Source organism: Pongo abelii, chromosome 20, assembly GCF_028885655.2.
Source record: "Pongo abelii isolate AG06213 chromosome 20, NHGRI_mPonAbe1-v2.0_pri, whole genome shotgun sequence".
In the NCBI taxonomy this organism is placed as follows: Eukaryota; Metazoa; Chordata; class Mammalia; order Primates; family Hominidae; genus Pongo; species Pongo abelii.
In genome coordinates this window covers 22,788,777-22,860,318 of record NC_072005.2, presented here as the reverse complement: position 1 = coordinate 22,860,318, position 71,542 = coordinate 22,788,777, and the positions used below count along the sequence as shown (strand labels likewise).

At 48.3% G+C, this 71,542-nt stretch overlaps 2 pseudogenes; both read left to right on the top strand.

Annotated features, from left to right (window-relative positions):
- The first annotated feature begins 35,257 nt into the window (after window positions 1-35,257).
- On the top strand, window positions 35,258-37,567 carry LOC129051818 (golgin subfamily A member 2-like; annotated as a pseudogene).
- Window positions 37,568-38,034: 467 nt separating this feature from the next.
- LOC134760667 (testis-expressed protein 264-like) lies at window positions 38,035-54,328 on the top strand (annotated as a pseudogene).
- The last annotated feature ends 17,214 nt before the right edge of the window (window positions 54,329-71,542 follow it).

Below are 71,542 nucleotides of genomic sequence, written 5' to 3'. Positions count from 1 at the left end.
GAAGCTCTTTAGATTAATTAGATCCCATTTGCCTATTTTGGCTTTGGTTGCCATTGCTCTTGGTGTTTTAGTCAGGAAGTCTTTGCCCGTGCCTATGTCCTGAATGGCATTGCCTATGTTTTCTTCTAGGGTTTTTATGGCTTTAGGTCTTATGTTTAAGTTTTTAATCCATCTTGAGTTAATTTTTCTATAAAGTGTAAGGAACGGATCCAGTTTCAGCTTTCTGCATATGGCTAGCCAGTTTTTCTGACACCATTTATTAAATAGGGAATCTTTTCCCCATTGCTTGTTTTTGTCAGGTTTGTCAAAGATCAGATGGTTGTAGATGGGTGGTATTATTTCTGAGGCCTCTATTCTGTTCTATTGGTCTGTATATCTGTTTTGGTACCAGTACCATGCTGTTTTTATTACTATAGCCTTGTAGTATAGTTTGAAGTCAAGTAACATGATGCCTCCAGCTTTTTTCTTTTTGCTTAGGGTTGTCTTGGCTATGTGGGCTCTTTTTTGATTCCATATGAAATTTAAAGTAGTTTTTTCCAATTCTGTGAAGAAAGTCAATGGTAACTTGATGAGGATAGCATTGAATCTATGAATTACTTTGGGCAGTATGGCCATTTTCACGATACTGATTCTTCCTATCCATGAGCATGGAATGTTTTTCCATTTGTTTGTGTCCTCTCTTATTTCCTTGAGCAGTGATTTGTAGTTCTCCTTGAAAAGGTCCTTCATACTCCTTTTAAGTTGTATTCCTAGGTATTTTATTCTCTTTGTAGCAATAGTGAATGGGAGTTCACTCATGATTTGGCTCTCCATTTGTCTGTTATTGGTGTATAGGAATGCTTGTGATTTTTGCACTTTGATTTTGTAACCTGAAACTTTGCTGAAGTTGCTTATCAGCTTAAGGAGATTTGAGGCTGAGATGATGGGATTTCCTAAATATACAATCATGCCACCTGCCAACAGAGACCATTTGACTTCCTCTTTTCCTAATCGAATACTCTTTATTTCTCTTTCTTGCCTGATTGCCCTGGCCAGAACTTCCAATACTATGTTGAATAGGAGTGGTGAGAGAGGGCACCTTGTCTTCTGCCAGTTTTCAAAGGGAATGCTTCCAATTTTTGCTAGTTCAGTGTGATATTGGCTGTGGGTTTGTCATAAACAGCTCTTATTATTTTGAGGTATGTTCTATCGATACCTAGTTTATTGAGAGTTTTTAGCATGAAGGGCTGTTGAATTTTGTCAAAGGCCTTTTCTGCATCTGTTGAGATAATCATGTGGTTTTTGTCATTGGTTCTGTTTATGTGATGGATTACATTTATTGATTTGCATATGTTGAACCAGCCTTGCATCCCAGGGATGAAGCCAACTTGATTGTGGTGGATAAGCTTTTTGATGTGCTGCTGGATTCAGTTTGCCAGTATTTTGCTGAGGATTTTTGCATTGATGTTCATCAGGGATATTGGTCTAAAATTTTCTATTTTTTGTTGTGTCTCTGCCCGGTTTTGGTATCAGGAAAATGCTGGCCTCATAAAATGAGTTAGGGAGGATTCCCTCTTTTCTATTGATTGGAACGGTTTCAGAAGGAATGGTACCAGCTCCTCTTTGTACCTCTGGTAGAATTCGGCGGTGAATCCATCTGGTCCTGGACTTTTTTTGGTTGGTAGACTATTAATTACTGCCTCAATTTCAGAACTTATTATTGGTCTATTCAGGGATTTGAATCCTTCCTGGTTTAGTCTTGGGAGGGTGTATATGTCCAGGAATTTATCCATTTCTTCTAGATTTTCTAGTTTATTTGCATAGAGGTGTTTATAGTATTCTCTGATGGTAGTTTGTATTTCTGTGGGATCAGTGGTGATATCCCCTTTATCATTTTTTTATTGTGTCTACTTGATTCTTCTCTCTTTCTTGTCATTAGTTTGCTAGTGGTCTATTTTGTTAATCTTTTTAAAAAAATGGATCCTGGATTCATTGATTTTTTGAAGGATTTTTGTGTCTCTATCGCCTTCAGTCCATCTCTGATGATAGTTATTTCTTGTCTCCTGCTAGCTTTTGAATTTGTTTGCTCTTACTTCTCTAATGCTTTTAATTGTGATGTTTGGGTGTTGATTTTAGATCTTTCCTTCTTTCTCTTGTGGACACTTAGTGCTATAAATTTCCCTCTAAACACTGCTTTAGCTGCATCCTAGAGATTCTGCTACATTGTGTCTTTGTTCTCACTGGTTTCAAAGAAAATCTTTCTTTATGCCTTCATTTCATTATTTACCCAGTAGTCATTCAGGATCAGGTTGTTCAGTTTCCATGTAGTTGTGTGGTTTTGAGTGAGTTTCTTAATCTGAGTTCTAATTTGACTGCACTGTGGTCTGAGAGACTGTTTGTTATGATTTCTGTTCTTTCACATTTGCTGAGGATTGCTTTACTTCCAATCATGTGGTCAGTTTTGGAATAAGTGTGATGTGGTGCTGAGAAGAATGCATATTCTGTTGATTTGGGATGGAGAGTTCTGTAGATGTTTATTAGGTGTGCTTGGTCCAGAGCTGAGTACAAGTCCTGGATATCCTTGTTAATTTTCTGTTTCATTGATATGTCTAGTGTTGACAGTGGGGTGTTAAAGTCTCCCACTATTATTGTGTGGGAGTCTAAGTCTCTTTGTAGGTCTCTAAGAACTTGCTTTATGAATTTGGGTGCTCCTGTATTGGGTGCATATATATTTAGGATAGTTAGCTTTTGTTGTTCCATTGATCCCTTTATCATTATGTAATGGCCTTCTTTGTCTCTTTTCATCTTTGTTGGGTTAAAGTCTGCTTTATCAGAGACTAGGATTGCAACCCCTGCTTTTTTTTTTTTTGCTTTCTGTTTACTTGGTAAATATTCCTTCATGCCTTTATTTTGAGCTTATGTGTGTCTTTTCATGAGAGATGTGTCTCCTGAATACAGCACACCAATGGGTCTTGACTCTTTATCGAATTTGCAAGTCTGTGTCTTTTAATTGGGGCATTTAGCCCGTTTACCTTTATAGTTAATATTATTATGTGTGAATCTGATCCTGTCATTATGATGCTAGCTGGTTATTTTGCCCGTTGGTTGATGCAGTTTCTTTATAGCGTCAATGGTCTTTACAGTTTGGTATGTTTTTTTCAGTGGCTGGTACCAGTTGTTCCTTTCCAAGTTTAGTGCTTCCTTCAGGGTCTCCTGTAAGGCAGGCCTGATGGTGACAAAATCTCTCAGCATTTGCTTGTCTGTAAAGAATTTTATTTCTCCTTCGCTTATGAAGCTTAGTTTGGCTGGATATGAAATTCTGGGTTGAAAATTGTTTTCTTTAAGAATGTTGAATATTGGCCCCACTATCTTCTGGCTTGCAGGGTTCCTGCTGAGAGATCCACTGTTAGTCTGATGGGCTTCCCTTTGTGAGTAACCTGACTTTTCTCTCTGGCTTCCCTTAACATTTTTTCCTTCATTTTAACCTTGATGAATCTGATGATTATGTGTCTTGGCATTGCTCTTCTCAAGGAATATCTCTGTGGTGCTCTCTGTATTTCCTGAATTTGAATGTTGGCCAGTCTTATTAGGTTGGGGAAGTTCTGCTGTATAATATCCTGAAGAGTGTTTTCCAACTTAGTTCCATTGTCCCCGTAACTTTCAGGTACACCAATCACACGTAGATTTGGCCTTTTCACATAGTCCTGTATTTCTTGGAGGCTTTCTTCATGTCTTTTCACTCTTTTTTCCTCTAATCTTGTCTGCTCGCTTTATTTCATTGAGTTGATCTTCAATCTCTGATATCCTTTCTTCCGCTTGATTCATTTGGCTATTGATACTTGTGTATGCTTCATGATGTTCTCATGCTGTGTTTTTCAGCTCCATCAGGTCATTTATGTTCTTCTCTAAACTGGTTATTCTAGTTAGCAATTCATCTAACCTTTTTTCAAGGTTCTTAACTTCCTTGCATTGCATTAGAACATGCTCCTTTCGCTCACAGGAGTTTGTTATTACCCACCTTCTGAAGCCTGCTTCTGTCAATTTGTCAAACTCATTCTCCGTCCAGTTTTGTTCTCATGCTGGTGAGGAGTTGTGATCCTTTGGAGGAGAAGAGGCATTCTGGTTTTTGGAGTTCTCAGCCTTTTTACACTGGTTTCTCCCCATCTTCATGGATTTATCTACCTTTGGCCTTTGATGTTGGTAATCTTTGGATGGGGTCTCTGAGTGGACGTCTTTTTTGTTGATGTTGCTACTATTCTTTTCTGTTAGTTTTCCTTCTAACAGTCAGGCCCCTCTTCTGCAGGTCTGCTGGAATTTGCTGGAGGTCCACTCCAGAGCCTGTTTGCCTGGGTATCACCAGTGGAGGCTGCAGAACAGCAAAGATTGCTGCCTCTTCCTTCCTCTGGAAGCTTTGTCCCAGAGCGGCACCTGCCAGATGCCAGCAAGAGTTCTCTTGTTTGAGGTGTCTGTTGGCCCCTACTGGGAGGCGTCTTCCAGTCAGGACACGTGAGTGTCTGGGACCCACTCAAGGAAGCAGCCTGTCCCTTATCAGAGCTTGAATGCTGTGCTGGGAGATCCACTGCTCTCTTAAGAGCTGCGAGGCAGGGATGTTTAAGTCTGCTGAAGTTGTGCCCACAGTCACCCCCAGGGAGATGGGGGTTTTATCTATAAGTCCCTGGCTGCGGCTGCTGCCTTTTTAATCAGAGATGCCCTGCCTAGAGAGGCAGACTGGCCTCAGCGGCCTTGCTGGGCTGTGGTGGGCTCCACCCAGTTCAAACTTCCCTGCAGCTTTGTTTATACTGTGAAGGTAAAACTGCCTACTCAAGCCTTAGCAATGGCATACGCCCCTCCCCCACCAAGCTTGAGCATCCCAGGTGAACCTCAGACTGCTGTGCTGGCAGTGAGAATTTCAAGCCAGTGGATCTTAGCTTGCTGAGCTCCATGAGGGTGGGACCCACTGAGCCTGGCACCAGAGGGAATCTCCTGGTCTGCTGGTTGCAAAGACCATGGGAAAAGTGCAGTATCTGGGCAGGAGTGCACTGTTCCTCCCAGTACAGTCTCTCATGGCTTCCCTTGGCTAGCAACAGGAAATCCCCTGACCCCTTGTGCTTCCTGGGTGAGGTAACGCCCCACCCTGCTTCAGCTCACTCTCCGTGGGCTGGACGCACTGTCCAATCAGTCCCAATGAGATGAACTGGGTACCTCAGTTGGAAATGCAGAAATCACCCGCCTTCTGCATTGATCTCACTGGGAGCTGCAGACTGGAGCTGTTCCTATTCAGCCATCTTGCCAGCAAGTTCCTAGGACTGTCATCTTTTATAGAAGAAAATGCCTTCAGATAGATTGGTTCTGTGACTGTTTATAAGTTTATATTCTAGCCCCATAGGCAAATTTTTCAAAAAAGATCCCAACTCTAACATTTCTCCCAAGGAGTGATTAAAAACAAAATTTGGATGGACTCTACTGTCTTACTAATGGGCTGTGGAAAATGCAATAATGATGCTTGTGAAATTATTAGATTCAGGAATAATGTATTCTTCTAGAATTGTACTAATTCATTTCCCACTTCTGATCATTTAAAGTTTACTTCTCTCTCATTGAAAAGGATTAATGCTATGTTTAATAAATAAAGACTAATTTTAAAAGAGCTTTGCTGGCTCAACTTTATGTAAAAATAGCATGTAAGAAAAGGGAATAATACAATATTTTATGAAATACTCTCTGAGACTCTTCTTTGTTAAAGAAAACAATTTGTAAACTGTCCTCATGTTATAAACTCTTTGTCTTCTTAGTCTGACGTGAGGGTGCCAAGCTTAGTGATTTGTAGCATGGAAAGATGAGTGCTGTAGCTGGACAGTCATAGTCACGCGAAGGTTCTGTTGGTTTGGAAGGCAAGCGTTTCATATTCTTGCCCCACAAGTAAGCCAATGTTCTGCCCCAGGGACAAGTATATTTCCTGAATTATGAGAAGGAGCAAGAGAGCATGTCCATCCCATGTTCTTCAGAAGTCCTGGCTCGAGCCAATAAGGCTCATCGTTGTCTGCCAGAATGGAGATCAATTTCAGTCTGCTGTCGCACAGACTCTGGCAGCCAGAGACCAACAGGATCCCATAACAGTAAACCTGCTGCTTTCCAGGGCAGAGCCCTGAGTTGCTACCAGCCTCTCAGGCTTAACACAGTAAGTCCACACAGAACAATTGTATTCTCACAGTCAGCATTGTGATCTTCCTCTGCTTCTTCATATATTTAATAAACCTTTAAAACCAGAATCCTGAGAAATATCCCATCCCTTCCCACACACACACATCAGCCTCTTCCACTACCTACCCATACACACTGACCAGCATTTTCTTTTTTATCTTAGGAACTAACAGAATCAAAGATATGGAGTCTTAAGGTTATCTTTTGAAGCAGATCTTTACTTTATGAAGAGAATTATTAAAGTATATTGATACTCTGTTGAAGCATATTGCTCCAGGGGTCTTGGCATTTTGTTGGTATAATTATCTGCAGCAAATACAGTATCCAAAGTTCCCAGTAAGTGTAAAATTTCTACCAATATCATTGATAATAAATACTCTCATATAGAACTCCTCCTACAGGCATAGAAAGCTTCACTAACTGAGTCATGTGTACTGGTCCTTGGATGAAGCATAATACCATGTCATATCATATTATATGAACTAGCATTTGTTGAACATGTCATATGTGCTAGATACTGTGCTAGTGGATTTTACATGTTATTGTATTTAATCCTTCCACCAGTCCTGGGATTTATGCATTACTCCAGTTTTTGCCAGTGAAAAATGGAGGCTCAGAAAGGCTATACAAGTAGTCAGTAGTAACATAAATTCAGACTCAGGTTTTGTGAACCCAACTTAAGAACTTTTTTTCACTGTGTCAATATGCCTCTCACTTATTTGTTTAGCTCCTCAAGATCTGTAACAAAATACTAGCAATTTCAAAGTTAAGGATCATTCAAAAAGGAACCAGGCTCTCTAGAGCAAAAAAAGAACATATTTGTTTCAACAGTTTAAAACCCAGTATGCCCTCCCATTAGCAGGGGAGCCATGGAAATAAGCATGTGGATGCTAAGAAGTCTTTAATATATGTTCAAAGGAAACTCAAATAGAGAAAAACAGCCTCAATGAACAAAAATGTTATGAAACTTTTGGAGAAGAATGTGCTTCCTCTACTTCTGAGATGCAGTACAGCAGTAGGAATTTTATTTACATCAGTAATTCTCACACTTTGGAAGGTATCATGATCCTTTGGGGAGCTTGTTTATAATTTAGATACCTGCTTCTCGCATCTTTGGATGTTCTGATTCAGTAGATTTGGACAAAGCCTATGGTCTCACTCCCTGCTTCCAGCATTCCCTATGCCCTTGTCAGCTTTGCTTTTCTCCACAGTACCTATCACTTTCTAAGATACTAGACATATAAATTATCTCATGTGTGTGTTGTCTCTGTCAGTATCCTTCCATCTGTTTTGTTCACTAGAACGGTGTCTGGCACACAGTGATGTCTGCAGGGAAGGAAGGAAGACAGACAGGGTAATTGACTATGATATCTTCTCAAAGCCCTTACGGTCTAGTGTTAGAACCAGATGGCAATCCCAAGACTGTAATGTCCATTTAAATCCATAATAAATGGTATGCCCGGCTTGGCACAGGATATTGATGTGTCTTTTGAGGACTGGCATACATGCAACCCACTCACCTTACTCTTATCTCCTTGCCAACTTCCCTGTATTGCCTTATTACTCAGTCAGACTACACCCAGTCTCAGGAAAACAAGGAAAAGTGAAGGAAACATTGTCAATGACTGAGTCGGGGGTTAATTGGCCTCTTCTCATTTAAAAATGAAGGAAGGAAATGTGAAAGAAGAAAATGATAGACAAGTGAAATTGTCTAGATCAATCCTGGAGATAATCGTGTAGAACTTTGCTAAGTATTTACCTAGTTACAAGTGCTAATCACTTTCACGTAAAAAGCCTTAATAAACTCTACACGGCTCATTATTTTGAATCCACTAAAATCTAAATCTGAACTGTGTTAGATCTCTTCTTTCTAAAAAGTTTGTTATACAGACCTGTATTACATTTAAAGAACACTGTGAGAAATTCAGAAATACTGAGACATTGATGAGCTGGGAACTTGGCTCAGGCTCCTGTGAGACTTATGATTTCAAATTCGCTCCATCAGGCTAATTAAAGGAAGCCTGAAAAAAAACCGAAATAGGACTAAATTGGGAAGTCTTAGGATATATTTTAAGCTGTGTTATTTAACCATCTCTTGTTTGAAAGAAATCTAGTAATAAGAATGAAAATTGTGTAATGGATATTTTTTGTTGTTTTTTTTGTAGGCATCTTGTTTTTATTGAACAGATAGGCTGTATTGATTTTGATGATAAAATAAATTTCTATAAGGGAAAGACTATTTTCCCTCACTGACCTCTGTTATATATCGGAGAAGTATTCCCAGAGAAAAATAATAGTCCGATGGTAAGTGAGAATAGCATCTCCTTTCAAAAAAATATAACTCAAGAAGGGCCTACAACTACCCTTCTCCTAGATCATAATGTTACAGCCTAAGAGGTAGGGTTTTCTAATGTATTTCCACCATATATTATACAAGTAAAATTTAATTTGGAGCAATAGTTTCTATTCTCTGGATGAGGTAATCCTACCATTGATTTATTCAGTAAATATTTTTATAATGTCTAATAACACCGTGTACTTGAGGAAATTAAATAAATTAGGTTCCTGACAGTCTCTATATAGCAAACACATGGTGGAATGTCAAATAAACAATATTTATTAAATATATACAATATAAATTCAGTATTATTCCAAGACTGTAGGGTTGGTGGAAGAAGTACAGAGAAATAAAAGAAGATTGAGTTCTTAGATTATGAAATTAACAAACTTGAATATCACGCAGTATTTTTTAGAGGCATCATGTGCAGATTGAAGAATCCCATCAAGTGTTTAGCAAAATGAATGAAAAGTAAAGAGCATAATATAAAATAGAAGGTCAAATTTAATTATCCATATATATTATATTAATAAATAAATGGTATAGAAATCACCTATTATAACAAAAAGATTCTCAGAGGGGACATAGAGTAGAATATAAGTAAATGTAGCATATGAGTCATTTACAACAAAGTGACTTATAAAGCCCTTTAGAAATTTTAAAATATGGTTCCTGAAATTAAAAAATAGTAATACCATGGTTGGAAGATAAAGTCAAGGTACCATGATAAAACTAAAGGAAAATGAAAATGCTCAATAAATGTCCAGGTCATTGAATTAAAACACACACACATACACACACACACATGAAAGAAGGTGAAATTCAAAGGTACCAGACAACAGATATTCTAATAACAACATGGGCTGCTAAAATACAAAGAAGTGCTCTCAAAATTCCGGGAGAAAATAATTTTCAATTTCTGGAATCAAATGTGGTAGAACGAAGTATTTTGATGTCTCATAAAATCTATCTCCTATATACCCTTTCTTAGAAAACTACTGGTAGATGTAATACAGCAAAGCAATGGCTTAAACTAAGAAAGAGGAAGACATGTTTTCCAAACATAATAATTCCAACCACAAGCCTAAATATGTCCTAGGATGACACCAGTGCAGCAAGGCTAGAGAGAAACCAGCACAAATTGGAGAAGGGTGGAAGATTTCAGGAAGCAGGACTTCAGGAATTGTTAAAATAGATGATATGATAAAACATTCCAATATAATTAAGGATATACGGAAAACAATAAGAGAATCAACAACAGTGATAATGGTTAATGTATATTGAACTAATTGTTGAAATAGATGATATGATTAAACATTCCAATATAATTAAGGATATATGGAAAACAATAAGGGAAACAACAACAGTGATAATGGCTAACATACATTGGTAGAGAGAATTATGCAACTAAAAACATTATACAAGGACTCAATTATTAAATTTAGGGAAAAAATGCTTTATAAAACAGAAAAAAGATTCGGCATTCACTAGTTGCACCTACCGTTACCAAAATACATATAGCAATAATAAGATGAGCAATGATAGATTTAACTAAAAATACTGAGGTCACTGACTTTAGGAAGACGGTATGAAGAAAAGAATGGAATTTGAAAGAGCAATGTTTTCATTTATTGTAATAGGAAATTAATATATAATGTCCAGAATTGGTAATTCAAATAAAAGCAATGTAAGAATATTGTTTCTAAATGTTAAAACAACTACCAGAAGAAACAGTTAAGAGTTAAAGGGATTGCCACACAGAGTATGACTGTGTATCAGACTGGGTTTTTGTAAAAATTATAAAACCGCCAGAGATAATTTATTTTTTAAGATTATTAAATGTACTTGGTTTATTTAAAATGTTTAGTAAAGTAAAAGGTATGCATTACAAAATAAATAAAGAACTAAGTGGTACTTTCAAAGATCTCCATTACTTAAAACACTTGCTCCAGTTGTTTTTACTCTATGACATATACTGAGGTGTGTTTGCTAATTCTCAAGGTATAAATAGTCCCATTACAGTTTATTTCAAGCTACTAACATGACATCACAGAATGTGGAGTTGAGAAGAGATGCAAAGTAACACACCATTATTATAGTAACTTCATCATACAGATACAGTAAATGTGAATCACCTTAAGAGCACAGATAATACCAAAATATAGTAAAATTATTAGGAAATGATGAGTTTTGTGTATCTATTAACTTTATTTTTAATATAATTTATTTAAGTTTATAAAATTTAATTTTTTAATGGTTGTATGGAAAGCATGTAAAGTTTTCAGAAATTTAACAATCGTCCCTCACAAGCCCATATGAGCCAGCTTCAGCTTATAGCTAATATTAAGATGCCCACCATATTCCTGTGGAGTGGGATGGGATATTATCTGGATGGATGGATGGATGGATGGATGGATGGATAAATGGATGGATGGATGGATGGGTAAATGGATGGATGGATGGATGGATGGATGGATGGATGGATGGATGGATGGATGATTAGTCAAAATGTAACTAACAGAAATGGTTAACCACCCAATAGGCAATTCTCAGGGCTGAGTTTCCTCTTCTGTGATTAATACCCTAAAATTCAGAGACAATGTACCCATAATGACAGTCACTCTGTGTGGTGGCTTTAGTCAAGTGTTGTTCGTTGTTTTTTTATAAAAAGCACAATTGGTTACTTTCTGACACTTTTGGCCACATTTACATAAAGTAAAATTTGAATGTTTCATCAAGTAGAATATCAACAAATTTAAAAAAATTATCAATAATTATCAGTTACCATAAATCTGGGCCTAGAGTGAATATTTACCTGAATTACCTGATGAAACTGTGTTAGAATTAAGTTCTTCAAGTAAATTACAAGCACTTGTGGGCAGGTTTTGTGTCTGGTTTGTTTTTCTAACTTCCTTAGCACCAATACAATGTTTAAAACCAGGTTGGAATATACCACTCAATATTACAGTTATTTATATGTTTTTCTCTTCTGATAACTATGGGATCTCCTTGAAGGCGAAATTTTCATCTTGTCAAATCTATACACCAATGCCTAGTTTATATTAACCTCTCACTAAATATTAGTTCAGTTAGACTGAAGAGTGTCCAATACATATATATTGAATTAAATTAATTAGACTAGATTAGAATTTAATATGATGTCATGTTAGCATAATCCTGAAAAAGCTATCAAACAGGCTAAGTTTTGTGTCATTAGGCAGTATAATGTATACAACAATGGATTCAAATTCCAGCTCATTTCTTATGAGCTTCCAGATCTTCATCAAGTATGTAATCTCTATAAACTTCATTTTCCCCATGCTAACAAGTAGATAATAATATGGTCGTTATGATTAAATCCATACAAAGTACTTAGCATAATACCTGGCACATAGTAAGCTCTTAATAAATGTTTGCTGTTATATTGCTATGCTTTATGCTCTAGATAAATCTGAAATGTGCTTATAACATATGATTTGCCTGAAGGGTGACCTAGGTCTTTAAAACAGTGACACATTTGCAATTGACCATCACAGGGCTTCTCACAAAATTGAACTTTACAACGCCATCGGACTGTCATAGTTTCCCTTCTAGAAAGGGAACCTATGATTCATTAAGCTAAATCAAGACTAAGTATCAGGTGACTATTGCCTTTTGATTTGTTTTCTTGCCTTAGGTTTGCCTTGATGATCTGGCATGTTAATAGAAGCCATGTATTGGTCTCTGTGTTATCTCATTGGATTTCCTGCCGACCATGGAGATTGACGGGTTTTGTTAGCCCTCACAGGAAAACTGATTCTCAAAGTCAAAAATCTCAAGCATAGAATACAAGATATAGACACATCGATCCCCACTACAAAAAGCCTTTCCTAGTACAGAACACTGTCTCTCAAAGATTGCATTTCTCATCTCACTTTTCTTACCAAGATTTCTCCCTTGAAAAATCCAGGGAAATCAATTATGTGTGTTCATTCCTGATCCTCAGTTGTTAACATAAAGTTGTATACTGAGGCAAATTTAAAACATAGCTGAAAATCCTTTGACATTGATATGGTTTGACTCTGTGTCCCCAAACAAATCTCACCTCGAATTGTAATTCCCATAATCCCGCATGTCAAGGGCGGGACCAGGTGGAGGTAATTGGATCATGGGGGTGGTTTCTCCCATGCTGTTCTTGTGATAGTGAGTGAGTTCTCACAAGATCTGATGGTTTTATGGGCATCTGGCATTTCCCCTGCTTGCACTCACTGACTCTGTCCTGCCACTGTGAAGAAGGTGCCTTGCTTCCCCTTCACCTTCTGCTATGATTGTAAGTTTCCTGAGGACTCCCCAGCCATGCTGAACTGTGAGTCAATTATACCTTTTTCCTTTATAAATTACTCACCCCCACCTATCACCTTTTAGATAATGCTGTGGGACATAAAGACTTAGAATTCTCTCTTCAAAGGGCTTGGATGTGGTTTCCAGGGTTCATGTTTCTCTCCTCCAGTTCTGTCTTTCATGGTGAGCCATGTATAGAGAGCGCACAACTAGAGGCCCTGTGGGCCAGTGCAAAGCTATTTACCAGAGGTACAGTGGTAGACTGAGCTTGGACATATCCACAGAGGTACCCAAAATGTGTACACACAAGGCCTGTCATGGTGTGAGACCACGTTGGGGGACCAGCTCTCCCCATGCCCTTATATTCTGGTACTGGACTTTGAGGGCCCAAGAATTCCAGCTCCAAACTTGAATTTCATTAGGAAGCTACATGTGTCAAAGTGGGAGAACAAAGCTTACTTAACAGTTTGTTAACATGATTTATAACTTTTAAATATTTAAACATGTACTATATAGGTTTTTATTATTATTCTTGCCCTAGGCCTTAAGAATGTTAAGTGTAAGACAGTTAAATACTTTATTAGATGTAAGAATGCAAGCACAGATACTCAGAAACTTAAATATAAATCTCAAACTAGTCCTTACTTTTAAAATATAATGATATATTCCATTTAACATCATATTTAGAGTGGATCCGTTATGGCATCATGACATCTTTGCTGATTCAGTTACAATTGAACAAAGTATTGGGCCTGACATCAACACTATTTCTCAAAATGCTAAAGATATAAAAGTGTGGGACAGATATGTCTTATGCTTATTTTGTAACATAGCTATTCATTGCATATATCCAAACATCACTACATACCCCATAAGATTTAGTCTTATTTGCCATTATTTAGTTGTTTACCTAATATTGGCTACATAATACACAAACACAGGCATACACATACACATATGTGCACACATACACACATATGCACACATACATATTTCAAATACAAACCATAAGAAGCAGCCAGGATGAATCTAGAGGACATTATGTTAAGTAAAATAAGCTAAGAAAAGAAAGTTAAATAATGCATGTTCTCACCTTATATGGATGCTAAAAATAGAAGATCTCATGGAAGGAAAAAGTAGAACAGAGGATACTAGAGGCTGGAGAGGTGGGTGAGACGGATAAAGAGAGATTTGTTAAAAAATACAAAATTACAACTAGACAGGAGAAATAAGTTCTAGTGTTCTATAGCACTGTGAGATGACTATAGTTGACAATAATATATAGCTTCAAATTGCTAGAAGGAGTATATTGAATGTTCCCATCACAAAGAAATTATAAATGTTTGACATGATGCATATGCTAATTAATCTCTTAACTATTCATTGTATGTATCCAAGCATCACTACATACCCCGTAAATATGTACAATTATTATATGTCAATTTAAAAAATAAAATAATAAGAAAAAATTGCAAAAGATTAAATAACTGTGACAGTAGATTTGTCTCTCAAATATTAAAACATTCTATAAATTTACATAGAATAGGGGGTAGATATATGAAAATTAAAAGTAATTGAAATAGAATCTGGGTGATAGATTGACAATACTACTCTTAATATTAAGAATAGTATAGCTGAACCAAAGTTTAACACTTTCAAACCTTTACATAAATGTGTCCTCTCTAAACGATTTGAACCTGCTTATGGATAATTAAGGTTGTAATGTTTTGGACATAAACGCCTGTATACTTATACCAGAATATATCAGCAATTATAATTAAAATGATCTTACATATTATTTGTCATATCAGGACTTATACTATTTTTATTATGCTGAAGGTATATGGTGAATTTTTTTTTTTTTTTTTTTGAGACGGAGTCTCACTTTGTTGCCAGGCTGGGGTGCAGTGGCACAATCTCGGCTCACTGTAAGCTCTGTCTCTCAGGTTCAAGCAATTTTCCTGCCTCAGCCCCCTGAGTAGCTGGGACTACAGGCGCATGCCACCATGCCTGACTAATTTTTTTATATATTTTTTAATAGAGACGGGGTTTCACCATGTTGACCAGCATGGTCTTGATCTCTTGACCTCGTGATCTGCCCACCTTGGCCTCCCAAAGTGCTGGGATTACAGGCGTGAGCCACTGCACCTGGCTGGTATATGGTGAATTTTAAGAAGTGATTGATGGATGTTTAGGTTTGGGGAAGCAAAGGTTAGAGAAAGAGCTTAAGGATGTCTCTGATATCTTCCTTTCTCTCTGGATATGGGCTCCATAACTGCTACAGTCAAATATAATCTGGAATACCCAAGGTCCTTTCTTCACAATCTTCCACAAGGGACTGAGAATCATAATGAGACACGTTAATGAAGCCCAGTTATCATCTGATAATACTGTCATTAACACTTATTATCACATGATTAGATTGTACATTAGCCATTTCTCAGAGCCAATTTAAAGGAAAAAAAATATGAGGACACATATGAGAACAAACACTGTAAGGAGTGCCTGACTAGTAACAAGAGTTTCCAAGTGAATGAGATATTTTATCACCGGGCATATTAACAGTGTGAAAGGCCAGGGATCATACCACCCTCTCCCCTTCTTTTCCCTGCCCTTTACATATTAGTTACTTGTTAAATCTTCTACCTTCTCTAACTGGAGCGATTATCTTAGCAATGACAGTTTTAGTGATGGGAGGAAATCATAATAGCTGTGGGTAACTGTTAGAATCAACACAGCTCTGAACTTTATAGGTCATGATGTCTCTGTAGCTTGTGGGTAGAGCTGCATTTTGAAATAGAGAACTGTGTCTCCCTTAGCATCTCCCTTTTTCCTATTTTTTCTTGTAAGTTTACAAAGGTCAGATGCCAGCATGATGTAGAATAAGAGCTTTTGTGGCTGACTTGGAAAGGTTGCTTCAGAGAAAAAATCTCATGAAGCAGCAGTACCCTGAAGTGCTGTGGGGAATGTGGCTAAAACCTTATTACATCCTAATAGAGCTTGTAACCCATTATACATATAGAGCATTGGATTCCAGAATGTGTCTGAGGGATTTAGACTCTAGTTACTAAAAGGAAATGGGCTGGGCACAGTGGCTCAGGCCTATAATCCCAGCACTTTGGGAGGCCGAGGCAGGCGGGTCACGAAGTCATGAGTTTGAGACCAGCCTGACCAACAAGGTGAAACCCTGTCTCTACTAAAAATACAAAAATTAGCCAGGTGTGGTAGTGCGCATCTGTAATCCCAGCTACTCAGGAGGCTGAGGCAGAAGAATCGCTTGGACTCGCGAGGTGGAGGTTGCAGTGAGCCAAGATGGCACCACTGCACCCCAGCCTGGCAACAGAGTGAGACTCCATCTCAAAAAAAAAAAAAAAAAATGGAAATGTAGCTCTAATCTCAAGGTTAGAGCTACACTGATGAGGGATGAGGTCATGTTCATGGGACAGCAAAGCAATGTGAAAATCAATTCTACCATCACAGCAAAACCTAAAGCACCTGTTTAATGATTTATTACAATAATAATTAAAATGCAACATAATTATGATACAGAAGGAAACGCCAGGGGCTTATTTTCTCTATTGACTACCTATCATAATGTGTTGGGCCTTCCAAAATCCGGAAACTTTTTATTGGCTATTTGTTTCATGAAAGCAGAAATACCCTGGCATGTGTTTCCAGTAATTAAGGTAATCTTTATAATATATATTTTTTCTTTAATGCAGCTGACTATCTAAATGAGTGAGTGTTTGGCAACTAATGTAAGTATCTGTATGAATCAATTCCAGATATTTTCGTGGTGAATGACTTGATGATAATTATAATTGAAGCAATATGAGTCTTTCTCATTTGACTGTAACCTAATAACACCATATCATCATTTAGAAAATATTTATTTCTTAATATAGCATGAACTGGTTCTAATTCTGAGGCATGCTCACACCTTAGACTACTAACACTAGAGAGTTATTAAAATTGATGACTTTCTATTTTGTTAGAGTCAATTAGCATTTTTTTTAAATAAATTCTCCTCTGCAAGGCATTTCTGAGGTCTCCTCTCAAACTATTTGCACAAGGATTTTTGAGCAACCAAGTTTGATTTGCTTTGATTTGGACAGAGAGTTCTCCAGCATTTTAAACAAATTCAGGTACGTTGATTCCTCAAATATTACCTTGTTGAGGTTGAGTGCAGAAACAATATAATCCCAGTAGTCAAAATCTGTAGGAAATGGAGTTTTCTTTTTAGATAAAATAAAAAAAAAATTTAAATAGAAAAAAACACACCAAGATATCAACATTGGTTACTTTTCTCTACCACGCCTGCCTGTTCCTAGAAACTGTTTCAGTCAGCTAACCTCAATTTGCTGTTAACTAGTTAAGTAATACAGCGAATCATTTAGCATCTCATGACTAGAGTTCATGTACGAAATAAAGGTTTAGATAAATAGAGTGGGTAGGATATAACAATTTTTCTTTAAATTTATATGTGTACACAAAACACACACACAATTATAAGGACCGTGCATCAAAAATCTACTTGTGATTATCCTAGATTACCGGTGATTTTTTTTTCTTTCTTGACTACTTGCTTCTGGGGGTTTTCTAATTTTGTTTTACAGAAAACATGCGTTACTTCTGGAATAAAAATCATTGTAACTTCTTTTTTGGACTAAGAGGCTGTTACTTTTTAACTGTAGGAATACATGTATTGTAAAATAAAAAATGTTTGCTATTGTTCTTAAATGAGTCCATGAGCTTGAAGAGTTATATTAAAGATCCATCAAATTTTTGTCTTTTTTTAAAAAGTCCTTACTGGAGTGACCTGTAGATCTCAATTTTAACTTCAACTTCGATTGAAAATTGTGCACAGAAGATCGTTGAGGTTCATTAGGATATTTAGAACTGGCTGAGATGATTTTCTTAGCCAAGCAAAACAAAAGAATCCTACAGAAATAAAATTAGATTGACCCAAAGGAAAAGCTCTGCATTTGGTCACCTGCCCCTCAATTAACCCTACCACTTGGCAGGATGCCACCCCACACACAGTCACACGCCCTGCGGCTTCCTAAGCCTGTTCCACCTCATCACCTATTGCGCTTTCGTCTCCACTTCATGTATTCGCTTAGGTCTTTTTTTTTTTTTTTTTTTTTGAAGACAGAATCTTGCTCTTGTCACCCAGGCGGGAGTGCAGTGGCACAATCTCGGCTCACTGCAACCTCCGCCTCCCAGGTTCAAGCGATTCTTCTGCCTCAGCCTCCCGAGTAGCTGGGATTACAGGCCCCCGCCACCACGCCTGGCTAATTTTTGTATTTTTAGTAGAGATGGGGTTTCACCACGTTGGGCAGGGTGGTCTCGAACTGCCAACTTCAAGTGTTCCACCCGCCTCGGCACTTAGGTCATTTTTAAACATGTTACAACTAAATGAAAGAAATGCATTCCAAAGAATAAGGACTCCATGTTCAATGTGTATTGAAGATAGGGACTTTTAGAGTTCTGGCCTATAAATCAGGTGATCAACCACATCACCTGGAGAGGAGGAAAACACGAAATGCTTGGGCAATTTACCTATGCTCTTATAGTCTTTAGTGGCAGAGCAGTGTGTTCACTTAGAAACTGCTGTTTAAAATAGCCAGTGACAGCCGGGCGCAGTGGCTCACACCTGTAATCCTAGCACTTTTGGGAGGTTGAGGCGGGCGGATCATGAGGTCAGCAGTTCAAGACCAGCCTGGCCAAGATGGTGAAACCGCATCTCTACTAAAAATACAAAAATTAGCCAGGCGCAGTAGTGGCACCCGTAATCCCAGCTACTCAGGAGGCGGAGGCAGGAGAATCGCTAGAACCCAGGAGGTGGAGGTTGCAGTGAGCCGAGATTGCACCACTGCACTCCAGCCTGGTGACAAAGTGAGACTCCATCTCAAAATAAAATAAAATAAAATAGCCAGTGACAGCAAGTCCAGCACCGCTGCTGTTCAGTAGTTTCCTTCTCACACTAAAAATGAATAATGTGTGTATCCACGACTGAAATCCTACTCAGTAATAAACATGAACACACTGATTTAAGCAATAACATAAAAGGAGCTCAAAAACATTAGGCTGCTGAAACAGGAATTAAAAGAAATTAAAGAATGTGTAAGCAAAAACTCAGTTGTATATAAGAAAACCCAGTTCCCCCTGAGGAAGAAAAAGAGGTGGAGTCCTTTAAAAATTAACTGCCTGTTTTTCTGTCTGTGGCTGGTGAGCCTTATCTCTCCCTTTCCCAGGCATTGTGAAGACCCTGTTTCTCTAGCTGTGCGGCTGCAAGGTCACTAAGCAGATAAACTCAAGTCGTAAAACATGTTTTTCCTTGAAAAGTAAGAAGTAATGTAATGCATGTCTCAGTTGGAGAACTGTCTTTGTTTCTGGCTTCTGTAATATGCTTCCCCCTGCACAGATCTCCCCCCCACCCCAGGAAATGCTTAAAAGGTAACTTGACTCTTTGTTTGGCACTCAGTCTTTTTAGATATTAATCTGACTGGGCCGGTACACCTAAATAATGATAATAATAATAATAATAATAAATCCTCCTCAACCCCTTGGTCTCTCTGATTCCTAAATTATCCCGCTGCATTTCGAGAAAGAAATCAGATACAAAAGACTACGTACTGTATGATTGCAGTTACCAAAAGGCGACACGAACTTGGAGTGGTAAAAATCAGATGAGCAGCTCCCTGGGGTCAGGGGAGACTGAGGAACAGACGCACGTTGGTGCGTGGGAATTCGGGGGAAGGGGTGATGTTGATTCCAGGGACAAATACTTTTGCTAAAATACACAGAACTGTGCTCCTCACAATCACGTAAGATAAGGAACTTCATCCCACAGAGCCTATTGGCACCAGACTAGAGAGATAGCCCTCGGGTATTGTACTTTGGCTGCTTTCGTTTCTAACATGGACAGAAGATGTTAGGAAATTTGGAAAGGGGTGTCCTCAAACGGATTTTGTGGCACCTCGTACATGGAGGAAGAGAGGAGGTCGCAGGCCCGCCAACCCCATAGACCGAGGGCACAGACCTTTGTGGGGAGAGGGCGGACAGTGGGAACATTCATCCCTTAGCAGCTCCCTGGGTGACAGCCATGGCCCAGCAAATCTGAAACGCTGGCTGGGTCCTTACTGCGCCAACTGTCCGTTGCAACCACTGTCAACGGCTCTGTGTCCCTCGCAGGGCGAAACGGCCTTTCCTGGGCGCTGGAAAAAGGAGGCCAGAAGGGACGGATTTGTAAAGCAGGGTCGTGCAGAGGCTCCTAAAATGCCAGCGTCGGGAGCGAACGAGCGGAGGAGCTCCTTTTCCAAAGGGGAGGCATCGGCCTCTGCAGCGCAAGTTGACAAACCCTGGGAGCGGGGCCTCCAGCTGCAGCCACAACCTGAAACACCCTCCACAGGTCGCAAACTGGGAAGCCACTGGCCCCGCGGAGCTGCCCCGGCCGCGCTGCCCCCGCCGAGGCCGCAGCTTCGCTCACCTGCCGGGAGACCGCGGGGCCGAGCGCCCGCTGCCAGGACACACGGGCAGGTCCCTCAGGATCCCCTCTCCTGGGGCTCGGGGACCTGCAGACCGCGCAGCCAGCGGCCCCTGCTCACTCCGCCCACCAGCGCAGGCTCTATGTTGCAGCAGGTCTCCCTGGGGGCAGCGAGCACTTCCCAGGTCCAGCTCCCTCTCCCCGCCCTGCGCCGCCCTCCCCTCCCCTCCTCTCTGGAGTCGGGACCCTTTCGACCCCGACACTTCCAGCGGTCCCGAGGCTGTCCTGGGTGTTGAGGATGAGCCTGCGGTAGGGCAGACACCTGCTGTTTCCAGGGTAGGCCTGGATCACTGTGACCGCAACTCCGGGGCCCGACTGGCCCAAGCCTGACCCTGATGCTGCAGTGCCACCCGACCCTCCCCGAGCGCGCGCTTGCACACCCAGGCTGCCCCCGGCAGGCAGCGGGAAGCTTCCAGCGATGTGTGTGTGTTTCCATAACCCGAGGCTCTGCTCTGCTGTGTCATCCTGAACACGTGGCTTCAATCCGTTGCAGCGTTCACTGGGCATCATTGATGCACTTATTCCAGCCTCTAACCTGGTCAACTCTACTCAGCCTCCCAGGGTTTCTGGGTCCTCCTCTCCTGTACGCCAGGTCAGGTCTAGCTTTCCTCCCCGCATCGAAGGCCCCCCAGCGTTTATTCACCCCTTGCACTCCCTTGCTCCCCGCATCCTTCCTGCCCTTCCGTGTGTGACTAAAGCGTTTTCTCCGCAGGAAGGGCGAGTCTGGCGCTCCTCTCATTAGACCCTGCCCCAGAGTGTGGGGAGCTTGAATTGAGCGGGAGTTGGCCAAGATGCGAAGCAAAACCGTGAGTGGGACTATAGTACTTCTTCCATCCGTGCATCATTGGGAGCTATTGCCATTCCAGGAGGCGGAAGTTTCTGGCGACCCCTGTGGGGAGGATCTTGGATTTGGGATGTTTTGAAGAGGTTTCAGAGAAGGAAGATAAAGAGCGTTGTATTCTGCTGGAGAGAATCCCTGTAAGGACTCCCGCGTGGTCCTGCGCAGGAACACTCGGAAGGGCAGAGGAGTTCTGGAAAGAGGCAACGTGCCCGCACAACCCATGAGCAAAAAGCCAAATCTTATTTTTTCTTCCAAAGTGACTAAACCACGGTTTTCCCGCTGCCGTTTGCCAATAGGACACGGTGTGTTCAGAGTGGGAATTCCCAGTGAGCTTGGGGTGGGTTAGGGATGCCTGGAGGGGAGGTTGTGCCTAGCGTAGAGATTCTGGTGCTGGCTCCCAGGTCCTCTAGGATCACCTGTAGAAGGATCTGCAGTTTACAGTCTTGAAAGGCAGTTTCAGCTGTCCTGGCATAAAACTCTTATAAAGAAACAACAGAGGGGTATGAAAGGCGTGAGAAGCAGATCAGTGGGAGGACACTTGCAGGCAGAGCAAGAGAAATTAAAGCCAGCTCGACAGTCCATTTTTAACTCAGTTCAGGTAGCTGCACTGCCTGAAGGTCAGGTTAGCCAAGGAAGGAGATGCTGAGAGGCTGGTCTTTGAAGGCCGATTTCCACTTCTACTTCAATAAACAGAAAAATGGAAAACAAACGAGCCCATTTAAGCCAATTAAACAGCGATGTCAGTGGTTCTCTGGTCAGCTGTCAGATGCCAGCTGCCTGGCAGTCAGTGCCCCCGCAGGCAGCAGAGCCTCTTGCCCTTGTCTGGGCAGCATTACTAATGAGGCTGCCTCTTCCCTGCCTCCAGGGAGAATTATTAGAATTAACATAATGAGTGATCTGAACCAATACTAGTGAAATAAAAAAATTACTCATTTCCATTTCCTTAGAGTATTTAGGCCTAACTCATAAACTAAATGCTCCCATAGGGCCAGAAAGATTATTGGAACTTATAGAAAGTAGTAGTTACTCTTGGCTCACCTGACTAGCTGAAATCTTGCAAAGCTCTTTGGGATTTGACTGCAGAAAACAATTTACCTATGTACAAAAGACTTCAAATAATATCTTTTTGGCTGAATGGGCCTTACTATCAGGGCTTATAGGGTATGAGGAATGATTGAGGTAAAACATACACCTGGAATAATTAAGAGTGTCCATTTTTATCTACTTAAAAGCCTAGAAAATCCATTCTATCCCCAGTCTGCCTCTTCACAGGGTTAACAGAACTGACTACTTTTTTTAAACTGAAGGCTGGAGAAGAATTAGGAAAAACTAAGTGCCATAACAGTCTAAGTGTGAGGTGACACAGTCTATCAGCTATTTTGAAAATGCTGTGGATACAGTGAATCATTTATCACTGCAAGTTCCTCACATTGGGGCACTTCAGGTGTTTAGTAAGTGCAGTGATAAGTTTGTTTTATTGCTCTTTCATTATATCCTCTCACTAATACTGCATAAACAGTTCGTGGGAGTGCTTACTGGAAATAGTCATGAGGAATAGAAAATCTAGTCAGTTAAATAATTTGACTTCCTTTCACACACCAATGCATTATACAACAAACTATCCAAATCATAAGCGAAGCCTGTAACTTAAGTTGCTTTTTTTTTTTTTTGGAGACAGAGTCTTGCTCTGTCACCCAGGCTGGAGTGCAATGGTGAGATCTTGGCTCACTGCAACCTCCGCCTCCCAGGTTCAAGCAATTCTCCTTCCTCAGCCTCCCAAGTAGCTGGGATTACAGGCACATGCCACCACACTCAGCTAATTTTTGTATTGTTAGTAGAGATGAGGTTTCACCATGTTGGCCAGGCTGGTCTCAAACTCCTGACCTCGTGATCTGCCCGCCTCGGCCTCCCAAAGTGCTGGGATTACAGGTGTGAGCCACTGCGCCTGGCCACTTTTTTATTACTATGATTTATTCATCTACCTTTTTACAAAAAGAAAATGAGATCTCAGTAACAACTGGCAGCAGTATGTTCCTCTGCTGTGTATGAAATATTTAAGTTCTAGGCTTCCTCAGGTATAAATAGAGTATTCATAATGTCATCGCTTACATAAAGTATAAATGCACAACACCAGGAATACTGCAAAGACAAAAAGCAGAAATTATGCTTTAATGTACTATTACAGGAAATGTTGGTATCTTGTGCATTTGTGATTTGGAGCATTGAATGTTTATGACATGTTTCACTTGCCAATTTTCTGTCTTTATTTGGTAGCGGCCATTTATTCTTGAATCTTATTAATACATTTACATTCAGTGCATTGTTTATTTCATTTCATAAACTATGACACCTGAGAGAAAATGACTGGGTTTCTTAATCTGTAGAAATCAGGGAGGACTTATAGGACATGGAAGCTGATTTGTACAGTATCCGAAGTATCCATTAGCAAGCAAGCTCATAGGGTTGTTGTAAGGATTAAAAGAGAAACCCTTATAGCCAATGCTAAATATTATTATTATTATTTTTACTTTTTTTTTTTTTTAGACAGAGTCTTGCTGGGTCACCAGGCTGGAGTGCAGTGGCACACTCTCAGCTCACTGCAACCTCTGCCTCCTGGGTTCAAGCGATTCTCCTGCCTCAGCCTCCCGAGTAGCTGGGACTACAGGTGAGCGCCACCATGCCCAGCTAATTTTTGTATTTTTAGTAGAGACGGGGTTTCACCATGTTGGCCAGGGTGGTTTCGATCTCTTGACCTCGTGATCCCCCCGCCTTGGCCTCCCAAAGTGCTGGGATTACAGGCATGAGCCACCACACACGGTCTTATGTCTTTTTTATAAACAAATATGAGATCTTTAAATGCATACTGTCTCTGGATTCCCTTGGTTGTGCTAAGTTTGTATATTTGGTGTCCCATGTGAAATGCTTACAACCAGACCTGATACTAAGCAAGAGCTTAATGGGTGATATTATTATTACTGCTGTTATTATGGTTCTGAAATTGTAGTTCTCTGGGTCAGTGGCTAAAAGTGGTTGGGGGAAGTATTGTTAAAGTATAACAAAATTTACTACCTTTCCTGTTTGCAGGAAATCTGGAAAGTATTTGCCACTGATTAGGAAAGCCTTTTTTATTATAATACATCCATCACTGAATGGGAAAGCAGGAAGCGGATCTGCCAGTGATATGTAAGAAAATACTGTGGGTTAAAAAATTATCTGGGTGTGAAATACAGAGTTTTATGTGTTAACTTTTCTCTATTAATTTAGGAAATAGTTTTCTGGAAATAAATAACATTTACAGACAATTGAAAGTATTGACGATAGAACCACACAGTTGTTTCAAGCTATGTATGACCATCTGTTAACATTCTGGGTGATAAATTTGGTCATAGTTTTTAATTGTCATTGAGGATGCACCACCCAATGAGATTACCATTTAATGATTAAATATCCAATATGACTCATTTTATGAAATGATATAGCATTTCCTATTTAGTAAGGTAACATGGAAACTTATCTAGTATAAGACAAAAACCAGGCCCAATATATAAAATAATACATAATACTTGCTGTTAAAAGCTGAGAGAATCTTTCAGTAGTGGAAGGCATTGCCTCTCTAAATTTAAGCCGAGAAATGGTTACCATAGCGACTTGTCTCTTATGTAGTTGTATTATTTTGTTCCCTTCATAACAATTGCTATGTATTATCACTCTGTAAATAGAGACGATATGTTTAAATGCATATAATATCTGCTTTTCCTTAGTTGTGGAAAAGTTTATAATTCAGGTGAGTGACCATAGCAGAGAATGTCACGCAGGAACAGGAACATAGAATGGGTTCTTGACATTTGTCTGGGGTACATCTGACAACCTTTACAAATTCCAAATTTGAGAATACTACTGTGGCACATCATTTTTCTGGAATTTCAATGTGCACCAAGAGGAGAGGAACATAAAGCTACATGCTCATGGAGAGGCTGGGTTCCTCACTGGTTGCCCTTCCTGTACCAGCCAGCATCCTATTCTGGTGGACCAGCCTTGCACAGAGTTTGTCAATCACATTTGTATCCCAGCAACATTACACGTTACTTCGTGACATAAACCTGTGGGGTTCCTCAAGAAGAGAACTGAATCTGAGAATGCCTGAGTGATGACTAGATATGGAATTCGGCAGGGTACTGTTTAGAATGGGATCTAATCTCTGTTCTGCAGATTTAAAGTGCATTAAAGTTAAAGAATTTGACTAAGTCACAGAGTGACTCAGTTTTTTCATCTTCATGGTGTAGACGTTAGCTGAATGGACTGTGGAACCTGACTCCTAGCAGTGGCATTTACTAGCTATGTCAACTTGGATAAGATACTTGGCATTTCTGTGCCTCTATTTCCACCTTTAAAATGGGAATTATGGGGAAGGAAGTGAGAGGGAGAGATTTGTTAAAGCAGCAATCCTCAACCTTTTTGGCACCAGGGACTGGTTTTGTGGAAGACAATTTTTCCTTGGATGGGGATGGGGATGGTTTTGGGATGAAACTGTTTCACTTCGACTCATCAGGTGTTAGTGAGATTCTCATAAACAGCACATAACCTAGACTCCTCCTATGTGCAGTTCACAATAGGGATCACACTCCTACGAGAATCTAAAGCTGCAGCTGATCTGACAGGAGGTAGAGCTCAGGTGGGAATGTGGGCAATGGGGAGCGGCTGTGAACATAGATGAAGCGTCACTCACTCGCCCGCCCCCTGCTCACCTCCTGCTGTGTGGCCGGTTCCTAACAGGCCATGGAGGGGGACTTGGTCATGGCCAGGAGGTTGGGGATCCCGGTGTTAAAGGATACAAAATTATAGCTAGATAGGGGAAATCAGTACTAGGGTTCTATACCACAGTAGGGTGACCACAGTTAACAATAATATGTGTGTCAAATAGCTAGAAGGAGGATATTAAATGCTCCCAACACAGAGAAATGATGGCTGTTGGAGATGTTGGATATCCTAATTTCCCCAATCTGATCTCTATACATTGTATGTATTAAAAATTACTATGTACCCCATGAATATGTACAATTATTATTTGTCAGCTTAAAAAATGTCAAAAACCATACTAAATAAATAAAATGGGAATTATAATAATTTTACCTTATATGGCTGTAGTGCGGACTCAACGAGCGAATGCATAATGTGCTCAATGAATGTTAGCCATCATCATAATGATAAATTTTACTCTGACCTTGAAAAATTCCCAAAGCTATGGTGACATTTTTATGAACAGGTAGCAGGGGAGTGTTTGCATACGATCAAGGGTGAGTATAAAAGTGTGTCTTTGGTATATATTCATTCCTTTGGTCAATTGACATTCAATAAGTATTTATTGAGTGTGAATTATCTGTTAGGCACTGAGAATACAACAGGAAACCAGGTATATTTAGTGCCTGTCACCAGAGAGATTATAGTTTAGAAAGGCATATCAAAAAATAAATACGAGATTATAAATAGTATGGTTAAGTTAGGGAAGGTACAGGGTGCTCCAGGAGGACAACGATATAAACACTAATGTGGTTTTTTTGTTTTTTTTTTTTTTGAGATGGAGTCTTGCTCTGTCACCCAGGCTGGAGTGCAGTGGCGCGATCTCAGCTCACTGCAAGCCCCGCCTCCCAGGTTCACGCCATTCTCCTGCTTCAGCCTCCTGAGTAGTTGGGACTACAGGCGCCCGCCACCGCGCCCAGCTAATTTTTTATATTTTTAGTAAAGACGGGGTTTCACCGTGGTCTCGATCTCCTGACCTCGTGATCTGCCTGCCTCAGCCTCCCAAAGTGCTGGGATTACAGGTGTGAGCCACCGCGTCTGGCCACTAATGTGTTTTGAAATAAGATTTATAACTTTGCTACTCATCGTGTGTATCATGGACCAAGAGTACCGACATCACTTAGGAGCTTGTAAGGAATGCACAATCTCAGGCTACACCCTGCAACACTGAAATAGAATCTGCTTTTTAGCAAGATTTTTAGGTGATGCATACTGTATGCAATTAAAGTTTGAGAAGCACAGATTTTAAACAGAATGAACAAAATCATAAGACAATTGAAGCATTTGTAAAATTACCTCAGGGCTAATTAAGAAAAAATATTTCTTGAGTACCTACTATGTGCAAGGCCTTGATGCAAGGTGGATAGAGTCTCAGCTGGGCAAGTGTTTGTGGATTCTCCATGGCTCAAGGCAGATATAACAGCCCTAAGGAAAATAATCCATCCTGTGTGGTTCTTAGCTCCTGGGCCTGGTTCACTGACCACACACAGCTATTTGAAAACAGTCTGGTTTTCAGAGAAGACTATTATGTAAAAATTAAGTCCTGTTTTAATAAACTGGAGACACTATCAAACCCTGAATTATATTCAACCTTGATGGAATGGGAGCCTATAATATAACACAAGGGAGAGGCTTATATGATGAAATGTATTTAAAGTAATTGGTCTACGGAAAGTGGCATTTGGAAACCACAAATTTAGAAGGAAGAAAGTAATACAGAAAGATATATCTTATTACTTCCAAATGGCCCTATGACTTGGATGTTATTGTTCCAAATTTAGGAATGAGGATGAGGAAACTGGGACAAAGAGAGTTTGGAAACCTGCCTTGGGTTACACAAGTCGGGCCAGGATTTGAATAGTGTTGCTCTGTGAGTGGCTGATTTCAGGAGGGAAGTTCAGAATAGCTGAAGTGCATGATGTGGATGGACAGAGATTGTTAGAGGAGGGAAGTGGGGAACTGATGAGAAATGAGGTTGGAAAGGAAGGATGTAGAAGTCAGATTCCAAAGGACCTTGCAAGTCTTATAAAGGAGCAGCTTGAATATGACTTAAATGGTAGCCATCCTATCCAAACTTCAAATTCCTGCTTTAAAGTATTTCTGGAGCTCCTTCATCTTGCTTGATGTAGTGAAGAATATAGTCCTGGCTCAGCTGCCATGACTTAAACACGACAGACTGTATTCCAGTAGAAACTGATTTTGGTTGAGGAGATTATTTTACCCTAGAGTAAAATAATCAGGAAAAAAAAAACTTCCTTATATGAACTTGTATCTTCCTAACAAACAGCATTCATTGTCTATAGTTCTTTTTGCTGAGACATATTTATTTTATTTTAATCTTTGGGTTAGATAGGACACAATGGACTGTCCTATTTTGTGGTAAGGGTGCCTCACAAATAATCTGTTATAAAAAATAAAGTATTGCACTTTGTGAATGTTTAATATAATTTAAAAGTAAACTCAGATTCAAAGTGTTCCTTATATATAACCATTATATTAGAATTCTTCTTTTTTGAGTGGAAGAGGAAGAAGAGTTATTTTTAGTATACATACTATTGTATATGGAGGTGTTTCATGCATGACAATGACATTTGTCAAGTATATTAAGGCAAATGATCAATTGACAAAAAGTGTGGTGCTCTGGGAGGATGGGGGGACTCATTAAATAAGGAATGAGCTAGTGGCTACAAGAGGCTACATTCTTTTTTTTTTTTTTTTTTTTTTTTTTTGACAGAGTCTCCTCTTTCACCCAGGCTGGAGTGCAGTGGCGCGATCTCAGCTCACTGCTACCTCCGAGGAAGCTACATTCTTAATCCTGGCCAATCATCTTATACTCAAAGAGCCAGGAAAAAAGAGTGTGTGTATTAGCGTTCTCCAAAGAAACAGTACCAATAGGAGACACATAGATAGATAGACAAGAAAATTTACTAAGGGAACTGACTCAAGGGATTATGGAGGCTCTTCTGAAATAAAATGGAAGTTTTGTCTTTGTGTCTGCTTGAGTACCTGCTCAGGAACCCTGAATTTAGTTCTAGGAATGCAACAAATTCTAATTTTTGGATTGCTAATTCAGGGTTAAAGAGAATCCTGTACATTCCCACTTTATTATCAACCACCTTAAATGTGGTTAATTATGTGAAATTATGGTTAAGGTGAGGGGTAAATATGGAGAAAAAGAAGGGGGCTTCTCTGTATTCACTAGACTTTTATTTCGTTCCAGGGCTTATGACAGAGCCCAAGAGAGTCAGAGAAGCTTTCTACAAATTCAGCTGTCGCATTCATTTTCTTACACACTAGAGTTGCCACTTAAAAATACTAAAATAAAATAAAAAAATTAATGTTGACCATCTAACAGGAATACTTGACTCAGCTACTAAGTTACAAATTTGCTTCATTTTTGGAAGACATCTAGCATCTGAGAATTGGACTGTTCCTGGAAGTTCACTTGGTAACTTCGGGTAAGTCTTGGTTCATCCTGGAGAGGATCCGAGGGGAAAGCCTGATGGGACCCACGGCCGCCCTGAGAAGAAAGGGGTGCTGTGGGGTGCGGGAGGAGGAGGAGCTGGGAAGCAGGAGCGCCCGCGACTGGATCTAGCTGGAAAGGGGGCAGATGCTCTCCGGGAATCAGGGTAGGTACCCTCTAGGAATGGGACGTTCCGAGAGGCGGTGTGTCTGGAACATTGGCTAGGGGTCCTTAGAGGTGATTTCCGGGAAGGGAAGGTCTGGGGCAGGGCTGTGAGGAGTCAGGAAAGAAACTGTGGAGTACGTTCCTCATCCACTTCCTGAGCCCTAGGTTCCGAGGCCCCCAGGTCAGGGGGTTCAGTGGCGCAGGAGGGTCCAGGTCAGGAGTTGGTGAGTCACCTCTCAGGTCCACCTGTAAAGGAACTCTGACTCAGAGCATGAGGGTAGCCCAGGAAGCTTCGACTTCACCCAGAGAAAGTCCTCCCGCCCCTCTGCCCCTGGAGCAGGAGGCACCGCCCCTCTCTCACCCTTAGAACCGGCGGCCCCGCCCCTTTCCTCCCCCTAGAGCCTGCGGCCCCGCCCCTCACCCTCTCCTGGAGTCAGCGGCCCCGCCCCTCTCCCCAGAGTGGGCGGGGCCGCAATTGTCGGCTCAGCTTTCCTTGTGACGCCTCACATCCCCCTGGGTGCGCTGTTGTCTGGCTGCGCTTCCTTTTTCTGTCATCTTTCGCATCGACCAATGGGTTTGGAGCATGGAGGCCACGCCCCCCATCTCTGCTCTAGGTGGCCCTGGTTATACCTCCTCTGGTCAGTCTCACAGCTGCGCGGTGGCAGACAGGACTTGTTCCACAGTGGTAACTGGGATAGAGCCGATGTGGCCCCAACCCCACCTCCCTTCCCGCCCTGCCATGTGGGAAGAAACCCGACGAGCAAATTGGCAGCAGCAAAGAAAAAGGTACAAGCGCCTGGTGGCAGCCCAACGACCCAGCCCCAGGTGCCATCTGCTGGCAGGACCGCGGCCAGAGCTCATGCCACTCCCGAGGCTCACTGGGCTGGGCCCCCAGCTGCCTCTGGGCTCCCTCTACCAAAGTCTTGTCAGTGAGCCCCTCCCCTCAACAGCCCAGACCCTGCCTGGAGTGAGATTTGTTTATTTACCATGAAACAGATCTTGGGAAACTGAACTTGACACTTGAATCTTCCTCATGTCTCAACCTAGGGGACTTTGAGTGCCACAGGGTAATATGGGGCATCTTTCTGAAGCATCAGTTTCCCTTGATTCTCTTCAGAGAGAAAAAACGTTCATGGACTTAGGGATGACAGTCCCATAGATTTCTAAGAGTATACCAAAATTCACTCTGAAAAGAGGCTTGGGTTGTCCTCTTTCTGTTCCATTCCCAGATGTAACAGAAAGGCTGCCTTCTGCCATGAGGACTCATTGATGTAAGAGTTTGAGAGGTGCTGCTGCACTTCCTACACTAACAGACATGTGATGATGTGTGACTCTAAACCACACAGTGCCCAGTTCCTGCCTACTTAGTGTCTGTTTTTCTACCTCTGCCTCTGGTATTGGGCCCTGGCAGCTGCTGATTTGTGGCAAAACCCCAGAGCTTGGAGTCAGAAGACAGAGTTCAAGTTAATTATTGCCCTTTTTAAGCCGTGGTATCAATCCCTTTCAGTCATTAAGTCATTAAGACAACACCTTGTACAGTTGTTTGTGGTAATAAATCAGATGGCATAAAAGAAAGTTCTGTAAAAACTGTAAAGGCAGATGTGACTGTAGGGACTTCTCATGAGTATTCCTGCTTTTCTTTTCCACAGTTGAGAGACTATCAGTGGAGGAACAGCCCTGGTGTTCCTACAGGAGTGAAAAAGAAAATTAAAAATTGCAGTAACCCCGAGACAACCACTTCTGGTGGTTGCCACTCACCTGGAGATGTGAGTCTTGGCTGGCCAGGCTCCTGGGGATAGGGGATCCAAGGAAAGTAGAGGGTACTTGTTAAGATTGTGGAAGAACTGTTGGGTCCTGCTTAAGAATTCTGGATTTGAATCCTACCTCTCCATCTGCTAGGGATATGATGTAGGGTGAACTTCTTGAGCTCTTTGGGCCTCTCTTTTCACATCTGTAAAATAAGGGTGGTATTGTTTGACTTACACTTGTGAAGCTTAAATGAGATTTGTTATTATTTTTATGTTAATGCCAAGTACAGGTCCTGCCGTAAACACCCAGGACACCCAGGAAATGGTAGTTGCTGTTTCATTTTCCTCATCCCCAGTCTCAAGGGAAAGCCAGGCCAATGGGAACAGCCCCTTGCCATCAGGCTGTCTCTTTTGGAGTGACTGAAAGGGCCCAAGGGTGTGATGAGGAGAGCCCCAAGCACTAAGATTGGGAGAAGATCTAACTTTTGAGCTCATCTTTGCCACCAGCGTGCTGGGTGACCACAGAAAAATCACTTCTTCCCCTTGGCCTCTTTAACTCCTCTGTAAGATGACACTGGATAAGATCAATGTCTTTCAGACTTGTTTTTTAGCTGGAGCCTCCTATGTTGAAGCGAACCCTTACTCAAAAGTCTGGTTTTTAAAATGGAGGTGGAGGTCTAGTGCTCTACCAGATTTATCCCCACATCCTGGGCCTGAGGAGAGGGGTCCAATGAGAGTATTCAGAGCAGCATTGTCAGGTGACTCCACCCTGTGTGACTGCACCACTCAGGGGACTTTTCCATCTATTTGTTTCTGCCCCTGGCAAGGCAGCAGGCAGCCATTTGGAAGGCACAGGCCCTGGTCTTGATCTCCTCTGCTCTTCTTCAACATTTCGTTTCCCTGAAGCCACCTCTTCCTCCTCCCCTGAATCTCTTGCCTGTCTCTAAGCCTCTTCTGTCTTTGTCCGCCTGCCCTTGTTCTACCCTTTCGGCCTCTGTAGATTCTCCTTCCTCCCTCTGCCAAGCACAGCCGGACACCCACAGTGCCAACTCAGAGAGGGAAGAGCCTCCTCACCCAAGCCCCTGCAGTCCAGAAGACAGGAGCTCCAGGAGGGCCCCACCCTCACACCCTACCTCTCCAGATGCTCTCTCCAGCTGTGCATGCCCCTGAGGCTCCTCTGGTTTGGGGGATACTTTGCCTCTGGCTTATTTTATGTTGCTGCCATTTCCCTTCTCCCTGTTTATGTCTGCTTCTTCACCTGCTTGATTGATTGGGTTTTTTTTTCCTTCACCCACGTCTTTTATTATCTTGGAGAAAGTGAGACATATCTTAAAGGTTAGAGGTAATTTGGGAATAACTTTAAGAGCAGACATATGGAATTTGGGGCTTTTTTTCTTAGAGACAAAGTCTCACTCTCTCGCCCAGGGTGGAGTGTAGTGGTGTGATCTCAGCTCACTGCAACCTCCACTTCACAAGTTCAAGCAATTCTCCTGTCTCAGCGTCCTGAGTAGCTGGGATTACAGGCGCCCACCACCACACCTGGATAATTTTTGTATTTTTAGTAGAGACGGGGTTTCGCCATTTTGGCCAGTCTGATCTTGAACTCCTGAGCTCAGGTGATCCACCCGCCTCAGCTTCCCAAAGTGTTGACATTACAGGCATGAGCCACCATGCCCAGCCTAAGATCTTTTAAAAATTATTTAAGTTTTTATTTCTAAAGCAAAGTAACTTGACAGTAGAGATCTTTATTGACCGAGTTGTACATTAAGCCTAGCCCTAGCCCTTTGAAGGGGCACTGTGTGGAACAGCCCGGGGTCCCCAGACCTAAACTTCTCACTCTTCACCATCCAGTTTTCAAGCTGGTGTGAAGTCCCTGATGCTAACCAGCAGTTATGACAGGCCATGGAGGAGCGGGCACAGCTGGAAGCACACCTGGGGCAGTGAGGCTTTGCAGAGGGAGGGATGTGGAAGGAAGATGACCTCAGGTGGCCAGGAGCAGGTGAGGACCAGTGACAGCCCTTCCTAACTTCTGTGCCCATTCTTGCAGGTAATGGAGGCATGTAGACAAATACAACTGGAGAGGGATACATTTGCTGAGATTCTTAAAGGAGAGAGAGCCACGTGGCAGCAGAGGATGAATCAGATGTCGGAGCAGGTGAGACCTGACACTTCAGCCCCCACTTTAGATCTTTCTGGGCATCTGTAAAATGGGAGGGGTGGTCTTGGGTCTGGGCTTTGTGGAGGAGGGGGCAGAGAGGGAGATGGTAGCCTGTCCAGCCAGCAGCCTCCCCTCTCCAGGGCCCTTTCCCCCGTGCTTTGTGCAGATGTGCACACTGAGGGAGGAGAAGGAGTGTATTATGAATCAGTTACAGGAGCTGGAGACAAGCTTGGTGGAATTGAGAAAACAGATGAGTAAGCTGAGGCTGGGGTGACCTGGGAGGAGGGCTGACATCAGAGGGTCGTAGGGGGTGGGTTAGAATGGCCTAGGGAGGTGGGTGGATGGAAGGACTTTGAGTCAGAGGAAAAGAGGTATATGCCAGGAGATGACAAGTCTGGTAATCTCCATGAGCCCCAGTTTCCCAGTCAGCAAAGAGGGAGGAGTGCCCATTGTCAGCCACCCACACATGTCTGTATCTGTAAGTGGCTTGGAAGATTGGCTACCATCCAGGTGTGGGGAATCATTAGCAGAGAGGCCAAGTTTGTGGAGCCTGAGAGGAGCTGTGGACCAAGAGGAAGATTTTTTTTAAAGATTCCAGAGGCCCTTATTGTCTGCTTTTTTTCTCAGCTGAACTCCCATCCCTGGCACCCCCAGCAAGGCCCTCCGAGGTGGAGCAGCAGCTACAATAGGAGGCCGAGCACCTGAGGGAGGAGCTGGAGAGTCTGGCAGGACAGCTCCAAGCCCAGTTACAGGACAATGAAGGCTTGAGTCGCCTGAACCGGGAGCAGGAGGAGAGGCTGCTGGAGCTGGAGCGGGCGGCTGAGCTCTGGGGCAAGCAAGCGGAGGTGCGCAGACAAATCCTACAGACCATGGAGACCACACCGCTGTCAGCCACACCCTCTCCCAGACCCGTGAGGTCAAGGAACAGCTGGCCGAGCTGCAGAGTGGCTTCATAAAGCTGGCGCACGGCCCCACCTGGGGAGCCAGCCCTCCTCCCTAGCCCTTTGGGCCTTTGTTTTGCCACCTGTCAAATGGGGCGGTGTAGCCCTCATGTGAAATGGCACTTCTGAAGGCACCTGTGAGCCACAGCCCTGCTCCAATGGCTGTGGGGAGGTGGGGATGATTTTTCTAACCTGACTTCACCCTTCCAGGTGCCATGGGAGGCAGACACCAAGTTCTGGGCTCTCCAGCTGCAATGAAGTTAGCATCTTCTTCGCAGAGGTGCCAAGGATTAAATGAGATAATACGTGGAGAGCATTAGGCACGTCGGACACTTAGCAGATGATGGCTGGCTCCTGCTTTTCCACCAGTCTGTGGCCTACAGTTTAAGTGGTGGGAAGAAGAGTGTGAGATTTCATACAGGGAAAGAGGCATGGGGCTCTAGGCAGTCACTTAGGCCTAGAGAAAGGGGCCACGGGTCTGGGCAGGAGACAGAGCCCTGCAGTGCCGTAGCTACCCTATTCATGGGCCCAGAATCTGAAAGCAGGCCACCACCTGCAGGTCTTCCTGCAGGTAGAGATGAAGAGCCAAGAGGCTCAGAGTCTGCAGCAGCAGCGAGACCAGTCCCTGGGTCCCCTGCAGCAGTACGTGGCCGCCTGTCAGCAGCTGAGCTCTGAGATGGAGGCGCTGCACAGGCAGTTACTGCTGCAGACCCAGCTCATGGACCAGCTGCAGCAGCAGGAAGCTTAGGGCAAAGCGATGGCCGTGATGGCCCACCAAGAGTTGCGGGAGACCCAGGTGTGGAAGTTGCTGAGGGTGGGGCCGGAGGGGGACGACCTGGCAGCCTCTGTGCCTTCAACTCTCTTTCCCGGCCCCTTAGGAGCACCTGGAAGCTGCCAGCCAGAGAACCAGCAGCTACAGGCCCAGCTGAGCCTCATGGCTCTCCCTGGGGAAGGTATGGGAGACCACTCAGAGGAAGAGGAGGGAGCCCAGAAGGAAGGGGGGACTGTTAGCAGCATAGGATTGAGGAGTTTAGAACAGCTGGTCACTATGCCAACCAGGTTTCTGCGTTAAGTTCGGCATCAAAACGGTGACCTCCTGGGAGGAGAGGGGCCACCAGGTTGCCTAAGGATGGGTGAACTGGCCCAGGTCAGAAATGAAGCAGGTCAGAACTCCCCTGCCGGGCGGTAGTGGGACTCAGCTTGGGCAACATAGCGAGACTTTGGTTCTCCAAAAAAATAAAAAATAAATTACAGCTGCTCATTCCCCTCTGGGGAGGGACTAGACCAGGGTTATACAGTGACGGTTGAGGCAGAGGTGGGACCACCCTACTTTCCTTGTTGGGTTGCGTGAGGACCCCTCTAGCTACGCACCATAGAAGGTAGACTGGACGGAGGTTGGGGGGAGGAGGGGGCGGGGGAGGAGGAGGAGGAGGATGAGGAGGAGGAGGAGAAGGAGAAGAACAAGAACAAGAAGAAGGAGGAGAAGGAGGAGAAGGAGGAGGAGGTGCCTCGGCCCATGCCGAGCATCCTGCAGGACCTGGAAAGCCAGGAGTCCATGGTGAGCCTACTCCCCCTGCCGCACCTTTGCCCCCTCCCTCTGTGGTCCCTCCCAGACCCTCTTATGCTTTTGGTTTCCTGCTTTCTTATTTCTCTGGACCCTCACCCCTTTCCTGGGAGCCAGTGGTCAGATACCATTTGACCTGTGACCAACAGGTGCACACTCTGAGGCCCCAAGCGAAGGGCTCCTCTCCACCTCCCTGCCCCGTTGGTCCTGTGTATCCCCCAAGAAGAATGCACACCTCTTGCCTGCAGGTGGCATTTTGAACATCAGCTGTAGCCAGTGCAGACGGGGAGCAGGCTCGGCTCCGTGGGCAGCTGAAGGAGCAAAGGCTGCACTGCCAGCGCCTGGCTCACCTGCTGGCCTGGACCCAGAAGTAGCCAGAGGCAGCAGCCCCAGCCCCAGGGACTGGGATCTACTCTGTGTGTGGGGAGACCCACCGGGCCCTGCAGGGGGCCATGGAGAAACTGCAGGTGAGTGAGTCTCTCCTGGCATGGGCCAAGAAGGGTGGGAGCGAGGCAGTTCGCTGCCGAGATGTGACCCCATTCTTTTGGCTCCAGAGCTGCTTTATGCAGCTGATGCAGGAAAAGGTGGACCTGAAAGAGCGGGTGGAGGAGCTGGAACATCGCTGCATCCAGCTCTCTGGAGAGACAGACACCATCGGTGAGGCGGAGGCCAGGGCACGGCAGGGGGAGCTGCCCAGCGGGTGAAGGGAACCCAGTGTCTGAGCTCTGTCCTCTCGCAGGAGACTACATCGCCCTCTCTCAGCCAGGGTGCAGCGCTGAAGGAGCAGCACCGACAGGAGGAGGAGCACATCCACAGGCTAGCCCAGGACAAGGAGGAGATGAAGGCAGGGCGTGGAGCTTCTCCACCCGGGGGGGTGGCTGCGGGGTGGGGTGGGTTCAGGCATGGCAGCTGAACACCCTTTCCTCCAGGTGAAGCTGCTGGAGCTGCAGGAGCTGGTGTTGCGGCTTGTGGGCGACAGGACCGAGGGCCATGGCAGATTCCTGGCAGCTGCCCAGAGCCCTGCTCGTGAGCCAGCTCCAGGGGCCTGAGCCCCCTGGAGCTCAGGGCTGCTGACAAGCAGGGTGGTGAGTAGTGCCCTCAGGCGGGGTGCGCAGGCAAGAGCAAGGGAGGCTGGCAGTGTGCTCAGAGCCCTCTTCCCTCTCTCCAAAAATCTTTGCCAGGTGACCCTCGCCGGCAGCGTGGAGCCTGCACAAGGAGAGGCCGGGGAGGGTTCTCCCCGCGACAACCCCACTGCACAGCAGATCATGCAGCTGTTTGGTGAGATGCAGGACCCTCAGGAGCGCCCAGGCTTGGGCAGCATCCCCTGCATTCTGTTTTTCTACCAGGCTGACAAGAACCACCAGGTGAAGATCACCCTCGTCTGAAAGCCAATTGCCTTCAGCAAAGCCAGGAGAAGGCGGGTGGGAGCTTCCGCCCACACCATGTCCCTCCCACCCGTTTGCAGTCACCCCTTTACCCTTAAAGTAAATGGATTTAGCCATACTGCTTGGCCTGGCGTATCCTGTTTCCCTCACTGGGTCCTGGGGTTTGTGCCACTAATGCGGGCCCCAGAATGTCTGAGCATGTCGAGCTGGGCTGCTGAGGACCTTCAGGCCTGTTACCTGCATGCTGCCTGGTGACACCTGGGGGATTCCACAGGTGGAATGGCACCCATGAGGGACAGTCCGGCCCTAATGGCCAACAGGCTCAGAAGCCTGATCTCTCGGTGGCTGGGAAGGCAGGGTGCCAGCACCCAAGGGCGCTGACTTTCATCCAGCCCAGGCAACTTCAGTCCCATCCCCCTGCCTCCCTCACCTGCCTGTGCCTGGTAGCCTGTTCCGTGCCTTCTATCCAGCCCAGGCAACTTGAGTCCCATCCCCCTGTCTACTTCAGCTGCCTGTGCCTGGTGGCCTGTTCTGTCCCTCCCTCCAGAGTGCAGGTGCCCCACAGGCTCCCTCCAGGCTGAGCTCATGGCCCTGCTCCTAGTGGCCAGAGCTGGCTTCCAGGATGAGCCAGCTAAGCTCCAGGGGCTTTCCGGGAAAAGAGTCCCTTGGAAAGCATGTGAACTTTTCACCACTTCCGACAACCACGAAAGCTCTGAGCCAGGTTTGGATGCCATAGGATTCAAGGGGGCAGCAAGGGGTCCAGAGCTGCAGACAGCTGAGGGTGACCATTGGGGTCTGCTCAGGCAAGATCCTGGAGTAGGTGACCACGTCCAAGGCAAACTGTGACTAAAAGGAAGGGCTGGGTTGGCCAGAATAGAGGAGGCTGAGTGCTGAGAATCCCCAGGGGATCTCGGAGAGGGTGTGGAAAGGACCATAATGGGAGGGCAGAGGTGAGAACAGGGAATGATGATGTCACACTACTGAGCAGGGGGGCTGGGGAAGGGAGTAAGTGGAGGTGGAGGGAGTAGCCAGTTTAAACCTAGGGCTCATCCCTGTGAACATGAACTTCTGGCAAAAAAAATTTTTTTAAAAAGAAAAACTTAATAAACTTAGGGGTCAGTAGGCCCTTGATAGGGGAGAAACAAGCCTTTAAAGTGAGCGAAACCCAGGATTGAGGGTACGAGGTCTGTGCTGAATCTCCTGGATTCAGGATTATATCCCCTGAGGGCCCAGCCGGAAGGCTGGAACAGACGGGCACCTGGAAAGCTGACATGGGAAACAGGTAGCAGGTGAGACAAAGTGGGTCCTTGATGCCAGGAGGAGAAGTGAGTGCTGGGCCTTGCGGCCTTGGGTCCATCCTAAGAAGTGCTGGAGGTTCACACAGGAGCCCTGCCTGGCTGGGGTTTCTGGGAGCCAGAGGAGAGAAGTTAGGTCGGGAGGGAGCAGAGTGGGAAGTGCAGATACTAGCAGCCTAGAGACTTGGAGGGAGCCAGCAGTCTCAGCTTTTAGCCAGGAAGGGACTTAGGAAGTGGATAGTTTCCTGGGTGGGTCGTGGTTTGGAGAAGTCTAGAGACTCTGGATGGTCACTGATCTCCCTGAGGGATGGGGAGGATGATGTCTTCACAGAAATTCATCAGCAGCCCTGAGGTCAGCGATCCCTATCCCATGTCCTGACAGGTGCCTCCTGCAGCCCCTCCACAGCCACTTGCCAGGTCCTGACCCTGCAAGCACGTGTGTAAACACACACATATGTTCCTGCTTTCCTCTGGCAGCACCTTGCAGGGTTCTGAGCTCTTTATTCCCACTCCTCCATTTTGCTCCCTTTCCTGCCATAATTTCTCTGCCCGTGAAGCCTGCTCTTCTCCAGGAGATAGGAGGAACATGAGCTAATAGGGATGTGCTGGGCCCAGGCTGCAGGATCAGTCACCCTGCAGTCCTGCCATGGGGAGTGGGGCTGACAGAAGGTCTCATCGGGGGATGGAAGCGCCTCCTCAGTGGTGCTGTCGGTGGACATGTGGAGGGTGATGGTTCACAGGTCCTCTCTGTCCTTCCTACTCCTGGCCTCCTGGAGGGCAAAGAACGAGTCTAACACCTCACTAGAATCCCTGGTTCTCCAGAGGGTGTGGCATGCTTGTGGAAGGAATAAATAAAGGAATGGCCGAGAGTCCTGCAGTAGGATGCCACGGGTGGGGGCACAGGTGGGTTCCAATAGGAAAACGGCCAGCTGTGTCCTGGTATCCGAGTCTGCATGGCTTGTCAGAGCTGATGGTTCTTTCAGGCCTAATCTGGCACAGACCCAGGAGGAAGGAGGTCTCAGGGCCTCCTTCCTTTGATCAGCTCTCATGCACATGCTTTCCTTTCCCCGGTTCCCCTTGACAAGTGCCATTGTGTCGTGGGCAGCCTCCTGAGTGAAGGTGAGGAATCTCCCTCCCCTGAGCTCATCCACATCTACCAGAAATTTGACTTCAAGGGGTTCTCCTTCCAGGCAACCAGCCACCTGGTGACAGCCACCTTCCCCTACACCACCATGCTGTCCATCTGGGTGGCTGCCCGCCATGTCCATTCTGCCTTGGACACCTACATCAAGGTGAGGCACAGGCCTGGAGTGTGTGTGTTGGGGACAGCCAGGTCCCTTGGGTGGAGCTGAGTAGGATTGCCCAGAGTGGGAGAAGAGGTGGTTTAGGAAGAGCAGCACTCTGGGGCCCTCATGGAACAGGTACCTGTGGAGCCAGGAAGATGGGCTGAGGTTGTTGGCATCTCTTTCAGATGCCCAAAAGACCTTGTGGGAGCCAGAGCATCTCCCAAGAGCGTGGAGAGCTTGTTCATGAACCTGGTCTTGTTGGTTTGACTCTGGCTTTGACCAAAGACATCCTTAGTGCTAATCTCACACTCCTGGTTCAGATGGAAGGACAGTCCACTTTTCTCTCCCACTGCTAGAGGCCTGCAAAGCAAGGACCTGAGGCTCCCCGTGGCTGGGCAGGCCCCAGATAATCATGAGTTGCCCTTGGCCCTGCCTCTGCTATGCACCTGCTCCCTGAGCCCAGGGCTGGGGCAGCAATGGCAGGCCCTTCTCATTTGCTTCCTAACCTGGTCACTGGCCATGCTGGCAGCACAACCTTCCTGGAGGAAGGAGAGCCAGCCACCAGGTTGTCTGACAGAGGTCTCTGTGTCTACAGAGATTTTTTTAAAACTTGCCCTTTTACGCATCCCTCCTCCTCTAAATGTTTTCTAAACCTGGAAACCAGGCAAGTGACCTATTTGGGCTTGGAAGTGACAGTTGATTCATTCATTTAACTTGTTTATTTTCTGTGTGCCAGGTGCTATAATGGGCACAATGTGAATGAAAGTTTGGTGCATGAAACAGGCATTTACAGTGAGGTGGTGAAGACAGGTAATCAATGTAAGACAAAAATGGGACATGTGCTAGAGAAGGAGAGGGTGAGAAAAGTCAGGGAACCGACTTGAACAGAATGGTCAGGGACAACCTCTCAGGGGAGATCACCTCAAGGCAGAGTCCTAGAGGAGCCTTTGGAGAAGAGGTAAGAACATTCTAGGCAGGGCTTTGGTGTAAATGCAGCAGGAAGTCACTGCAGTTTTCCAACCAGGAAAATAACACAGTTGGAGCCGCGTGTGTGCAAGGTGGGCCGTCCCATTCCCAGGCAGGAAGAGGCTGGACCACAGAACTGGGGTGAGGTAGAGGTGCTTAGGAGGCTGTCATGAATCCCTGCGTGAGTGGCAGCAGCTTGGGCAGGCCCGGTGGCTGTAGAGACGCAGACAAGGGCGGAGATTTACAGGCACTTTTGGAATAGAACTCACGGACTTCGGGTGGATTGGCTGTTGTGGGGAGAGGCAGTGAGGGAGTCACAGTGGGCTCCACTTCTCTCTGGCCTGGGCAGGTAGGCAAGCATGTAGTGATGCTTTTCACTGATGTGTGGGGAACTGAGGGAGGCCCTGGTTTTGGGGGGAAGCCAGGTTCTTGGGCTATATGTCAGGGGAGCTGCCTGAGAGACATCCAAGTTGGGGGTGTGGAGTGGGCAATCATATGTGTGGTCTGGAGTTCAGAAAGGGCTGGGCTGGTGGATATGTTTGGGGACATCAGCCTGCTGGCAGTATTTGACCAGGGAGGCTGCCCTGTGCCCCCTGCCTCGGTGGGGCCAGGTAGGCCATGGACAGCCTGGGGCAGCAAGGGCTGGGCAGAGGGCATGCTCAGTGTGGCTGGGGTCAGGGAACAGGACAGGAGAGTCTGTGGGAGTGGGAGCTTGGAACACTTGGAGCATCCTTGCAACTTCATTAACCAGAGCAGGCTAGGAAAAGGGACAGGGCGGTACGGATGGAAATGGGAGCTCAGATGGCTCCTGGATTCTTCGGTCAAGGCTGAGGAGTGAATCCATGAGGCCCTGGGACACCAGCTGCGGCCTTAGTGGTCAAGGACAGGATTGAAGAATCGGGAGTGAGCAGACCTGGAAAGGGGAGGGCTGTTGTGTGGGGAGGGCAGGGCACAGGGGGGATAGAGGGAGTTTCCTTGATGAGCTGGAGGGTGGTGGCCGGAATGGGTGCTGGGCAGGATGTGCTTGACTGGCTGCGGTTGGACTGGAGGTGGGGGGCATGTCACTGGCGGTGATGGCAGGAAGGAAGATACCAGTGCCCGAGGCCTGCTTAGCAGGTCACCTCTGGGGAGTCCTCCCCATTTCACTCCAGGAAGGCGTCTCCCGTCCCGTCTGTGCCATCCTCAACCTTAAGGGCCCATCTGGAGAGACAGCTCCCTGGAGGAGACTTCTTGGGTTCCAGGCCTTAGAACAGGGCACGTGTCCTGTGGTGTGGTGGCGAGTGACTCAGCCACCAGAGCCTTTTCCTGGCTTTAGGGTTTTCCTTTGTTTGTTTTTTGTTTTTGTTGTTTTTTGAGACAGAGTCTCGCTCTGTCACCAGGCTGGAGTGCAGTGGCACGATCTTGGCTCACTGCAGCCTCCACCTCCCAGGTTCAAGTGATTCTCCTGCCTCAGCCTCCTGAGTAGCTGGGACTTCAGGAGTGCGCCACCACGCCCAGCTAATTTTTTTGTGTTTTTTTTAGTAGAGATGGGGTTTCACCATGTTGTCCAGGATGGTCTCGATCTCTTGACCTCGTGATCCACCCACCTCAGCCTCCCAAAGTGCTAGGATTACAGGTGTGAGCCACCACGCCCAGTCCAGGGGTTTATTTTTAGACACCTTTGTCCAAATTTCCCAGCTCCGACAGCTTTGCAAGTTGCCCATCAGCTCTGCTCTGGACTCAACTCTCCTGCAGTGGGGGTTGGGACATGGAAGCCAGGGATTCGGTGGAGAGCAAGGGGCTTCTCCCAGAGACAACTGTGAGTCATGCTCATGTGGGCGTGGTCACCAGCAAAGGGAGAGAGGCCGGGCTGCCCACTGAGGAGGCATGGCCCAGAGTCTTGGGCTTGTTTTGGTGGTAAGTTGGGGGGTTTCCTCTGTCCCTGTATGTCGCCTGACCTTGCATCTTGGGGAACAAATCCAGGGGAGAGATGAGGAAGGGGCTAGCTCTGTGTGCTGGCCACAGCCTGCCAGTGGACAGAGGCAGCTGTGTGCCTCTCTCAGCCCAGGAGACAGCAAGGAGAAAGTATAAGGCTCCCTCCCATCCCTGCTGCCATCTCCACCGCCCTGGGGGCAGAGAGGAGATTACCAATGAGACCGGGTGCTTCTGACTCTCACAGCTCGCACAGCTAGCTGCCTTTAACTGTGTGTGTGTGCCCATGCATACACTCTTCCTCTTCTCTCTGGATCTGGGACTGCTGTGAAGTTTCTTCAAATGGAATGACAGCAGCCATCAGCTTTCTGTTTCAGGAGGGTTGAGGGAGGACAGGAGCCCTGCTGCCAGGAGTTCTCGGGGGAGGACTTGGCAGGCTCACCTGCCTCCTCAGAGGCTGGCTGAGGGGCAGGGTGAAGGGATCTTAGCTTTGGGTTTGGGAGGTGGAGAGCAGCTGCTATCCTGGTAGTTGTAAATGTGCCTGAGCCTGGGACAGGATTGGTCTCATGGGACAGAGGGAGCGGGGGTTCACTGCAAGAGGCCCAAGGAGAAGGATTTGTCAGGACTCTTGGGATTCTGGAAGGGATGGCTGACCACAGCTTTTGTGGCTTGATTGGCAGCCTCTGCCTCTCTAGCCAGCCTTCCCCAGCTTGACAGCCTGGCAAATTGCTATAGGGACTGGAACTGTGCTTTTCTCCATAGAAACCGCTAAGGGCCCCCAAGCTGAATTCTGAGTCCCCAGGAACCCGTGGGTACTGTTTGACCATCACTCCATATGGAAGATGCCTCAGCTTTGTCAGGCTGCGCCACTGGAGTCCAGGGAGGTGTCCTCTAGGACAGGAGGAAACCCCTCCTTGAGTCCCAGGAAAGGGTGTCTTCTGGCAGCTGCAGCACGGACAGAGCTTGCTTGAAATTGCAAACCTGCAGAGGAGGTTTGGGGCTCAGATGGGAGCCCAGAGCAATGGGCAGAGACCCCCAAATTCACCACAGGCTTTTTTATTGGGACAGAGTCACGCTCTGTTACCCAGGCTGGAATGCAGTGGCGTCATCTTGGCTCACTGCAACCTCAGCCTCCTGGGTTCAATGGATTCTAATGCCTCAGCCTCCTGAGTAGTTGGGAATACAGGCATGTGCAACCACACCCGGCTAATTTTAGTATTTTTAGTAGAGGTGAGGTTCCACTATGTTGGCCAGGATAGTCTCAAACTCCTAGCCTCAAGTGATCCGCTCACCTCGGCCTCCCAAAGTGCTGGGATTACAGGCATAAGCCACTGCAGCAGCCCCACCACAATCTAAATGAGTGTCCAGGGAAGGCTTCAGACACATGGAGCAGACCAGGGCTTATGGATGGGCCTGGGAATCCCACGTGTGGGATTGTGTGTGTAGGTCACTAGCACAGTTTGCTCATATCTGTGTGTAGCGCTTGGTGGGGAAGGTCATTAAGAGAGTTAGACTGGCCCAGCCAAGCCCCCCTGCCTAACTTCCCTGCCAGCCCTGGCCAGAATCTTTTTCGTAAGTGCCCTTCCCATGGTCTTGGATTTCAGGGAGATTTCAGAGGAGGGTCTTTGTAAAACATTTTGAGCCTCCTCTTCCAAGTTGAGGGTGATACAGGGCCTTGTCCATGTGGTGACTGATTGGCTGAGGCGGGCGGGCAGGCCCTGGAGGTCAGACATCAGCCCATCCTCCACTGAACTGGAGAAGACTGTGTGGCAACGAGTTGCTGAGTGGGTGTTTTGAGCCAGTGAGGGGAACCTTGGTGCCCAAGTTCTGGGATAGCTGGGTTGACTGGGGCTTTCTTACAAAACATTTAAAGGCCAGGTGTGGTGTCTCATGCCTGTTACCCCAACAATTTGGGAGGCTGAGGCAGGAGGATCACTTGAGCCCAGAAGTTTGAGACCAGCCTGGGCAATGTAAGTGACACCCCGCCTCTAAAAAACAAACAAAAAAAATTAGCTGGACACCTGTAGTCCCAGATACTCAGGAGGCTGAGGTGGGACGATCGCTTGAGCCTGGGAAGTCAAGGCAGCAGTGAGCTATGATCATGCCACTGCACTCTAGCCTGAGTGACAGAGTGAGACCCTGTCTCAAAAATAAAATCAATGAAGGGCACGGTGGCTCACACCTGTAATCCCAGCTCTTTGGTAAGCCAAGGTAGGTGGATCACTCTACCTCAGGAGTTTGACACCAGCCTGGGCAACATGGTGAAACCCTGTCTCTACAGAAAAAAATACAAAAAAAGTTAGCTGGGTGTGGGGGCATGCACCTGGGGTCTCAGCTACTGGGGAAGCTGAGGCAGGAAAATTGCTTGCCCAGCAGGCAGAGGTTGCAGTGAGCCGAGATCATGCCACTGCACTCCAGCCTGGGGAAGAGGAGTGAAACCCTGTCTCAAAAAAAATAAAAGTGAAAACAGTTTTTAAAAATGAAGGAAGGAAGGAAGGAAGCAAAAATAAGGCAGTAAAGAAGTCAGGCAGGGACCCCAGACCATGGTTCTCAGATGCTCTGGCTGTGCTGGGTGCCCTGCGGCTGTCAGCCTGTTGGGGGGGGCGGGGGGTGGGGTGCTGCACTCAGACCCTTCCTTGCTTCACCTGGAGTAGTTCTGCCTGTGGGTTTTACAAACCAGGTGCCTTGAGCGTTTGTTTGGAAGGGGGCTTCAGGGGCTCCACTGGTTTGCAAACCTCTGTCCTGAGAGGGGGGCAACACGGGGCAAAGGCCACCTCTGGTCCCGCCAGCTGCGTGTGTGTTCCCGATCCTGAGGATGCTGCGATATCTGCGGTGTGAGGGGGGCTGGAGGAACCAGGGCCCAGCCCTTGGGCAGGTTGGGCAGGGGCTCCCAGGAGAGGCCATTGTTTTGAGGGGAGCATGACGATTGAAGGGGGACCTGGAGGGACCCTGGGGAGCTACAGCTTGGAGATGTCCTGGGTTGGTGGTGACTGGACTCCTGAGTGGCTGATGATGGTGTGGCAGTACCAAGGGGCAGCCAGCTGGGAACTAAGGCCTGTGGGCCCCAGCAGGGTGCCTGTGGAAGTGGGCAGACTGTTGAGCTGTGGGCTGGAGGATGCTCGAGGCAGCCTGGTCACAGCCTGTGCTCTGCCCAGTGGGTGCAGAACCCCGTGTGTGTTTCCTCTTAGCCTGCCTCAGGGACCCTAAGAGAGATCTTGGTTAGTCTGAGTCCACGCCAGGGCCAAAATACCAGTGGGCCGTGGCAGGGGACAGGCAGGTGAGGGAGCCCGACAGGAATGTGAAATCTTTCGTCATTTCCCTCTTCCTGCCTGTCACCTTTGCCGAGCTACTGTGGGAGCTTCCAGACTTTAATCGTAACAAGGGAGGCCCTCTTGGCATCCCAGCTCAGTCAGTCATTCAGTCACTGTTTACTGAGGTCTCTTGTATGTGTCATTGTTCTGTGCATGGAGGGACAAGCAAGGACACATCACAGAGTCCTCATCCAAGCCAGCATCCCCATCGTTTTACTGGGGGAGACTGAGGCCTAAAGAAGGAGGGTGCCCCAAGGTCAAGGGATGGAGGAGTGGCTGAGGCCAGACTGGATCCCCTAGGCTGAGGATCCTTCTGATGGCTACCTGCCTTTTTTATTTTACTTTATTTTATTTTATTTTTTATTTTTTTGAGACAGAGTCTCGCTCTGTCACCACGCTGGAGTGCAGTGGTATGATCTCGGCTCACTGCAACCTCCACGTCCTGCGTTCAAGCGATTCTTCTGCCTCAGCTTCCTGAGTAGCTGGGACTACAGGCATGCACCACCACGCCTGGCTAATTTTTATATTTTTAGTAGAGACGGGGTTTCACCGTATTGGCCAGGCTGGTCTTGAACCCCTAACCTTGTGATCCACCCACCTCAGCCTCCCAAAGTGCTTGGATTACAGGCTTGAGCCGCTGCGCCTGGCTGGCTACCTGCCTTTTGCCACTCTGTCCTGTACATAAGTGGGGCTGGATCCAAGAGGCTGAGGATTTGTCACCAATTTGGGATATGCTCAGGATGGTGCGCCGGGTGGGCCTGGGATGGCCGCACTGTGGCCCAACACCCCCTTGATCTTCTTTCTCCAACCCTGATAGTCAGCGTTGGGGGCTGAGGCTTCAGGTCTAGGAGACTCCTGGGCCAGAGGCAGAGCAGAGGGAGAGCCTGTGTGCCCACCTGCCCAGCAGGCACTCCTTAGGGAGGCCTTGGCACCTGCTGGGGCACAGGAAGCAGTTGCTGCAGGTACCTTATGTGCCTCATGTCCACACCCTCAATGAAGCAGAGGTGGCTGCATTCCCAGGCTTCCCTCTGTGGATCGCAAGGGCTGGTCACCTGCTGGGGCTGCCCCTGCTATGTGACCTGCTCTGCACAGGGAGGAGAGCACTTTTGGCAGCATTGGGATCTGGAGCTGAGCAACCATCCTCCAGCACTCTTTCCTCCCCGTCTCCTCCAGCCACGGAGCCTCCCCATACCTGGGGGTGGGGAGGGGAGAGATGGATTCCCTGGGAGAGGCAGAACAGCCCTTGCTGGGTGGGGGCATTTGGGCTACACCTATAGGAAGGGCAGTGTCCCAGGTAGAAGGCTGTAGGGACCAGCCCCACAGGGTCAGTGGGTTTTTCTCCCTGTGTGCAGAGACAAGAGATTGTAGAAATAAAGACACAAGACAAAGAGATAAAAGACAGCTGGGACCGGGGGACCACTACCCCCAAGACACGGAGACTGGTAGTGGCCCCGAATGTCTGGCTGCGCTGTTATTTATTGGATACAAAGCAAAAGGGGCAGGGTAAAGAGTGTGAGTCATCTCCAATGATAGGTAAGGTCACGTGGGTCACGTGTCCACTGGACAGGGGGCCCTTCCCTGCCTGGCAGCCGAGGCAGAGAGAGAGAGAGGGAGAGAGAGAGAGATGGCTTACACCATTATTTCTGCATATCAGAGACTTTTAGTACTTTCACTAATTTTGCTACTGTTATATAAAAGGCAGAGCCAGGTGTACAGGATGGAACATGAAGGTGGACTAGGAGCGTGACCACTGAAGCACAGCATCACAAGGAGACGGTTAGGCCTCCGGATAACTGCCGGTGGGCCTGACTGATGTCAGGACCTCCACAAGAGGTGGAGGAGTAGAGTCTTCTCTAAAATCCCCCGGGGAAAGGGGGATTTCCCAGTCTGCTAAGTAGCAGGTGTTTTTCCTTGACACTGACACTACCGCTAGACCACGGTCCGCTTGGCAACGGGCGTCTTCCCAGACGCTGGTGTTACCGCCAGACCAAGGAGCCCTCTGGTGGCGCTCTCCGGGCATAACAGAAGGCTCACACTCTTGTCTTCTGGTCACTTCTCAGTATGTCCCTTCCGCTCCTATCTCTGTATGGCCTGGTTTTTCCTAGGTTATGATTATAGAGCGAGGATTATTATAATATTGGAATAAAGAGTAATTGCTACAAACTAATGATTAATGATATTCATGTATAATCATGTCTATGATCTAGATCTAGTATACCTCTTGTTGTTTTATATATTTTATTATACTGGAACAGCTCGTGCCCTCGGTCTCTTGCCTCGGCACCTGGATGGCTTGCCACGCACAGAAGGCAGATCAGGCAAAGCTGCTGGCTTGGTGGCCATCATGGCGTGTGTATCCAGTGAGGCTGGAGTGCAGGGAAGGAGCAGAGCTTGGGCCTGAGAGGTGAGGCTGGGTCCCTCAGGCACTAGGGAGAAACTGAGGGCGTCTGAGCAGATGAGCCACAGTATCCAGGCTGTGCTTCAGAGCAAGACCCTTGAATATCTGGGAGATGGGGATGAAGAGCCAGAGACCATAGCCATATTCTGTACAAGGATAACAGGAGTTAGCTGAGAGTAACAGTGACTTTTTCTCCCCAGATAACCCGAAGCCAGAAGGCAATCCTTCCACCACAGCAGGGCTTGGCTTTCCCGGCTCTCCTTAGGGAAATACCCTTGGATGTGGAGGTGTGGGGGGACCCACAGGAGCTCAGGCCTCTCCCCTTCATCGGCCTGGGCACTGGAACCTGCTCCTTAGCCTCTCTGGCTTCCCCTCTCCTCCCTCCCCTCCCCCAGGAATGAAAGCACAATGTCAGCTTAAGGATTGGGGCTACGGGCTTTCTGATACCTGTGGGTCAGTCAGCATTGTCCAGGGTGGAGAGACGGTCAGGGCCGGGGGTCCTGGGATGGAAAGTCTGGCAGCGGACTTTGGCTTGGGCACATGGTCTCCCTATCGTGGGGTGGTCCAGGGGTGCCAAGCTTCATGGCTCAGTTAGACCAGTGGCTGCTGGAACAGCCTTTTACTCTCAGATTTACACATAGGACAGCAGTGCCAGGCTCCTGGGTGCTTTGCCCACCTGCCCTAGGGTGTCATCCTGGGTCCTCAGACTAGTGCTGTCTGGAGTCTGGGGCCCTGCTGTTAGGGTGCTCTATTGGTGCCGCACTCAGCAGGGCTGTGGAATGTGGAAGAAACTGAGAGGCAGAGCCAGCCCTTGGGACAGAATAGGGACAGTTCCTGGGCCTCCCAGGGGACGAGGGAGTCGGGGGCCCTGGAGGGCTCATTCTAAATTCTGCTACTCTGACTAGGAGCAGAAGCTGTGTGTCAGCTGTGGTAGGTGCCAAGTGGTCCTTCCCTGTCCCTGGCAGGAAATCTACCAGCAAGACCAGATCCATTTCATGTGCCGCTGGCACGGCTGGGAGACATCCAGGTGCCTGAGGTGGATGAGACAGAGCAGACATGGTGGGGGCTTGTGGAGGCCAGGGAGGCCCAGGTGGATGGCACAGGTACAGAAGGCAGGGTGTGAGAGTGGGGCCCTCCTGGAGCTCTTGTCTTCTGGACTCCAGGGGCTTGGTTGAGGAGGCTCTTCCCTCTCTGAGTTGGCACTGTGGGTGTCAGGCTATGCTTGGAAGAGGGAGGAAGGAGACTCACCTACCCGAGGACCCAGAGACGTGGATCTACATAGATGTGGATTCACACACATTACCTCCTGGCAACACAGGTACAAGGACCCTTCCCGGATTCCCTTTAGAGGCAGCAGGAGGACTCTTGGAAACAAAGATCACAGACAGATAGATGCTCATGGGAGGGGGCCGAGGCTGCTTACGAAAGGGGTCCCTTGTGTGAGGCTTAGCAGGAAGTCAGATTGGCACTGGATCTGGAAGGGAAGGATGGGAGCAGAGTGTTCTCCTGTCACTCAATACAGGGCCCTGCCCAGAGCCAGCTGCTTTCTCCCTGCCAGGGAACAACGAGGGAGCTTGCAGAGGAGAACCAGGAGAACATCCCCTGTGCCTTCCGCCAGGGCCACTCCTCACTCCTGCTGGCAGTGCAGTGCCCCAGGTCCAGGCTGGAAGGCTGCTTGCCTGCTCCCCTCTCTGCCAGGATCTCTGTGACCCCAGGCTGTCCCAGGCACCAGGGGTCTGCTAGTTCCATCCCAGAGGGTCTCAGGGAGCCTTATTCTTGGCCAATCTGGTGGAGTCTGTGACTTCTAGGCATGATGCAGGGCTGTCGGGAGAGGAGCTGTCCCTCCTCCCCTCCTTTAGCAGATGCTGCCCATCTAGTCTTCAACAGCCAAGGTCACCCTAGGGAGAGATGTGTCAACCAGGCTGGGCAGGAGGGTACTGGGAGCAGCCTCTACTCCCGAAGGGCCTGTGTCCAACACAGTTAACTGTATCTGCCCCTTAATGACCTCCATGGGGTACAGCTCCGGTCTGCCTGGCAGTGCCCAGCAGACACTCTTTAGTGCCCCTGCAGTGGGCACAGGACGTGGCACAAGGTCCGCAGGTTGAGGCAGCCTCCAGGGGAGGAAGACCGAGCACCTTCCCTTTCCTGTGACCTGCCTCTGCTGCCTGCCTCCCCCTCCTTGGCCCGGCCACCCAGCTTCCTTCCGTCCCAAACACCGCCTGCCAGGGGCAGGGAAGGACCACTTGTTACCCACCACAGCGGGCTGCAGCCGCAGCTCCACACTCACCAACTCCTCAGGCTGTTTTCCTGCCCTCCAGTTCACCCACCCACGCCCTGATGTGGGTGCCAAGGGGTCTGCCCACCTCTGACAGGGCCCGTCCTGACACTCCGGGAGGACTCTGGGTGTTTGCCCACCAGGTGCCTGCCCCTGACACAGGAGGTGGTGGTGGGTGCGTGGAGGGTGCCTGACTGCCCAAGGCTTGGCCTGTCCCTGCCCGCCTCTCTGTGTGGCCCCAGCTTGGGCTGGAGGTAAAAGGGGGTGATTAGCTGCCTTGTGCCTGTTATGACATGAATGTATGATTGAGCTCCAGAAAGGAGGTGAAAATTTGATCTTCTTGCCCTGGCTGTGGGGAGAGGGGGAGAGAGGGAGGGATTGGGGTGAAGGTGGTAGCTTTTCATCCCCTGCCCCAGTGGCCATAGAGATTGAGGTGGGGCCCTGCCTTGCCTGGTGTCTTCTCCCCAGGGACGCAGGCACAGGACTTTGTCTACTTTTGTGTAGATCCTAGTGGACTATAGCGATGCCACTTCCCTGCCTTGGACTCCACCACCCCCCTCCCTTTTTTTTTTTCTTTTTAGGCAAGGTCTGGCTCTTTCGCCCAGGCTAGAGTGGTGCAGTGGCGACATCTCCACTCACTCCAACCTTTGCCTCCCAAGCTTAAGCCATCCTCCCACCTCAGCCTCCTGAGTAGCTGGGACTACAGGTGTGCACCACCACGCTTGGCTAATTTTTCTATTTTTTGTAGATATGGGATTTCACCATGTTGCCCAGGATGGTCCGGAACTCGTTAGCTCAGGCAGTCCTCCTCCCTCAGCCTCCCAGAGTGCTGAGATTACAGGCATGAGCTGCCACGCCTGGCTATGCTTCCTTTGCTTGAAGTGTACATATGTCCCCAGGGGCTGTCCTCATCTCAGCAGGCTGAGTCCTGGCCTGAAGGAGGCATCTCTAGGCTCTTTCCTCTGAACACTCCTAGCCTAGGAGCTGGCTGGTAGGAAGTGGCATGCTGGGAAGCAGGTGTATTCCTGTACCCGGGGTCCCAGGAGAGCCACTGGGTGGATGGGCAGACAGAACATCCAGTTTAATAGGGCCGTGGAGAAACGAGCCGTCTCCTCTGCTGTTTTCAGGCCTGCAGTGCCCAGGGCACTGATGATCATTTAAGGAGCAGTGAGAGCCTAGGATTCTGCCCCCTGCAGAGGTAACTACCCGAACTCAAAGCTCCCCCAGCTCCCCTCCACCTCACTCACAGGCCTCTGCCCTGAGGGCCACACCTGGAGCCTCAGCAAGAGGAGGGCCCTGGGCCAGCAACCTGGGCTTCCAGGACTCACCTTGCATCTGCCAGTAGCATCCAGAGGGCGTATTCTGGAGGCTGAGTGGGTGGAGGGGGTAGGGAAAGATCCCAAATTCCCCCACCCCCAAATTCTCCCACCCCCAACCTAGGCCCCAGCTGAGGCTCAAGGAAAGCCCCAGGCTGAGTCCAGGTGACAAGCAGACCCCAGCTGCACCTGACTTGGGCTCCATTGACATGGAGACATTTTCTTTTCTTTTCTTTTTGAGAGCAAGTCACACTCTGTCTCCCAGGCTGGAGCGCAGTGGCACGATATTGGCTCACTGCAACATTTGCCTCTCAGTTTGAAGCCTTTCTCCTGCCTCAGCCTCCTGAGTAGCTGGGACTACAGGTGCCCACCACCATGCCCTGTAGAGCCACCATGCCCAGCTAATTTTTTGTATTTCTAGTAGACACAGGGTTTTACCGTGTTAGCCAGGATGGTCTCAATCTCTTGACCTCATGATCTGCCCCCCTCGGCCTCCCAAAGTGCTGGGATTACAGGCATAAGCCACTGCACCCAGCTATGGAGACACTTTCTGTAATGTTCCACAGCTGCCCCTCTCCCCCTCACACAGGAAGGGAGGCATAGCCACTGTCTCCTGATCTGGATTCCTGCACACAGCGGGTCTGATCCCTGGCTTCCTCCTTGCCAGCCCCACTGCATTCAGTGCCTCTGCTCTGGGGAGATGGACTCAGGGGTTGCTCCTGGACAAGGCAGATGAAGAGCTACTTGCCTGGAGGATGAATTGCCAATGGAAGGAGCAGGTTAGAAGGGGTTTAGGCCATCAGCCCAGCTCAGCACTGGTTTGGGGCTCCCCAGCCACCAGCAGAGTGCTCTCCTGGTCCCCTTTGCTGTCTTGTGCCTCAGGAAGCACCAGTCGATGGGGGTGGGGTGGATAAGGGTTTCTCAGGGTCGACCAAAGCACAGGAGTAGAAAGCCCTGAATGTGTTCATCCCAGCCCCCACCTCTGTGCAGTGGGTTGAGTGTTTCTGGGGACTTCTCCATCCTGCTTGTGCTTTAGTCCCTCCTCAAGCGGGGACTTGGTTTGGGCCAGGGCAGGGGCACTCTGCCTAGGGAGCATGGAGAGGGGCCTCCCACTCCACTCTGCAGTCCTCATGCCCTGTGGGTGATGTTCTGTAGCTGGCCCTGGACTCAACTCTCTCCAAGTTTGAAATGGGGGTGGTGGAACATAGGGGTGTCTCTCTGTTCTCCCTCAGCTCCTCACGGCAGGGCTGAGTGGCCCTTAATAGGAGTGGGGGAAGAGCAGCAGGCTTTGTGGAGGTGCAGGGAGCTGAGCTAGTTCAGCATGGGAGGAGGGCACAGCCGCTTGCTCCCTCCCCATCTTTTTATTTTTTCTTTTATTTTTTTTGAGATAGAGTGTCACTCTGTCACCAAGGCTGGAGTGCAGTGCACGATCTCAGCTCACTGCAACCTCTGCCTCCTGGGTTCAAGCAATTCTCATGCCTCAGCCTCCCGAGTGGCTGGGATTACAGGCGTGTGCCACCACGCTTAGCACTTTTTTTTTGTATTTTTAGTAGAGACAGGGGTTCACCGTGCTGACCAGGCTGGTCTCAAACTCCTGACCTCAAATGATCCACCCGTCTTGGCCTCCCGAAGTGCTGGGATTACAGGCGTGAACCACCGTGCCTGGCCCTCCCTCTGCCTTTTTCCCACTGCCCCATCAGGGCAGAAGGCAGCTGCAGTGAGCGCCCTGGGACTGGGTGGCTGCATTCTTCATGACTGTGCTGTGTGTGCTGAGCTGCCTCTTCCTGGAGGAGAAGGCGGAGTGGACCTGGCTAACCTGGGCTCCATTTTCCTGGCCATAGGAGCTGACATGATGAGTGACACGAGTTCTGGAAGCTTGGAGGTGAGCCCTGGCACCTGGGAGACTTCATTTGCCACCGTGTCACCTGGGGAGAGTGGCCATGGCTGAGAGGATGGTGACACCTGCAGTGAGCATGGCTACAGGGAGTCAGGCGCCTCTTTTGAGGAGCTGGACCTGGAGGGTGAGGGGCTCTTGGAGGAACCATGGCTGGACACTGAGACTGAGCCCCTGGGGGCTACCAAGTGGCCCTGAGAGCCCAGTACCCTGAGAAGGGCAAGGAGTAACCCATGACTAGCCCCCTCCTGCGGGGCAGTTCTGAGGAACTGAGCACTCTCTAGCCATCTTCCTCCTTCCCGTGGGGGCGAGAGGTTCCCCGGGGACCTGACTCCCCCTGCTCTAGGCCACTTACGAAGCCTTCTCCTCACTGCCCTTTAGGCTCCCAGGGCCAAAGCAGCCAAAGACCATTATCTGCACCAGCCCTGTGGGCCGCCACCCCTGTTGTATCTCTTTTCCAGACCATCACTGGAGCTTCCAGGACCCAGAATAAAGCCAATGACTTACTTGTTTCACCTGGATTTGGGCTGTGTACTTGTTTGACAGTTTCACCTTTGTGAGGACCCCTGTATAGACAGGCCGGGAGTAGGAAGGAGCCTCCCCTCCCCAGGACAAGGAAAGGAGGGACCATGCCAAGTACCCTGGGGTGGGGGAGGAGGGGCGGTAGAGATCCTCCATGTCCTGCTCTGTGACCCCCAGCGGCCAGCCGCCCTCCACTGCAGCACTTTTTCACAGAGGTGGTTATATCTCTAGGATATGTTCCTTAAAGTGGGATTGCCAGGTCTAAGGGTGTATGTGTGGCCATGAACAGGGTTAAGAATTCTTGCCAAGCTCCCCTCAGTGGAAGTGGTTCTCATGTATCCTCCCAGCACTGAGACATGAGAGCTGGAATGCTCTCGTTCCTAGCTTTGTATTATGGAAATTTTAAATTTTCATACATACAGAAAAGTTGAAAAACAGCACCATGAGCACCCATATACCTGCACCTAGATTTAATGATTATTAGTTTTCATAAGGCTTCTTCTTTCTCTCCCTCCCTTTCTATTATTTGAGTCATTTGTAAGTCAAAGACATCATGTCATTTTATCTCTAAGTACTTCAGCATGCATCTGTTAAAATTAAAGATATTGTTTTCCTAGCCACAATATCATTATTACACTTAAAAAAAAAAAAGCTAACAATTCCATAGAATTACCTAGTATTCAGGCCAAAATTTACATTTCCTGTGTGTCTCAGCTGTCTTTCCTAGCTATGGATTTTGTTTGGTTTTTAAATCAGAAGGAACTGCTTTTTAGCTTTATCTTCCTCTCTTTCCCACCCAGATCACGGTCTCTTATTGCCAGAAAAATTCTGACCAGTTTTAAGAATGATCTCTTAGCATTTCATACCCCTTATCTCATAGGATTTACAGATTTGGGGACTGCCTTGTCATGGATAGACGTTTCTGGGATCAAATAATTTTTTTATTTGTGACTGGAAAAGGTTGAGTGGGAGATGTTGTTTAGACATCATACTATCAGAATTTCAGGGACCCACAGGACAGGAAGTTTTTAATGCAATTGTCTCCTCTACCTTCTACTCCCTGGGCCATTCTGGTTCTCTGTTACCTACATTTTGTCTCCAGGTTCCCAGGGACCTTCTCTCGAGTCCACAAGCAACGGCAGACACAGTACCTGATGACCCAAAGCCCCCAACCCTGAGGGGCTGGCCAGGCCCGTCTCTCCCGACAGCCCAGGGATCATCAGTGAGCTTCAGCAGTGGGCAGATGTGGCTGCTGCCCAGGAATCCCATCAGAGCTCCCCAAGCACCAATGCCACCCTGCCTGGCCCCCGGCTCACCCTGTGGACAGCCTTGCTGTTCCCGGGAAAGCTCTTGTAGCTGAGCCTGGACTCAGGGGTCATTGCCTCCATAGTTCTCTCTGGGTGATTGGCAGTTCTGTGGTCACAGGCACCCAGTGCCGGACTGAAAGGGCCACAAGTGGAAGTTGGCCATACCACCTGCTGCCCAGGAGTCAGCCTGCTGGTGGTCCAGGAAGGGCCATCTGCCAGCCCCCGTGCAGCCGCATGAACACAGGTGTCCCGTCTCTGGAGGGTTTGCCAGGCCACCCATCTCCTTACATCATAACCTCACCACCCCTTCACCTCCTAAGCTGGGGAGAACGTCCTGTATATGGGCGGTGCCCCCTCCTACTGCCAGCTGCCCAATTTGCTGGCAGGTGCCTGCCTGGTGTTTCCAGCGACTATTGACCCTCTGATGCCAGCAGGCCCTGTCCATTCCTCTTCTACACTACCTCTGTCACTGCCAGTGGCCCCTCCTTCATGCTCATCCCTTCTGTGCCAGGGAAACCACCCAGCTCTCCACTTCCATTCTCACAGCCACTCCTGACTGAGCAGAGGACCTTCACGCCTTGTCCTTCCCCTGTCGTGCCCAGCAACCTTTCGTGGGGCATGTCTATCTACCCAGGCTACATGTCCCCATGGGCAGGCTACCTAGCTGGTGGCCGCCTTCCATTCCAGGTGCCTCCATTTCACTCTCATGAGGTTGCTGAGGTGGGGTTCAGCTCCAATGATAATGAGGATAGGGACGATGATGTGATAGAGGTCACTGGGAAATAGCTGGGAGCCTCTCCCCACTTCACTCGGGGACCCCAGCAGATTGCCTACCAAGCTGGAAGGCAGTGATTTGGACTTTTCCAGAACAGGAAACTTGGCAGGAGGGGACAAAGGAGGGTGGTTGGCCCTGGTGGCAGAGCTCTGTTGCTGTTTAACAAAGAGGCAAAAACAAAAACAAAAACCAAACCACAAACAACAACAACAACAACAAAACCCAACAGAGCAGCAATGGCTGGAAATCAGGGACCCAAAACAGGGCTGGAGAGCAGCGTAGCCTCTCCCTCTCCCTGCCTTGCTCCTGCTGTGTGCTTGCTTGCTCGCCCATCAGACTGCAGAAGCTCACATCCCATTTCTGTCTCTGGGAACATTCTCTCCCAAGAGACCTGCCTTACTGGGTGACGTAGCTTGGCCTGGGGAGGGGAAGGAAGGGAGGACGAGGGAACAGCGAGTGAGAGAAGGAGGTTGAGCAGGGGAGCAGACTGTGATCCCAGGTGAAGTGGGATCTTTTTAGGGGATGGAAGGAAGCTGACTAGGCTTGTGTGTTTGTGAGTGTGTGTGTGTTGTATGTATGTACATGTATGTAACAGCAGGAATAAAGGTGGGAGGGGAGGGAGGGAAGAACAAAGAGGGAAACCAAAATAAATTTATCTTTCTTTGAATGGAAATCAGAGTTTGATGGTTCATGGCACCTATTAGTGTGAACATCAGGGTGAGCCCAGGGGAAGAGCCATGGAAATCACAAGTTTCCTTCTGGTTGGGGGAAGAGAAGGCCCAGCTAACTCAAGTCCCTGGTTTTAAGAGCCACATTTGTTTGAGAATCTGGGGGAAATCATGAGAGGAAATGGGCATTACCAATCTGTGTCTCTTAACCCTCGTGGCTCTCTGTGAGTGGGATGGAAGGTTGTCTGTGTGCAGAGACTGGGTGGGGGAGGCCCTGGAGCTGTGGCTGGAAAAGACGTTTTTCACCAGCGGGACCTGAGCCCCCATTGCCTATCCTGGTGTCTTTCCTGTTCCTTTCCTTCCCCTTTAGAGAGCTCCATGTTAATTTATTTCTTATGGGCAATTACTTCTTACTTGGGCTTTTCATGTATCTTGTTTATTTGGGGGTGGGGTGCGGGGAGGTTAGGGGAAAAGAGAGTAGGAGATAGAGATGTTTTCAGATATCCCAGACTTCATAGCCACTGGTGAAAAACAATCCTGGGTAGATGGAAATTGACCAGGGAAAGAGGTTGTTTGACCAATGTTTGGATTAAACAACTATATTTTTGAGAGATTGCTTTTCAGAAAGATCAGGAAATCCTGAGACTGGATAGTTAGTGAGGGGTGAGACTCATTCCACAGAAATCAAAAGTTGGGATCAGAGTTTGCAATTGGGAAGTCAGGAAGCCCAGATTTGGAGCTGTGTCCTCCTGGGATGATCTTAGAGGCTGGCTGTCTATGCTGAATAGTGAAGCTGTGGATAGGTGGTTGCTGGGTTGAGGGACTATTGATTTCTTGTTAGCAAATGTCTTCAGGTGATCCGTGTGGGCCTGGTGTCTGCTGCCTCCATCTTCTAAGGACCATGGAGGAGCCGTTTCTCTTTAGGACTCATAAGTTTGGGTTTTTTCTTAAAAGAACACATCAGTCATTCTGGGTGTCCCCTTATTGCCAGTGCCAGGGGAGGGGGCATCTAGTCCTTAAGTACAAACACTGGCTGTCTTCTTATTCCTATTAGCATCCCCACCCCCTCTCCATCCCCCACCCCCCATACCCCAAGGCTTTACCAGATGGTTCTTTATGATGGAGAAACTTAGGCTGGCTTTAGAGCTTTACCACCTCCCCATGGCTCCCTTCTTACTGGGCAGGTGCTGGACCTGCCTCTTCCCAGCCCAGAAGGCAGCTTAGTCAGGTCATCTAGGTACTAGCTCGTGCAGCCCTCTGACCAGCATGGTTCCATTGTTGGAAGGCCATAGCCAACTCTGGGATAAGAATCCAGAAACCTTCTCAGCAAGGAACTGAAACCAGTCACTGGAGGGACAGACTTGTGAAGTTGCCAAGCTGGGGGTGGGATCATGGGAAACTGGAGTGCTACCGGGTCCCTGGTTTTTGCTTTTATTTAAAAACAAAAACAAAAACAAAAAAAACAGGGGGCCTGGCTCAGTGGCTCACGCCTGTATTCCCAGTACTTTGGGCAAATCACCTGAGGCTAGGAGTTCGAGACTAGCCTGGCCAATATGATGAAACCCCATCTCTACTAAAAATACAAAAATTAGCTGGGTGTGGTGGCGGGCGCCTGTAATCCCAAGTACTCAGGAGGCTGAGGCAGGAGAATCGCTTGAACGCGGGAGGCAGAGGTTGCAGTCAGCCGAGATTGTGCCACTGCACTCCAGCCTGGGTGGCAGAGCGAGACTCCATCTCAAACAATAAATAAATAAAATAAAAATTTTTAAAAAAGAACCCGAAAATGCTTGTGACTTTTCTGCTATCTCTGTATGTGTGCTGGCAGGCAAATGCACACCAAACACCAGCATGTTTGTGAGGGAAGCAGGAAGTATCTCAGAGCCTAAAAGCCTTGTTTCACAGTTTCTTGGATCGTACACACTTGGTAGTGTCTTCCGCCTGCCATCCAGGCCTGAGTAAGGGAAGGCTGGGGATGAGAGGGAGGGCAGAGGATCTGGCTGAGGAATTTCCCCTCACTATTTTCTTCCATGGAATTTTTTCAAGGGCCTCTCAAGCCCCATCCATCTGGTTTAGCCAAGTTCTCAGCCTGGGGAACACAGTACTACTTAATGACTCAGGTTTACCATTTGTAGTGATGCTTGATTTCCTTTTCTTAATATATTTGTAGATAAAAACTGAACAGGGACAAAGTAGCCATTTAAGAAAGGAAGTGAACCATGGTGGGTCATATTATTTTCTTTACATTGGATATCTGTGAAGTCCTCACTCCTCTGAGTTATGCTTTTTTTTTGAGTCTTGCTCTGTTGTCAGGCTGGAGTACAGTGACAAAATCTCAGCTCACTGCAACCTCTGCCTCCCGGGTTCAAACGATTCTCCTGCCTCAGCCTCCCAAGTAGCTGGTACTACAGGTGTGCCCCACCATGCACAGCTAATTTTTGTATTTTTAGTAGAGACGGGGTTTCACCATGTTGGCCAGGATGGTCTTGATCTCTTGACCTCGTGATCTGCCCACCTTGGCCTCCCAAAGTCTGGGATTACAGGTGTGAGCCACTGCACTTGGCCCTGAGTTATGCTTCTTAAGCGTCTATCTCATCATCTCTTGATTTAGGGATAATTCTATCTGGTGCTTGTATAACAGGACAAGCTGCAGACAAAACCCCTCAGACACTGAGTTAAAGAAGGAAGCGGTTTATTTGGCCGGGAGCATCAGCAAGACTCCTGTCTCAAGATCTGAGCTCCCTGAATGAGCAATTCCTGTCCCTTTTAAGGGCTCACAACTCTAAGGGGGTGCGTGTGAGGCGGTCATGATTGATTGAGCAAGGAGGGGGTACATGACTGGGGGCTGCATACACCAGTATTAACCAATTAGGTCAGGGGTCGATCTTTAACTAACAGGCCCAGGGTGTGGCGCTGGGCTGTCTGCTTGTGGATTTCATTTCTGCCTTTTAATTTTTACTTCTTCTTTCTTTGGAGGCAGAAATTGGGCATAAGACAATATGAGGGGTGGTCTCCTCCCTTATTCAGAGTTCTCTTCTCTAGGAATTAGTGTGTGGAGACTCTATATACTTGTGATTCACTGCTAAATATGGAATTTCCCAATCCAGGAACAGACAGCAAAGAGCTGGGGTTAAGATGTGCAGACTGGCTGAAACACTTAGCCAAACTTAAGCGGCCTGGGTGGGACCATCACTCCCAAAGCTGTCAGCAGAGAAAGGCCCTCTGTGTCAGTCAATTCAAGCCTGGTATTGCTCTGACATTGAGTCCTCATCCCATGGGGGAAGGTCTCTGGGGGCTTTTCATTCCTTTATACTAGTGTTCTGGATATAACTTCCTGCTTCCCACTTTCTTTTTTGATTTCTCAGAAGACCAGTGTCTCCCTCTGAACCGTGGCCTTCTGTGCATCCAGCTCAGTGGCTCTTCCCCCACCAAAACTCCTAAGACAAGTCATCCCTCCCCAAAAGAATCCCCATGAGATGTTCTGGCCCTCTGCTGACTGCTCCCTGGAATCTGCACCTCAAGGACTGAGAATGCTGCACTCTCTATTGGTCACCTTCAGACTCTGTTTCCCTGCTGCCAATTCTTCTCTTCTGCCCTGTGTATTCCGTTGTGACCCCTTAATGTCTGTTCTGTGCTACTAGCTTGGCCCTGGGCCTTTTATTTATACCCGAGTCTTACAATGATGAGTGTCCTGAGCAGACAGTGTCCACCTTCTTTGCTCTTCGGGGGCCTGAGTGTGCTCCTTTCCCTTTTGCAGGTCTATTGGACATAGTAATCCAGTGCACCGGGGAGGAGTAGCCAGGCTGGCTACAGAGTCTGCAATGCAGGGGCTTGGGGAGGTTTGGATTCTCTCTGCCACCACTATTGAGATGATATTCAGAAGAGAGAGGACCTCATACTGTGACCAGACCCAGGACCCTTCCTGGAAGACAGCTGTGTGTGTGTGTGTGTGTGTGTGTGTGTGTATGTGTGTGTTAGAGAGAGAGTTATTTGTGTGCTGTGCTCATGTGCACCTGGGTGTAAAATGACTGTTAGCTGGTTGTGTTACTCAGGATGGGCTGGGGACTCACTGGAAGAATCCCCAAAGCCTGCCCAAGACAGGTTTTTTCCTTGTGCCCTCTTCAGAGAGGTCAGGGGAAGAGGGTCCAGGTGGGCAAAGGTGGAGATGCTGCAAATGATTAATCACTAAGGCCAGACGGCTGTTAGGAGGAGTGGGGGATGATGAGGTGGCCCCAGGGTCCGGGCAACTGGCTTTGGTTTTCCATCTTCTTTCCTCAGGATGCCCCTGAGGCCTGGGACCTGTGCCTGGCTTTGAGGAGCATCTGTGGCTTGGCGATCCAGCTGCTGGGGTGATCATGGGCTTCCCTCCTCTCAGCAGGGCCGGAGTTCTTGCCCTAGAGACTGGACAAGTGTCTGTTTCTGTGACATATTTATTTTTATTGGTGTTTCATGTCACTTTTTTGAAAAAAAGCAAACAGAACAATTGTAAGTCAGTATAATTGCCTATCAGTTTTCCTTATTTCACTTTTTGTAAAATAAAATTAAACTCCAGAAGGCAGTGTTATTTGATCAAGGAATGGTCTGGACACCGGGTTGGCTGCGTGGTAGTGAAAGGAATAGATCTTAGAACACAGTGGGCTCTGCGATAGCCCTTGGGTGGTGAGACAGGCAGCAACAGAAGGAAGATTGCTGGCAGGTTCCTTGTTACAGTGGATTCACTGGGCTTTTTCTGCTTTTGTTTACCTGAAGAAGGATGTATTTCCAGGCTCCAGGGGAAACAGCAAGCTGACTTCAGAGTGGCTGGAGGCTAGCTGGTCCTCAGCCATGACAAATCCTGACCAGACTGCGAATGGCGGGGGATTGGGTGCAGTGCCTTCAGAGGGTGGGAGATGGTTGTAAGGGATAATTGGAAGGACAGCCAAGAAAGGAATGAGGCCAACAGACCCAAGTTCAGGCAAGCTGATTTATTGTCAGTCCTGCCCGGCTACCTCTTGACAAAAGCAGAGGAGGCAGCCCCACTTATAGACTAGAGCAGGGTTTTATAGGGCGTAGAACTGGATCACGGTGAAGGAAAAAGAAAAGTGGGGGGGGGGGTTCCTTTGTGCCGGTGTCTGACTGCTTCCTGGAGATGCTTTTCTTGCCAGTTCTGTTGTGCAAGGTAGACGTCTTAACCGCATCCTGGGACAGCTGGCCTCTGGTCAAACAGTTACAGGCAGGTTTTGGGTAGGGGGTTTTACTTTTTGGCCTTTGGGGCTTAGTCTATGGGAGGGGGAAACAGTCCAGTTGGGTGGACCCTAACAATGGTGTGTCTGTAAGTGGCTGGTGGCAGCGACAACATTCTTATGCTGCATGTGTATTGTTCAGTTGTCATCTGTGTTGGGGAATCTAGCCACTGGCCCACAGAGAGTTAACCAGAGCTTGGGAGTGTGAGAGGTGGGAAAGAGGGAACCATCTACTCCAGCTTCCCGTCTAATTTCTTCAAGGGGAGGGGCCCTGGGGAAACAATTCCGTGGAAATGTACAAAGGAGGATAGAGAAAGAATCTCTGTAGGAACTCTTTGGTCAGAGGAAGGCAAGAGGAGACGCAGGCCACATCTGGGCTCATGACAGGGAAATCTGTGCTATGGGGAGATGGGACTGGGAGTGAAGGGTGGGTGCGTGCGGCAGATGGCTGGACCAGGAGGTTTCCAGCCACCTGTTAAAAGGTAGTGGGGCGGGGGTAGGGTAAAGAAAGTGCCTTGCAGAGTAGGCTGCTGCCTCCTGGTGGTCAGCCGCGGCCTTGTATGGATCTTGCCAAGAGAGTTTGCTTGGCACCGTTGGAAGCGGCCTGAGATGAAGCTGGGCAGGCTGATGGCCTGCATCCCCCGTCACCGGCAGACTCTCCTTTCACGAAAGACGTGCTGAAGCTCCTGAGGCACACGCTGAACTGTGATGTGGGGCTCTGGAGTTCCCCAACCACGCTAAAGGAAGTGAGCAGAGAAGTCAAGATGAAGAATGGGCGCCTCCTTACAACGGCTTCCTGGGAAAAGCTCACCACTTGATGAGAAGCAGAACTGACCAGTAGGCCCTGCAGGCAGAGGCTGTCAGTCTCTGAGCCAGTGCCATGGCCCTCTTTGTGTCAAAGGAAATGCTCCTAAGTGATTAGCCTGCCCGCCTGGGGCATCTGAGCTGAGCGTTTGACCTTGTGCTGGGCGTTCATAGGTAAAATAACTGCCGCCACCTGCACTGACCCAGACCGCAGTGCCTGTGAGGGGCCAGCTGCCTATTCCGCCGGTCCGCCTGGAGGGCTGGGACAGGCTTGGCCCTGTGGACGAGGTTCCATCTCCCCTGCCTGCGGAAGGAAGAACGTGAAGCAGAGAGAAAGGAAGAGGGATGATGACTGTCCCTGTGTGCCCAGCCTGCTCTTTGCTAGTGCAGTAGTGGGATCCACAAGGTGAACCATCCCGTGATTACTGACTGTTTCCACCACCAGTTTCCTGGTGTTCCCATCTGCTGGATCCTCTCCCAAACATCAGTACTTGTCAGAATACCAAAGTAGATCTTAACCTCGACTGTCTTGTAGCCAAGCTTATGAGCATCGTTGTCACCTTCCCCACCTCCCACCCAAAGTCCGCGACTGTCACAAAGGGACGGTTTTATCTTTGGGTTCTTGGCAGACTGTGTTGTAGTTTACGGGTCCTCAGAAATTTGACGGGAAGACTGAAGCGATCATCAAGGAGCTTACACTTGACCTGGAAGTCACCTAAGCTATCGCTAACCAGAAAGGTAGACCAGCCTCTCCTAGCCACCACCAGGGCACTGATGGAGAAGCCTGGAAGAAGGGCATGTCCCTGGAATATGGACTCCAGGAGGGCGGAGCCTTGGTCTTGTTCACTCTATCCCCAGCCCCTAGAATTATCCTGGCAGGTAGTGATCATAAATGTTGGATGGATGAATGTGCTCACGGAGCGGGGATGGGTGGGTGGAGGCAGGAAACAGATATTTGGATCCACCAGCTTCTTCCGCGAGCCCAGACTGGGCTTAAGCTTCCTCAGCCATGCCTTGCTTGGTTCCCAAATCTGTTGCGAAGCCACAGTGAGAGAAAGTGGCAGGACTAAGGTGGTACAAATGCCAGAGGCCGATACTGCTGTGCAGTGTCTCCCGAGCCTGTGCAAACGCTCCTCCTCAGCCTCAGCTCCCTGGCCCCAGCCTGGCCTTCTACTGCGGACCCCCGGGCCGGGCTGTCACTGAGGTGCTGTTGCCGACTCAGATCCCTTGGGTGCTGCTAAATCAACCTCGGCAACTGGAGAGTTTGCTGGAGGCAGGAAAGTAGGCCGCGGGTTCCACCCTAGCCAGCTCTGGGTCCCGGCACACGCCCGTTGCCGTGGAGACGGGGCGTGGAGGCATCCGCCCTCCGGTCCCGGGCGCACGAGCCACGGGTACGGCCACGCCCCTGGCCACAGCCACGCCCAAGGCCACGTCCTGCCAGAGAGGGGGCGGATCGGCGTGCGCGGCTGGCGGAGGCGGAGGCGGGGCTAGGCCGGAGGCGGGGCCAGACCGGAGGCGGGGCCGGTACGGAGGCGGGGCGTCCCCGCTGGATCGTGGGTCTGGGACACCCATCCTCCCCAGCACGACCTCAGGACTACCCCCAGTGACCCCAGCGGCCTGGCCGCTCTTGGCGTCTCGTCTCGCCCACCGCTGGCCCCGGCAGGGTCCGACTGCCTGGATGCGACCTTGGGGCAGCGCCCACCCTTCCAGGCCCACTGCCAAGGCCGCCGGCTCAGGGCACGCCCGGGGTTGTGGAGCTGGGGAGGGAGGCACGAGTCGCGTTCCAACTCTGCCCTGTCCCCGCAGGGCCGCGCCTCGCACGCGGGCTGCAAACTTCAGCGTCGCTTAAGTTACAGATGTGCGGGACTCGACAAGGAGGTGGGAGACAAGAAAGGCTGTGAATTAACAGGCGAGGACAGGGTGAGCAGGGGCTGGAATCCGAGAGCGCGAGGCGGTGGCCCCTGCACCTCCTGCACTGAAGTTCAGCCTGCGGCGGGGACCCTAAAGTACCAGGCCCCCTGGCCCCGCGCACGGGGGCGGCAGCAGGAAGCCCGCGGGGACAGCCTTCCCTGACGCTCGCCCGCACCGACCTCTGAGCGGAGAGGACACCCAGGCTTGAGAGAGGGCGCAGCCCGGTCGGCGGCAGTTCCTGGGCGCCAGGTGTGTCTTCCCTCCAGGAAGAGAGGCGTGACCCAGACTCTAGGGAAGATCCCTGACACTGTCAAGCTAGGTTTGGCTTCTGATTTCCCCCAAGGGGGTTGAGAGTGGGACGACGGTGCTTCAGAGGACCCGGGAGGCTTTCCCTGAGGAAGGGAGTCAGGGCGTGGTGCTCGGCTCAGAGGTTATTTCCTGTTCCGGAGTGACTGTTCCTTTCAGCTCCCGGCATTGAAGCACTGGCCCCGGCCACACTGGAGGCCATGAGTTACTAACGTAAGCCTGGCGTTTCAGGCGAGCTCCCAGCCCATCTTCCTTTTCTTTTTTCTTTTTCTTTTTCTTTTTTTGAGATGGAGTCTCACTTTGTCCCCCAGGCTGGAGTGCAGCGGCGCGATCTCGGCTCACTGCAGCCTCCGCTTTCTGGGGGTTCAAGCGATTCTCCTTCCTCAGCCTCCCGAGTAGCTGGGATTACAAGCGCGCGCCAGCACACCTGCTAATTTTTATATTTTTAGTAAAGACCGGGTTTCACCATGTTGGCCAGGTTGGTTTTGAACTCCCAACCTCTGGTGATCTGCCCACCTTGGCCTCCCAAAGTGCTGGGATTACAGTCCTGAGCCACCGTGCCGGGCACCTTTTCTCTTGAATATAGGGAAAATTTACATTACCCCTCCCCCTGCTGACCAAAGCCCTGCGGCCTGCAGGTGCATTTTTTCCCCTTTCTAAACAGTTTGGGAGGTGAGAGGAAGAGAAAGGTGGATACTAAGTTCTCTTCAGGGGACAGGAAGTGTTCAAGTGGGGGCCTAGATGCTAAGAGTTTTGCAGCTTTGGGCTCAGAGATGTCCAACAAAGATTAATTTCTTGAGTCTTTCTGGAAGCCAGTCACCAGAGAGGAGAGAGGAAGTGGAAATGGGGGCCTGGAGTCTGAGTGTATGGGTTCATGTTGCCTGCATTTTGGTCCACGTGGCTCTGTTTAATACCTGTGTGACCTTGTGCAAGTCTCTTAACCTCTAACCACTTGCACCCTTAGCCATACCTATCTTGTCGGATTGCTTTGAGGATGAATGAAGCAGCTGTGTTTCAACACTTAGTGCCTGGCATATGGTAAGTGCTCGGTAGAAGATTTCTCATCATTATCATCAAAGACAACAGGAATGAAACTAACTGGAGACAAGATGAGTAGGACAGGCAGAAAAGAGAGAGAGATACTGATGGTAGGAGCACAGATGGCTGAGACCAGTGGGCAGCACCTCTGCATCCTGACACCAAAAGTTTAGAAATTTACTTTGCCTCTGCTGGGTGCAATGGCTCACGCCTGTAATCCCAGCACTTTGGGAGGCCGAGGCGGGCAGATCACGTGAGGTCAGGAGTTCGAGACCAACTTGTCCAACATGGTGAAACCCATCTCTACTAAAAATACAAAAATAGCCTGGCGTGGTGGCAAGTGCCTGTAGTCCCAGCTGCTCAGGAGGCTGAGGTATGAGAACTGCTTGAACCAGGGAGGTGGAGGTTACAGTGAGCCAAGATCGCACCACTGCACTCCAGCCTGGGCAACTAGAGCAAAACTCCATCTCAAAAAAAAAAAAAAAAGAAAGAAATTTACTTTGCCTCTTTGTGAGCAAATACTGTGTGTTCATTAACTCCAAAAATAATTTTTTTAAATGTAAGATCAACACCCAGAACCCACAGGGAACAAATAGTTCCAAAGAGCTAAGTTTTCCACAAAGTTGAAGTGTGGCCTTTTCAGCTTCAAAACCTTTTAAATGTTAAATATTACTTTTAAATAATTGGGGTGGGAATGTTCCTCCATAGGTCACATGCTTCCCTTCCTCTTTAAACAGTCTTCTCTGGGCTACAATTCCCCTCTCCCCAGACAACTCAGGTCAAGGCCTCTGTGTAAGAGGGTTAGGTCTCTGGTCCCGAGCTGCCTGGAGACCTAGGCAGCCTGCCCGGAATAGCTCACACAGAGGTTCTGTGTTGTGTTCCTGGGCCCGCTCTTGAACAGCTTCCCTTCCTCTATGCGTAACTGTTACTTCTTCCTGTTGTGAGACTCCCCTTCTGGCAGCCTTTTCCTCTTACTCTTCAATGTTTCTTCTATGGGCTGGAAAATTGAGATGAAGCTTGTTAACATGGGTGGTTCAAGTCTGGGAAGCTTAATGCTGGACTTTGTTCCAGCTGCTCAGGCCATTTTGCTGCAGTCTTCCCTCTGGTTCTGGATGGGTGAGCTTGCTGGATAGCAAGGCCCCTGCAGGCCAGATTACTTAGCAAAGGAGAGTTTCCTATGAAATTCTCTTCCCTACGCACATTTCCTCCCAGGGCATTTTGTTCCTTGTGGGTTCCCTGTTTGTTGATAGGTGTTTGGATGCTGGTATTGGTCTGTCCTCCCTCTGGCATTAGTCCCTGAGGCTTCAGGAGGCTGGGCTGGCAGTGTGGCTCTGCTGTGGGAAAGAAGTGGTACTGTGGAGGAAAGGCAGGCTGGCTGGCATCTGGCACATCTTGGCATAGAGTTGTCCAGGCCAGGAGTATGTCCCTGGCTGACTCATTTCTGTGCCCCTCTGTTACTCAGTTTCCCCAGGTGTGACCAGGGCTGCCAGCTGACAGAGCTGTTGAGATCCTCACCTACTGTGATTAAGAAATAAAGAGGCTTGTGGCTTCAGTCATCCTTTATAGCTCTCTTCTAGGTCACTACGTGCTGACACCTCTGGCCCCTCCAACTCCTGCATCAAAGCACCCAAGGCAGGGCTGAGGAGCTTGGGGCAGAACTGGTTGGCGGGCAGGTGGGCACATTGTCAGAGATGGCTACCAGCCTCCTCTCCCTTCTTTCTCTGTTGCAGCTGCCTTGGGGTGCGGTGCAGGGGTCCAGAACCATGTTGGACCTGTTACTACTGGGCCTGACTCTGTTACTGCTGCTGATGCTGCTGGCCTTTGCCGGGTACTCAGGGCTGTTGGCTGGGGTGGTAGTGAGTGCCGCCTCACCCCCATCCCTACAAGTTCCATGTGGAGCCCTATGGTGAGACTGGGTGGTTTTTCACCAGAGCTACAGCATCTCCCCCAAACTTTGCTCCATCACTATCCACTAGGACAACCCGGCATGGTTAGGAGCCTCCATGGGGTTCTGCCCCATGGATGGACCTAGTGGGCCAGGGTTTCTTTGGGGAGGGTAGTTTTGGTTGCTGAGGAAAGGGTGGGAAAATCCTCAAGCTGACCCTGCAGGCCCCTCCCCTGTGAGCTTGAAGCGCCTTCCAGATTTAGCCTGGACTTCTGCCCTGGGAATCCATTTGCAGGCTTTCTACTTGCCTGGGTCTGCTTCTCCTTGCCCACGGCTACTCAAGGATTTGCAAATACAGTGGACGATACCACTATGAGTCCCTAGCTTCCGCCAGACTTCGGTCCGCTGCTTCCTCTTCTTGTCATCCCTCTTTGCATCTCCATTTGGGGCCAGTGCAGTCAGCCCAAGCCATTCAGATTCTGGCCACTTTTTGGGCTTATGTCATGCTGTTTCTGTGCTTTCCACCCCTCAGCTCTCCTGCTGTAGTTGTAGGCCCTTGAGGGCTAAGAGGGCAGGGTTAGGGGTCAGCAGAATGGCTGAAGAGGTAAGATTCCAAGCCCCATACCCAGGGGATGTGGCATTTCCATAGACCTCAAGCTGCCTAGTTGGGAGAGGGCCTGGGGGTCTAGTGGAACCAGATGAGCAGCTCAGAATGTCCAGAACACTGGAGTCATAGATGAACTCAACATCACTAGCACCCCGTGGGCATCTGGCTGTTCTTACAATTAATGGTGAGTCAGGGCTTGCCAATGTAGCCTCCTGCTATGCTGTGGGGTGGCGCTGCCACAAATGGATGGGCTGGCAGTTCTGCCAAGGGTTCTTCAGCCTCTAATACTGAGCTGTGCCAAACTAAGCACGAACCCCCAGCTCTGACAGTTTTTTTGCCTAGTAAGCTCAAGTGGACAAGCCCTATGGCCTACCCAATGTCTGCTGACCAGGCTCACTGGGCACTCAGTTGAAACAGAGTGTGCTGGTTCCCTCTCTGTGCCAGGTTCTGCTCTACACCTATACTCCAGAGATGAATCAGACCTAGCCCTGCCCTCAGGAAGCTCCGTGAGGCTGGCAAGTGAATCCCACACAAGTGGTTCTCCAACAAGACACTGTGCTTGATGTCCACAGAACTTTGAGCTGTGGGTTCAGGGACGCTGCCATGAATCTGCTGGGGAGCCTCAGGGAAGGGGTAGCTGGGCCTTCTCACGTAAGTAGAATTTTGCTCTGTTGGGAAGGGTCACTTGGCTAAGAAAACTGCAAGAGCAAGAGCCTGGAGACATGGGGTGACTGGAGAGGTGTGGATAATGGACTTGTGGGCGGAGAAAGGTGGAAGGATTTGCCCAGCCAGGTGGGGGAAAGGCACAGCAGGTTGGAAGGAAGGGAGTGGCACAATTGCCACCTTTGTTTTAGGAAGTTAGCTGAACGGCAGGGGGTGAGGGAAGGAGATGAGGCAGGAGGCCGTTGAAGATATTGGGCTGGGCCCAGGCAAGAGGTGACATGGCTTGGTTGAGGGATGAGTAGATGTTGTCTGAGGTTTTGCTGTCCCGTGGCCAGGAGGTGGCACTAACAAGTCGGGAGCACCAGGGCCTGGGTGGATGGGACAGACAGTGGGCTCTGGGGAGCTCCTAGTCCAGATATGCGACCCTCGCCCCTGCAAAAGCTCTGTTGTGTAACCCCCTGCTTCTCTGCTTTCCCCTGGTCCCTGCCCCTCCTTCCACACCTGGCCCAGTGGCAGGAAGGAGAGTCCTAGCAGCTGCCTCTCTCTTCATCAGTGCATCTGCCTGTTCTGGAATCAACATATTGCCCCTTGGGTTGGTGGTGCTGATTCCAGGATGGGAAAGGGCAAAGGCAGCAGGGTACCCCGAGGACAGTGCTGGAGGCTGGTCTAGGGAAGAGTGAGATGGAAGAATGCTGACATGGGATATTCTGACCTGGCCACTGCCTCCAGGCAGCCCATCATGCAGCTTTCCCAGAGATGTGGTGGACCGCAGGGGGTGAGCCCTGGATGTCCAGGGTTGGCTGGGCATAGTCTGACTTGGGTGCTGATCTGGGGGAGTGTGCCCTGAGGATGACAGTCCCGAGTTCTGATTCTGTCCCATCACTGTCCTGCTGTGTGATCTTAGGCATATGACATAGTATTTCTGAGCCTTTATTTCCTTGTCTGCAGAGTCATGATAAAATACCTGCTTTGGCCGGGCACGGTGGCTCACACTTGTAATCCCATCACTTTGGGAGGCCAAGGTGGGCAGATCACCTGAGATCAGGAGTTTGAAACCAGCCTGGCCAACATGGTGAAACCTCATGTCTACTAAAAATACAAAAATTAGCTGAGTGTGGTGGCACATGCTTGTAATCCCAGCTACTTGGGAGGTTGAGGCGGGAGAATCGCTTGAATCTAGGAGGTGGAGGTTGCAGTGAGCCGAGATTGCACCACTGCACTCCAGCCTGGGTAACAAGAACGAAACTCCATCTCAAAAAAACAAAAAACAAAACAAAACAAAACAAAACAAACAAAAACCCTGCTTCATAGATAGGCTGAGAAGGTTGAGTGATATAGGCGAGGCATTCACCCCAGCACTTAGCCCTCAATGGATGCTTAACAACAACAAAGATGGGTAGGAAACCACTTGTGCTAACATGTGTCGAGAGGTCAGGCTGAGCAGATCTAGACACTTGGCCTGACTGTGTCCAAGCCTTGGATTCTCCTAAGGAGCTGACCGGAACAAGAAGGCCAGGACCTCGCCCACTCATCCTATTCAATTCTAAGTTTCCCACTGCCCCGGAGTTTGTTTCATCCTGACTCCAAAGCTCAGTACCATTCCCTATCTCTAGGGTTGCTGCATCCAGCTGCCCAGGCCCTGCATTGCACAACTCCAGGGGGCTCCATTCATATAAACCATGGTGCAGAGGCCATCTCCTGGGATTGCAGCATAGCAGCCTGACCTCCACTTTCCA